The sequence below is a fragment of the Astatotilapia calliptera genome, chromosome 2, assembly GCF_900246225.1.
Source record: "Astatotilapia calliptera chromosome 2, fAstCal1.2, whole genome shotgun sequence".
Taxonomy (NCBI): Eukaryota; Metazoa; Chordata; class Actinopteri; order Cichliformes; family Cichlidae; genus Astatotilapia; species Astatotilapia calliptera.
The window spans coordinates 1,046,049-1,114,315 of NC_039303.1; the positions used below are offsets into that span (position 1 = coordinate 1,046,049).

General features: G+C 43.0%; 8 protein-coding genes and 1 non-coding gene across 16 annotated transcripts; 5 read left to right on the plus strand and 4 right to left on the minus strand.

Moving 5' to 3' along the window:
* Positions 1–1,510: 1,510 nt before the first annotated feature.
* LOC113030134 (short coiled-coil protein B-like) lies at positions 1,511–4,103 on the minus strand. Of its 2 annotated transcripts, none has more exons than XM_026181301.1 (4): positions 3,718–4,103; positions 3,464–3,532; positions 3,292–3,372; positions 1,511–2,426 (listed from the first exon to the last, which is right to left on the minus strand). In XM_026181301.1, exons 1-4 carry the CDS (start codon positions 3,755–3,757, stop codon positions 2,284–2,286), a joined length of 333 nt encoding a protein of 110 aa, XP_026037086.1. In that variant the 5' UTR covers positions 3,758–4,103; the 3' UTR covers positions 1,511–2,283. The 2 variants fall into 2 exon arrangements, with proteins under 2 accessions (XP_026037086.1, XP_026037095.1); XM_026181310.1 differs by having other exon boundaries at positions 3,666–4,103.
* A 636-nt stretch (positions 4,104–4,739) lies between these two features.
* mgst2 (microsomal glutathione S-transferase 2) lies at positions 4,740–7,417 on the minus strand. Its single transcript, XM_026181268.1, has 4 exons — positions 7,269–7,417; positions 5,474–5,573; positions 5,021–5,173; positions 4,740–4,903 (listed from the first exon to the last, which is right to left on the minus strand). Exons 1-4 carry the CDS (start codon positions 7,327–7,329, stop codon positions 4,801–4,803), a joined length of 417 nt encoding a protein of 138 aa, XP_026037053.1. The 5' UTR covers positions 7,330–7,417; the 3' UTR covers positions 4,740–4,800.
* A 5,299-nt stretch (positions 7,418–12,716) lies between these two features.
* setd7 (SET domain containing 7, histone lysine methyltransferase) lies at positions 12,717–22,485 on the plus strand. 2 transcript variants are annotated; one of them, XM_026181088.1, is made up of 8 exons: positions 12,736–12,884; positions 15,075–15,204; positions 16,284–16,485; positions 16,587–16,776; positions 17,763–17,844; positions 17,940–18,057; positions 19,125–19,282; positions 21,543–22,485. In XM_026181088.1, exons 1-8 carry the CDS (start codon positions 12,788–12,790, stop codon positions 21,733–21,735), a joined length of 1,170 nt encoding a protein of 389 aa, XP_026036873.1. In that variant the 5' UTR covers positions 12,736–12,787; the 3' UTR covers positions 21,736–22,485. The 2 variants fall into 2 exon arrangements, with proteins under 2 accessions (XP_026036880.1, XP_026036873.1); XM_026181095.1 differs by lacking the exons at positions 17,763–17,844; positions 17,940–18,057; positions 19,125–19,282; positions 21,543–22,485 and having other exon boundaries at positions 12,717–12,884; positions 16,565–16,708.
* A 65-nt stretch (positions 22,486–22,550) lies between these two features.
* LOC113030099 (uncharacterized) lies at positions 22,551–29,287 on the plus strand. 5 transcript variants are annotated; one of them, XM_026181221.1, is made up of 6 exons: positions 22,551–23,973; positions 24,222–24,281; positions 25,149–25,280; positions 26,430–26,576; positions 28,116–28,170; positions 28,784–29,287. In XM_026181221.1, the coding sequence occupies exons 1-6, from the start codon at positions 23,809–23,811 to the stop codon at positions 28,891–28,893; spliced, it is 669 nt and encodes a 222-aa protein (XP_026037006.1). In that variant the 5' UTR covers positions 22,551–23,808; the 3' UTR covers positions 28,894–29,287. The 5 variants fall into 5 exon arrangements, with proteins under 5 accessions (XP_026037006.1, XP_026037013.1, XP_026037039.1 ...); XM_026181228.1 differs by having other exon boundaries at positions 28,787–29,287; XM_026181254.1 differs by having other exon boundaries at positions 28,116–28,220; positions 28,787–28,843.
* Positions 29,288–31,264: 1,977 nt separating this feature from the next.
* rab33ba (RAB33B, member RAS oncogene family a) lies at positions 31,265–36,440 on the minus strand. The gene is made up of 2 exons (XM_026181179.1): positions 35,711–36,440; positions 31,265–33,034 (listed from the first exon to the last, which is right to left on the minus strand). The coding sequence occupies exons 1-2, from the start codon at positions 35,936–35,938 to the stop codon at positions 32,540–32,542; spliced, it is 723 nt and encodes a 240-aa protein (XP_026036964.1). The 5' UTR covers positions 35,939–36,440; the 3' UTR covers positions 31,265–32,539.
* Positions 36,381–36,452, minus strand: trnam-cau (transfer RNA methionine (anticodon CAU)). Its single transcript has one exon. It is a non-coding gene; the product is annotated as a tRNA-Met (tRNA).
* Positions 36,453–39,628: 3,176 nt separating this feature from the next.
* On the plus strand, positions 39,629–43,990 carry LOC113030066 (uncharacterized). Of its 2 annotated transcripts, XM_026181140.1 has the most exons (6): positions 39,629–39,719; positions 40,001–40,069; positions 40,173–40,250; positions 40,445–40,513; positions 40,614–42,722; positions 42,846–43,990. In XM_026181140.1, exons 5-6 carry the CDS (start codon positions 42,008–42,010, stop codon positions 43,115–43,117), a joined length of 987 nt encoding a protein of 328 aa, XP_026036925.1. In that variant the 5' UTR covers positions 39,629–39,719; positions 40,001–40,069; positions 40,173–40,250; positions 40,445–40,513; positions 40,614–42,007; the 3' UTR covers positions 43,118–43,990. The 2 variants fall into 2 exon arrangements, with proteins under 2 accessions (XP_026036925.1, XP_026036915.1); XM_026181130.1 differs by having other exon boundaries at positions 39,629–40,069.
* A 2,306-nt stretch (positions 43,991–46,296) lies between these two features.
* LOC113030007 (piggyBac transposable element-derived protein 4-like) lies at positions 46,297–48,840 on the plus strand. The gene is made up of 2 exons (XM_026181011.1): positions 46,297–47,906; positions 48,006–48,840. Exons 1-2 carry the CDS (start codon positions 46,653–46,655, stop codon positions 48,420–48,422), a joined length of 1,671 nt encoding a protein of 556 aa, XP_026036796.1. The 5' UTR covers positions 46,297–46,652; the 3' UTR covers positions 48,423–48,840.
* Positions 48,841–55,717: 6,877 nt separating this feature from the next.
* LOC113009412 (piggyBac transposable element-derived protein 4-like) lies at positions 55,718–57,849 on the plus strand. The gene is made up of 2 exons (XM_026147691.1): positions 55,718–57,327; positions 57,427–57,849. Exons 1-2 carry the CDS (start codon positions 56,074–56,076, stop codon positions 57,847–57,849), a joined length of 1,677 nt encoding a protein of 558 aa, XP_026003476.1. The 5' UTR covers positions 55,718–56,073.
* Positions 57,850–68,267: the final 10,418 nt, after the last annotated feature.

Consider the following 68,267-nt stretch of genomic DNA (forward strand, 5'->3'; position numbering starts at 1 on the left):
GTTATTATATAGTTGAATATACCAAAATAGTTTCTTTCCTTTTTTTAGTTTGACCACCTTTCTGTGTTCTTATTCATACACCAGCTGTTAAATGCATAATGGATGGTATCAGGTCCTGGTGAGCACCTTTAGTTGACTCCGTGAGCGGCAAATAAAACAAAGAGATTGTTAGCTCAAGAAATATCACTTAGAAACGTCATGAAAAGATCGTAACTTTATTTAACTAAGACTTGCCAAGTCAAACTGGCAATCGAACAAAATGTAAACAGTATACAGCATGGTTAAAGAGAAGTTCATCAATCAGCGCACACAGGCTCAAATCAAAATGACACATCATGGTTTTAGCTGTGAACTCAAACAGTGCCACTAGTGTTGTTTAATCCCAACCCAAGCAGCAAGAAAGAGGAAGTGACATCACGCTGAAATGACAAAGACCAGGGGTTTGGAACTAAAGTAGCCATTCAAAGATCCACTGGAGCTGTAGCAATGGCAGCAACACTGACTCAGAATTAAAACAAGGTGTGTCAATCCCATCTTAGATCAAGCCAAGCTCCTCACTAACAAGTATCGAGAGCAGAAGACAGAATTTAATGTAAACACTTCAACATCTGTGGTGTGGAAGTTTTCTTTTTGTGTGTCAGGCCTGTGTGCAGCGCTCAGGAGCAGTAACGTCACCGGTATTTTCAAAGCATCATCTGAACTGCGACAATTGTAATCCAGTGTCAGTTCTTCGGTGATGCCTTCCTGTGTATCAGAAGATCTGCAGGAGGTGTAACACTAACCACACTGACTGGAAGCTAATCTATTATTCTTGTTTCTGCTGATTTACATCTGTGAGCACCGAATACATGAAAACACCGAGACTTTTGTCACACTCACAGAATAGCCATATAAAAGCAAACCATTATTTATTTAATGACTCCAAAACGTACATGCAGTACAGCTCACAAGACTGCTGCCCCTCGGCAGGCTTCCTAAAGGTGGAAACCTAACCACGAGTTCAGCTTGTTTGCTGATACACAAAAGGCCAGTGTAAGATTGCACTTTTGTCTTTGCTTTGTATGTGTGCAAAATGCCAAAAAACAAAGTCTGAATATATGAACATGGCACAAAAGCTGAGCTCTTACGTCTTCTGAAACTCAAAGCACTCACCGTCGCTTAAACAGGAAGCCCGTCTTACACACTGATTGGGTCTGGTTTCTTTGTTTACATCAACACATTACACAACAGGATTCTAGAAAGTCTAGTTCCAGGTATCTCACCGGTTTCCTGTTTGTGTGCCACGAGTTTGCAAACATAACTGAACTGACTAACTGTGATGTCCACAGAGTTGGTGTTACAGTTAACCAGGTGACAGCTGCTTGAATCGTATCTCATCATTTAGATATTCCAGAAGAACAAATGGGATTGACAGTGTCGTGTAGAAGTGTTCCTCCAACTTCCTGAGGTCTTTTACATATTTGTCACACTTACATGTTTCAGATCAAACAAACGTTCATATTAGACAAAGATAACCGGAGCAAATATAAAATGTAGTTTTTAAATGATTATTAATTATTTAAGGGAAATAAACGATACAAACCCACCTTTCTGTCCCTACTTATGGTTATTACCCCCAAAGACCAAATAACTGGTTGTGCAACAACTGCTGTCAATTATTTGTGTTAAGTGGCAACGAGTGTCTCACATCACTCAATCGGATCAAGTCGGGATTACTTTTCCCACATAGGTTGGTTTGCACAGCTTTAACATGTGTAACAATCATTTAAAAACTGCATTTTACTCATTTCAAAGTCTAACTTTTGATGATCTGTAACAAATATGTAAAGAAAATAAGAAATTAGGAAAGTGCTAAACACCTCACAGAACTGTACTTTATGAAATAGGACTCATTATGTGGGAAAAACAGCAAAGCATGTTTTCCTTCTGTAGACTTGCACAGATTTCAGGCACTCAGATATCAGAAGAGGATTCAGGCCAGCTGTCCTTCCTGACAAGTGTGTGTCAGCTCGTGAGTTAGGTTTAATATTAATGTGCAGCTCTGGATCAGGGCTCCCTTTCTTCTTTTTCTTCTGGACATTCTCTTTTAATGAATGCAACACTGGCCACTGCAGCCACATTACGAAAACAACAAATTCCCTTATTTGCACATGTTAGAGACAGAAACGGGTTTCAGGTTTCAGCAGTATTAAAGGGTCCGTGAGTCCAGTCCTCTGGTACGGTCTGGGCTCTGTTAGGGACGGTGGAGGGGTGGATTTAGGTCAGGCCTCTCTGAAGGTCTCCTTACTTTCGTTTGCTCTTGGTGTCAGTGGTCTGAAAGACACTGGAAGCCGACATGAGGTTCTCAATGTACTGACCCAGGACCTGGTTCTCCGACTTCAGCTTCAGGTTCTCTTCCTTTACAGCATCGACTCGGGCAGACAGGTCTGAACACGTCAACAAAAACATCAGTCAACCATACAGGAATGTGGAAACTACAAGGGTGGTAAACGTATTCATTACAGTTTAAAACATCATCATTATCCAAGAATCCATTAAAAAAACATTTAAAGCTCATTCATAGTTCAGCAAACACTGTTATGTTAGGTGCACCTATTCTGTGTTTCCTTCATTTCTGTCACACCTCCTGATCTTTCCACTCTCCAAACACAAAATAAATGTGTGTGTCTGTTCACACAACACATCTCAGTGCTGCACGTGCAACAGGGAAATTATATTTAACCATAATAAGAAGCTTTGTATTGATTCAGAAAGTAAGGCAATCGCTGAGGCCACCATCGACCACTGACTTGGCGTGAAACACCAAGGACTTTGTCCACACTGCAGAGACTGTAGGGTTGTGTTGAAGTCACCTTTCCCCACTGATGTTCAAACACTGTGCAACCAGAACTCTCAGAATGAGTTTCTACTATCAGCCAGACGGTGCAGAGTTCAACGGGCCAAACTAAGCTGGTTTAAAAATGAGGCTAAACAGCTCAAATCCACTCTGAGTGATGCAGTGTTGCTGTGTGTTATCAATCTGTGAACATTCTGCTGGCACAGATACATTTATGAGTAACATTCACATAGAGAAATCAACATTCTGATGCTTCCCACCAAAAGCCCATCTACAGTGCGTAAAGTTAGGGGCAACTTTTAAAAATGTAAATGCACAATTTCATCTACAAATCCCAGCGTGACATGAAGCTGCAACACGAGTCTAAGCCACCCCACAAGAAACCTTACAGTTTATATTTAAAGAATTCATTTTCCATTTTAGCAGGTAACAGCTGTGAGGCTGCACGTGCCTACCCTCTAAAGTGTGCTGAAGCTCCAACACCTGGTTGATGAGCCTGGTCTTCTCTTCCAGCTCAGCCTGGTTCTCCATGTCACCTGCAGCAGGCGAACGGAGCCGTCAGGCGCAGGAAAGAGTGAACATGCACACTGTGGAGGGGTGTGTGTGTGTGTGTGTGTGTTGTCTCACCATCCTCTGAGCTCATGGTGAAGTACTCGTCTTCCTTTTTGGAATGCAGGGCTGCGACTCTCGGGGACACTGCAGGAACATTTGACAGTTAAATATCTGTAAGTTAGCTTATCCACTGTTTGTAGCAAAAGCTACGCATGCTTGAAAACGACCGTACAGCTTTTCACACGTATGTTACACAACGTGATGAAATGCTGTTTACCAAAACTGCTCTGGGCAGCTGCCTCAGCTGCCACTTGGCAGTAAACGCTTACATTTTGTTGTCATGCGGTGCACACAATTCTTTTTAATCATCACTTTTGCCACACCTATAATAATAACAACACATTTTAACAAGAGTTTATTATTCTCAGCACACCAGTGCAGCGCCGTGACTAAGAGACAGTGCCTACAACAGCGTTAATAATGCTAACAGCTAAACCCTATGACCGCTTGTTTGTCTGGTATCGGACCCTTCTAAAGGTCACGTGAACCACGGGTATTTTTAAAACTGATCAAAGAGACCAGCTGGCCAAAGTAAACCACACCGTGCTAACAGTGTGGTGCTAACTAGCTGCTCCTATGCTAATAACCGTTAGCCGGAGGCTATTTAAAATTAGCTGCCACACGCAGTTAGGTATAAGCCGTAAAATGAAAGGACCCATACCCAGCGACGTGGAAAAACAAACGTTGCAGCGCTAAATATCGATAGGAAAATTAAAGACTAGCGTAATTCAGCACAGCTTGAATGTTCTCGGCAGTGCTAGAATTCATTGGCTATCATCAGGCACTTGCACCTCACAGCCGCCAGGGGGCGCCGTACACCCCGCTGGGACAAACAACAGAACGACATCATAGTTCATCTTTTCCCCCTTTTTCCACTGTTTGCAGTTATTTTATTGTACCACAGTTCTTGCCGGAAACAACACTTAAGGTGTTGCACACTTGAAGGTAAATCGCTTAAAGCCACTCCTTTTTTGAAGTTGGAAAATGCTGTTTTAGATAAGCTATGCAGGCCATGGTCACACAGTTAAATCTAACAGATATTTATGCTATTATATGTCTTTGTTCCAAGATTATATTAATGAATAAAAACCAAGCTAAAAGTATAGAGAAAGAAAATAGTTAACTCGAAAAGTAAAACTGAAAAGTTAATTGTAAATACACACATAGTATAATAATAAGGAAACATACAGCACTGAAACTAATTTAGAAACAACAACAACTGAACATGTAAACCTAGTCTAAACTATAAAGAACTGAAAATATAAACATTGGAAAATAATTTTATAAAAACTTCTACCAAATACAAATAACTTTATTTGTTGGTTTGCACAGTTTGATGACATTTTTCAAAGTTAGATAAGAAAGTATTTGTATAGTATTCCACGCAGCACTCCAATCGAACCCAGCAGAGACAGAATGCCGAGGACAACCAAATTCAGAATAAAGCCAGGTAACCTGCAAACCAGAAAGTACTCAGTCAGCGTGCTGTAATAGGTCAAACATCAGATACTTTAAAGTCAGCGCTGCCACCATGTGCTTTTAAGTATTTGATATTTTAGTATCATGAAAGACCTTTTCTTGGGGGACGTGATATATCCACTGAAATACATCTGTCGAGCGACCATGTACACTAGCCCTCCTGCAGCTGCAATCACCTCACTGAAGAAGGTACCACAGGTCCACATCGACACCAGGAAGAGAGGGTAGAACTCCACACAGTTCTGACTGAGAACAAACACAGGTAATGTTAGGACATCCTTGGAGCTCCACCTTGTCCCTACTCTGACTGCAGATCAGCTCCCTCTGCCACACTGCTGCTCACTGATTGTCAGCTCTCTTCTTAACCTAGCTTCAGAAACTCCTTTGAATAACTTCATGGTGTGGTACCAGTAAACTGTTTCTCCATTCCTCAGGCATTCTCTCCCATATCACTCTGTAATCAGACTACTACTTTAAAGTAGTCTGTTTAAACTAGTTTTACCCTTCAGTTCATTTGACTATAGCATTACAATCAGGTCTTCTTACTGTGCACGGAATGTCCTCTCAAATTCTGGAGGTCCAGTGACAACAGGAGGTACGATGTTGTAAGCCATCCTGGATCTTCCTACCCGCCGAGCCAGGTAGCCTGAGAGGAGACAGTGACAGAGGTTTCTTTACATGTTTCTTTATACAATTCACAAGTATATTTCCTATTTTAGCCACCTAATTTTGTTTTTTGCACAGTTTAATAAATTGTAGATTTTGTTTTCAAGGGATAAAATTGAACATTGGAACAAAATCCAAGCCATGAACTTCTCTCTGTAGACCACCATGATAAAACTGACCAAGCTCCATGAAGTGTCAGTTGAACAGCAGGCACTTCTCAGCTCCTCCGTCTCAAAGCAGATTCGTAGTTGTCCAAATGCTCTACAGAGTCTAGATTCTACCCAGAAGAATATTCTGAGCTTCATGGTGAGCCGTGGTGTTCGCATTATCATGTTTTTGACATTCTCCTCAGAATGATTCCACATTAGAAAATGCATCAACAACAGCCATGATCAAGAATTCCGGTTAACACTGGCCTGGTGATAGTTAAACCTGCACACAATTTTTCTGGGCGAAGAAACGCTTGAAGCCACATTAAAGGCCCACAAGAATCAGTCTGAAAATACTATAAGAATACTATAAAACACGGCAACATATACTGCTCAACATATGTGTAAAAAGTGGAGATTGCTCAGTATAAATCAATAAACTAGTATAAAGGGGAGGACCTTCTATCGCTGTGCCATTGAGAGCATCCTCACTGGATGCATCACCACCTGGTACGGCAACAGCACCGCCTACAACTGCAAAGCTCTCCAGAGAGTCGTGCGGTGCTCTGAACGGATAATTGGAGGTGAGCTTCCCTCCCTCCAGGACATCTACAGGAAGCGCTGCCTGAGGAAAGCAGGGAGGATCATCAAGGACTCCAGTCACCCCAGCCATAAACTGTTCAGACTGCTTCCATCAGGAAGGAGGTTCTGCAGCATCCGGTTCCGTACCAGCAGACTGAGAGACAGCTTCTTCCACCAGGCCATCAGACTGCTGAACACGTCATAGACACCTCAGCTTCACTACTGGAACTTCAACATTATGCACTCCATACTGTACAGTAATGCCACTGTTTTGCACAATATCCAACTAACAACCTCTGTATATTTACAGATATATATAAACAAATAATTTCCCCCAGGGATCAATAAAGTATTCTGATTCTGATTCTGATTTTATATATTTATTTTATTTTAACTCTATTTAATTTGTAAAATATGTGCACACACACATACACACATGTAGACATACATATTTAGTATACACATTCAGTAATGTGCATACACTCTTATATTGTACACATATTTCTTCATATAATTCTCAGATTTAGCCATTCTTATATTTGCTTATGTTATTGTACTTTGCACACCTCTGTTGCTTGTGAAGCTCGCACACAAGAATTTCACTCACATGTGCTGTACCAGTGTACCTGCACATGTGATGTGACAATAAAAGTGATTTGATTTGATAAATGCACACATTTAAAATAATAAGGATGTTGTTTGCATTTAGAATGTATGTGCTTTTCTGTGTGGGAAACCATGTTCAAGCTGCTGACAAGAGGAAATCCGCATCCTAGATGTGATCTGATGATCACTAAATGAGTGGAGTGCTAAGTGTAAAACTTGCCTAGTCTTGCTGTTGCACAGTACCTACACAGGAGTGGGAAACCACACCCACATTATTATTTAGTTGGGACAATACCTTGACATGCACAACATCCATTAAGCTGCTGTGTTTTACTTACCCATGTGCAGAACTGACAGCAGGGACACTGCAGCCAACAAAAGAGGGGAGTCCGCTTCCATCAGACTGTTGGGAAAAAACAGCCGTCCTCACAGTTTGCTCCTAAACACAAAGTCAGCTTTACATAACAAATAGGAGGTACTTCCTGGGGCAAAGGGACTTTAGCACATCCCACAAGTTGTGCAAGTAAGAAAGTCCCGTGACTCTTATGCAGCTAAAGATCTGCCATGAGTGGGCAGAACTCTCTATGAACTCTATCACTAACACTCCACAAGAAAAACCTGGCTAAAACTTTAATACCTGCTGTTAGTTTATCATCAGCATATCATACAGTCATATATGCACATGTATAAATGCATGCACAGAACTGAACAATTAAAGTGTGATGGTCCTTAATTAATTACAGTGGCTCGAGCTTCATTTATCATGCCACTGTATACCACGCACTGTTATCAGTGTGAGTTTATTCTGCAGGCCTGGTACTGTAGGGGGGGCATTTCTTAGAGCATAGTCCAGGGGTCGGCAACCTGCGGCTCCACGTGGTTTGAAAAAATATAAGTATTTAACTGAAGTGTATTTTATTTGTGTTAGTTCTTTTTTAACTTCTAGTTGTAAATTGGAAGATTCTCGTGGTCTTCAAATATCAAAATAAAATCATATGTTATTATCATCGCTCAAAATAAGCGTCACACTCGCATAAACCATATCAGCCGAAATGCCCTGCATTTATGGAGAGTGTCAACCCCAGGCAGGCCAAGTATGGAGCTTCGGATCCACATACGTATGTGAGCAGCTGTTTTCCACCATGAACTACGGTAAAAACAAACAGCGCTCACGCCTCACAGATGGCAGCTTACAGTCCTGCGTAAAGACGAAGTGACTTCGTACAGCCCCGATTTGCAGACGCTGTGCGCCATGGCAGACCCAGCGATGTTTGCATGTACATGCTTTTTTTTCTTTATTGAGCATTTTTACACATTGTTGCTGTAGCCACACAGTCGACACAACAGCAGAGAGAGCACAGACTTTAAGCCGGGGGGGGCTTGATTGCGGATGCCGCTCAGGTGCGTCCGCCTCCCCTGTAGCGTGCAGACCACGCCCCGCCACACACGTCAACCACTTAAAATAAATATTTATACAGATATTTTGCAAATATTTCTTTTTCTTTCTTTTTTTAGCAGTTGAGTGAATTTTTCCAATTACTTTTAAAATTCAGCTCAACGCTACAGTTTTTGTTTGGTATATGAATAATTTAAGATCAGCTTTTTAATTCATTTAAAAGAGACCTTCAACTGTCTTTCCTTTGTGTTATATTTTTTAAGAGTTCAAAATGTGTTCATTCCATAAATAAAATTTATTTTTCTCTGTAGCAGTTCATTGATTTCATAAGTCAAAGTCAAGTCAAAGTCAACTTTATTGTCAATTCTGCCACATGTACAGGACATACAGAGAATAGAAACTACGTTACTCTCAATCCCTAGATAAAATAGCAAATGAACATTTAAATATAAGAGTGATTAAAAAATGCAGGTAAAATAATTAAAAAGTAAAAATTTAAATAAATACAATTTTACATACAGTGGGGCAAAAAAGTATTTAGTCAGCCACCGATTGTGCAAGTTCCCCCACTTAAAATGATGACAGAGGTCAGTAATTTGCACCAGAGGTACACTTCAACTGTGAGAGACAGAATGTGAACAAAAAATCCATGAATCCACATGGTAGGATTTGTAAAGAATTTATTCGTAAATCAGGGTGGAAAATAAGTATTTGGTCACCTCAAACAAGGAAAATCTCTGGCTCTCACAGACCTGTAACGTCTTCTGTAAGAAGCTTTTCTGTCCCCCACTCGTTACCTGTATGAATGGCACCTGTTTGAACTCATCATCTGTATAAAAGACACCTGTCCACAGCCTCAAACAGTCAGACTCCAAACTCCGCCATGGCCAAGACCAAAGAGCTTTCGAAGGACACCAGGAAAAGTATTGTAGACCTGCACCAGACTGGGAAGAGTGAATCTACAATAGGCAAGCAGCTTGGTGTGAAAAAATCAACTGTGGGAGCAATCATCAGAAAATGGAAGACATACAAGACCACTGATAATCTCCCTCGATCTGGGGCTCCACGCAAGATCTCATCCCGTGGGGTCAAAATGATCATGAGAACGGTGAGCAAAGATCCCAGAACCACACGGGGGGACCTGGTGAATGACCTGCAGAGAGCTGGGACCAAAGTAACAAAGGTCACCATCAGTAACACACTACAACGGCAGGGAATCAAATCCCGCAGTGCCAGACGTGTTCCGCTGCTGAAGCCAGTGCATGTCCAGGCCCGTCTGAAGTTTGCCAGAGAGCACATGGATGATACAGCAGAGGATTGGGAGAATGTCATGTGGTCAGATGAAACCAAAGTAGAACTTTTTGGTATAAACTCAACTCGTCGTGTTTGGAGGAAGAAGAATACTGAGTTGCATCCCAAGAACACCATACCTACTGTGAAGCATGGGGGTGGAAACATCATGCTATGGGGCTGTTTTTCTGCCAAGGGGACAGGACGACTGATCCGTGTTAAGGACAGAATGAATGGGGCCATGTATCGTGAGATTTTGAGCCAAAACCTCCTTCCATCAGTGAGAACTTTGAAGATGAAACGAGGCTGGGTCTTCCAACATGACAATGATCCAAAACACACCGCCCGGGCAACAAAGGAGTGGCTCCGTAAGAAGCATTTGAAAGTCCTGGAGTGGCCTAGCCAGTCTCCAGACCTCAACCCCATAGAAAATCTGTGGCGGGAGTTGAAAGTCCGTGTTGCTTGGCGACAGCCCCAAAACATCACTGCTCTCGAGAAGATCTGCATGGAGGAATGGGCCAAAATACCAGCTACTGTGTGTGCAAACCTGGTAAAGACCTATAGTAAACGTTTGACCTCTGTTATTGCCAACAAAGGTTATGTTACAAAGTATTGAGTTGTATTTTTGTTATTGACCAAATACTTATTTTCCACCCTGATTTACGAATAAATTCTTTACAAATCCTACCATGTGGATTCATGGATTTTTTTTTCACATTCTGTCTCTCACAGTTGAAGTGTACCTCTGGTGCCAATTACTGACCTCTGTCATCATTTTAGGTGGGGGAACTTGCACAATCGGTGGCTGACTAAATACTTTTTTGCCCCACTGTATAACAAGAAAGCTATACAATATACAATATAATGGGTAAATGACATTGGGTGTAAACCAGGCAGAGTAGTGCAAGTAGGCAAATAGTGCAAATGGAGATTTAGTAATGTACGGTAAGAGGTAGTGTAACAACAGAGTCTTATGAGGTAATGGCAGTCCAATGCTCCACAAAGTGACTGGTAACTGGTGCAGGCCAGTGAGTGAGTCAGAGAGTGTGTGTGTTTGTGTGTGTGTGACAGAGTTCAGTGAGACCGTGGAGGAGAGAGGGGAGAGGGGGCAGAATCGGGAGGGAGTTAAGCTTCCTGACAGCCTGATGGATGAAGCTGTCCTTCAGCCTGCTGGTCCTGGCCTGGAGACTCCGCAGTCTCCTCCCCGACGGCAGCAGCTTGAAGAAGCTTTGCATTGGGTGTGTGGGATCAGCCGCTATGCAAAGGGCTTTTTTAGTGAGACGGGTGCTGTAAATGTCCTGGAGGGAGGGGAGAGAGACACCAATGATCCTCTCTGCAGCTCTCACTATGCGTTGGAGGGTTCTATGACAGGACGCATTGCAGGCTCCAAACCACACAGTGATGCAGCTCGACAGGATGCTCTCGATGGTGCCTCTGTAGAAAGTGTGCATGATGGGGGCTGGTGCTCCTGCTCTTCTTAGTTTGCGGAGAAAGAAGAGACGCTGCTGTGATTTCTTGGCCAGTGCTGTGGTGTTGTACGTCCAGGAGAGATCCTCTGTGATGCAACACAATACACAATACAGGTGTATACAAGGCATAACAATAACAGTGTTATCTTCATTTTAGATGACAAAAAGTATTTGCGGCTCCCAGTGTTTTCTTTTCTGTGGAAACTGGGTCCAAATGGTAGACAAAAGTCCGTCGAGACCAAGACCACGTAAAAGTGGTCTTGAGACCAAGACCGGTCTCGAGACATCCAACTCTACCAAATGGCTCTTTGGGTGTTGCTGACCCCTGGCATAGTCTGTATAAACTGCAATTGTATGTGAATGCTACGACAAAATATAATGTATGTATTTAATGTTTGAGAAATGAATGATTACATCTGTATGGGAGCTTTCACCACATATTTTTTGTTTGGACATAGTGGTGATTGGTTGATTTTAGTGGATTTGTAGGTGAAAGAAAATTGATAATGAGAAGATATTGGGTAGGTATGGACATGAGAGTAAGAGGATGACATAAAGGAATGTTAATGAATCAGGAAGTATAAGGAGGAAGTGAGGGCAGCTGTGGAAAGGTAGTGAGTCCTGATGATTTACATGTGGAGGTATAGAGATGTCTGAGAAACAGGGCAGTGGACTTTTTAAACCAGATTATTTAACACAGTTTTGGAAAGGACGCCTGAGGAACGAAGAAGAAGTGTTCTGGTACTGATCTTCAACAAGGATGCAGCTATAGGAAAATCAAGCTGATGAGCCATACAACGAAGTAGAAGCTAGAGAGGTGACGGTCAGCGAGCAGCAGTAGGGCTTCATGCAGAGAAACAGTGTTGAGAGAGTTCATGAAGACGTACAAAGAAGGCAGGTGTAACACTGAAGCTGCAAGTAGATGTAGGGAATGAGGAATGGTTGAAATACCAGGAGTCAACCATGTAAAGAGGCATTTTATAGAGAGGTGATGGAGAGATTGTTACAGAAGGATAGGAGTAAGAGTGAATGGGTGGATTTACAAAATGGCAGTAGGACCTGTTATGATGTTTGGTTTGGAAGTGATGCCACTGACAAAAAGACAGGTGGCAGAGGTGAAGGGGCTTTTCCCCTGGGAGTGACCGGCACTGACAACATTAGAAATGACCACATCAGAGGGACAGCTCAGGTGGACTGCTTTGGAGATGAAGCTGAGCAAGTTTGCACATGCATGTTGACAATGAAGTCGCCCGGCACAAGGAAAAGAGGAAGACCACACAGGACGTTCATAGATGTAGTAATGGAGGACACGCTGGTGTGACAGAAAAGGTTAGGGTGAGATGGCCTTTTCTTCTTCTTAGTGCAGAAAGAAGAAGAAAATGTGACCTTATAGCTATAATGGTTATTTTGTAGAAAACCCCACTTTGAGCAGCGACGGCTAAGAAATGCCATTAAATGTTTACAGAAATTCTTTATGTAAATGTTGGCTCTACTGGGGGGATCTAAGTGCACTGTCAGTTTATTTACTCTTATGATTTTTTTTATTAAAGTAAGCTCGTTGAGATTTCTTATTTTTAATAATAACCTACTAGTTTTAAACACGCTATATTTCCGTGCAAATATAATGAAATGCCCACGAAACGTGTGGCATGTGAAAAAAGGTGTCCCCGGTTGTCATGTTACCGTCCCCAAACGACGCCACATGGGTGGCAGGAAAAGCAGTCGAAGCCGTGGTGCGGTCACAGCGGTCTCCTGCAGCATGGACAGCGACGATGAAAATGTAGAAGAGGTTGTAGAAGGTACGTAACCTCTGCCATTCGTGCCGTGTACGCGTGAACGACTGCATTTGCACCGTGGAGAAGGTATTCTCAGCACTTTGGCTGAGTGGTGTCGATTGTCTTTAAACAAATCTTCATGAGTGGATCTGTCGGCGGGCCTGCTCGGGAGCTCGCAGCGCCAGGCCCTCTGTTTGACAAGGAGATCCGCCGGTCAGGCGCGTGAGGGCGGTGTGTGGGGTATTAGTGCTCCGCTGCCAGCGTGGCTGCTGTGTTTAGTCAGCAGGGCAGGAAGTGCAGAATGACACCAAATGTTACTTTTTGTTGTAGTGCTGCACTCGTTGCTGCGCGTCTTTGTTGTTAAACTAGCACCACCGTTACACGCGGGTTCTTTCTCCCTCGTTCAGAGGCTGGACTGAGATTTCACTGCGTCGGACTAAAGTAGTGCTGTCGCGTTAGGAGACCCGGGCTGAAAACTCCGCTGTGGCGCACACAGTGCTGAAAGCTACGGACCCGAAGCCCCCGTTAGCACGCAGCCCTCACAGAGCTAATCACAGTGCTCTTTCAAAGGAAACCGACTGGACACGCTGTAAGAAGTCAGAAGGTTTAAAAAGCCCCAACACCGCCGTAAAGGGTTTCTACCCACCCCGACTAAATAACTGCCCTCAGAGGTTGAAACGGTTTAACCCGTTTCCCTGACTCAGTACTGCTTTGCACGTTGGAAGTCTGGCCTACTGAATTCTGCAAATACAACGGTATCGTGTTGCGCTGCTGTTTGTTTGCCTCATTTATATTCTAGCTGTAACTTAGTTTCATTTGCTGTAATCTCAGTTATCTACTCACTGTGAGTGAGTAACGATTATGTACGAATATGCTGTCAACCAAACTCTCACATAACACATATTAAGAAATGTTATTGTTACTTGGTGGTTGGTTAAAAGTGTGTCGAGTTATTATTGTTGAATTTATTTATTTCCAGGAGTGTTGTGATGTGATTAGCACGTGCAAATGAAGCTTTTATTTCCACTCCAGGGACGTACTGATGCTTCCTTTTGCAATAAAATAGATTTTAGTTGGTGTTTTGTCGCCAGCATTGCCGTTTCATTTCCTGACTGAAGTAAAATATTGTAACTGGTTCCGTGTGTCATTAACAACTAATGGGAACTGATTGAATTATTCTTCTGTTCGAGTTTTCTTTGAAAGGAACTTTAGTGCAATTAAACATAGAGGAACAACAGTGTTTGGTGTTTAATTGCATTAGAGCCTGACTGATTTATCAGCAGGCTGATGATATTTGCTGTTTGCCGGATTATCGATGGCTGATAAGAACCTATAAATCCAATAAAAAGAAGAGATGGGAGAAGCACTCAACAACTTTGGGTGTTGATGTTGCAGTTTGTCCATCAGAGGGCACTCTTCAACGTCATTGCTTTTTAATTTGCATTGTCACGATCTTATCACAAAACCTGTGATATTAGAAACCCGGGTTACTAAATCACCAAATATGAGTATCAGTCTTTAAAGAAACAAAAAAACAAACCTTGTATCAGTTGGGGTTTAATTTCTATCGCCGTGTGTAATGACCAAGTGTTTCTGCTGAGCTATGTCAGCACCACTGAAGAAACCACCTGATGTAACCTGCACTGAACTTCTGGAACATTGAAGGATACTTAGTTTATTGTGAGGATTTTGAAAATAATGACCCATCTATGCTAAATAGACTTTAGGCATCATTTGGTTCATACTTTACAAATCACAACTGATGTTTTGGTTGGATGTAACGGTTAAAGCAAGAGGTTAACAAGTAAGTTGTTGGAGTAGACCGAGAGAGTAAAAAATAGAGATGTCACTGTTAGCAAAAGTGTCCAAAAACAAATTATTAGAGCTCTAGACTGACATGTCCTTTTAGCCAGGTGCCTCTGTAATCATCCACGGGTCTTGTTGCTGCTCCATGAGGGACGTGGCTAAAATGTAACAGTAGATACAGGAAGTGCTTTAGGCGTTTAAGAAAGGAGCTTGAGGACCTCAGCAGAAACCTTTACAGGCTTTATTTGTAGTACTCGTTTAAATCAGCTGAACATGCTTTGTTTAGTATTTTATGGTAGATCCATGAAAACAAATGGATGGGCCTATCTGGGATCTATTTCTATAACCTGATTTCATTAAAAACTCATCCTCATCACACTGAAACATTGTGTCTGCATGAACTTTCAGGTCCATTGGATGAAGATGGTCAGCCCCATGGTTTCTGCACTGTGACCTACTCGTCCAGTGATCGCTTTGAAGGACATTTCACCCATGGAGAGAAAAATGGCAAGGGCAAGTTCTTCTTCTTTGATGGAAGGTACTGTAAACATAACAAACTAAGGACTTAAATAATCTGTTAGGATCACTGATGGGGACGTAAATCTGACATTACTTGAATTAAAAACATTTACTATATCTGACCGCTGTCACTGCCAGATATGAAAGATGTATGTTCTGCATTTATCTGACAAACGCCTCATTATTGTGGATATATTGGTAATAATAAAAGAAAAGTACGATTATGCATGTGACAGCAGAGGACATGGCTTTGAGCAGCGGTCAGTTTCCTCCAAGGAGAAGAGTGTAACACTGCAGGAGCAGTCAGACGCAGGTATTGTGATAGTGTGCTGTGCGATAAGTGAACATCTGTGTTACTGCAGCTGTGTAATGGCACCTTTCCAAAGCTACATATGTATTTGCCAATAGAAGGTTTTGAGACTTACTTATTAATATTGTGTTAATGCATGTGTGCTTTTCAGTAGAAAAACAGAGTAAAGTTCTTGAGCATTACAGTTACAAACATTACTGGATTACAGGCAGCGGCATCAGAAGTAAACAAGAAAACAACTACTCTCCTCCTCCAAGTCCAAACATGCAGTACAACACATGACTGAGCGGCTTGCCCCGTAGATGGAATAGATTATTAATGGGACCATTGCAGATATACCAACACAGTCTGATTGTGGGCTGCCAGAAAACCTGTGACCAAACCTGTCCGATGTAATTACAAAACCATCACAGATGTAATTTCCTTTTAAAACTACCCCTAAAATTGTTGTGCAGTATACATTGAGTTATTTTATGCCATACCACCACTACCTCTCTCAAAACAATACCGCAGAAATGTGAAAAAGTTTTGTTTGTTCTTTTTTAATAAATGATATCATATGGCTGATATAATGATAATATTATGTTGTACTTTTTAGAATGTCAGCACTGGTTTTGTTTTTCAGGATTAAAGTTTGTCCTGAATAAGAAGGAACAGTTAGACAAACCTCAGAAAGAAATACTGGAGACATAAATAACCTTTGTCTGGCCCTATTCACCTTGAAGATTGAATTTAGACTTCAAATGTAAAAATCTTAATTGCAGTTGTCCTTCTTTTCCCTCTCACAGCACTTTAGAGGGGTTCTATGTAGATGATGCTCTGCAGGGCCAAGGAGTGTACACCTACGAAGATGGGGGCGTCCTCAACGGGACATATGTGGACGGAGAGCTTAATGGGCCTGCTCAGGAGTTCGATGGCGAGGGTCACCTGGTGTTCAAGGGCCAGTACAAAGGCAACAACCGCTGTGGGGAATGCTGGGTCTACTACCCTGTGAGTCAGCTTACTGTCTAACTTCTGCTTATACAGAACATAGCAGAAGTATTTCTAACCATGTGTATTGTGCATGTTGGCGTGTACTGTGGTGCGTCTAGGACAGAGGCTGTGTGTTTGGGGAGGTAAACGAGGACGGGGAAATGACTGGTGACTCTGTAGCGTATATCTACCCTGACGGTCGAACGGCTCTATATGGAAGCTTTGTGGATGGGGAGCTCATTGAGGCCCAACTTGCTGCTGTCATCTCCAACCAGACTGGGAGACCACGCTTCGAAATCAGCCCCAATAGTAAGGAGTGATGCCAACGTCCACATTTGTTTGTCGAGACTTTTGTTCAGGAGTTGATGCATTTAATAAGAAATTGCCCTTTTCCTAAAATTGATTATGTTGGATTTTCAAGATGCAAAAGGCTAAAGCGTTAATAGATGTGAATAAATAATAATACATTTATTATCAAGAAACTGTGTTATGGTATAATGCATGATGACATGGATTGTTTCAGTGCAATGTAATATACTGGAAACGTAATGATAGAAACCTCAATCATGTGCACGGGCAAGCTGTTAAATTGTTTAGCAGTTTAATAGCTTGCAGCTTGACAAATGGACCAGACTAAAACATCCCATTTCATAATTTGTACTTCCTGTGTGAAAGTCTCTCCTTTGCATTTTGCTGCACTCTGCCTGGACAGCTTTACTTTCTGCTCCTACCAGGTTTAAGAAGATTAACATATAACCAAGTTCACGGTCCATGGATGCTAATATGAAAGTTTTCGGTTGAGCCAAATTGTGAAACTGCGTTAAAACCTACAAGAGCTGATCTTATGTTCTTGAAAGCTTCCCCTTAAAGTTCTAAAGGATTTATTAAAACTGCTTTAAGTTATACACTAACTTCTTCACATCATCACTAAGTGCTGCTCCTCTCTCAGCTGGTCAGTGTCCAGAAACGTGAGACACAACGACTATTAATATTTAGGCTAGTTTCAAGAGCCGAAAGCCAGCAGGAGCCATGGATGCAACCGTTTATTTAAGCTGGCTAATGTGACTGAACAGTTCTGAGATATATGTAGAGGAATTACTGTCACTTTGGTATCATTCTAATTGAAGTTTGTTTTTTTACATTTCACTCATTAACCAGTGCTGCCTTGCATGTGCTGTCCACCACCCATGCTCGTGTCATTTCCTCTGGCCCTGGTTAATATGGTTCCACTTGTATTTCATGGAGAAAGGCCTGTGGTTAAAGAATCCCACTAATCTGACAATCTTCTTTTACAGGTCCTGTGTACTCGTATGACAAATCCACATCCACCTGTATCGCCACCCATACTCTGCTTCCAGATCCTTATGAGAGCCAAAGGTAGATACGTTTTATAGGAATCCTGACCAATCACATTGTTCCTCTTGAATTCGTGGTCAGTATTTCATTGTCTTACCCCTGCCTCTGTTTGTCAGAGTGTTTGTGGCAGACTCTACAATCAGAGGAGCAGGACAGGGACTTTTCGCCAAGACAGATGCTGAGGCCAACACTGTGATGGCTTTTTACAATGGAGTACGCATCACCCACTCTGAGGTATGAAACACAGACCACAAACAACGCACCAAGGTCATTAAGAGTCATCATGTAGCAGTTTCAAATATCCAGTGGCCTTGAGGTTTCCATTGATGAAGAATGGACCCACTATCGTTGTCCCCCATATACCACACCAAACCATCACTTTTGTTGTTCCAACAGTCATGGAGGGATTCATCCAGTGTGGGTTAGTGTCAGACCAATAGCGGTGGTTTTGTTTGTTAACACCATTCACATAGAAGTTTGTCTCATCACTGAACAAAATCTTCTGCGTGAACTGAGGGTCCTGTTCCAGTTTTTGTTTTGCCCATTCTGCAAATTCTGTGGCCGATCTGGGTCATCCTCGCTGAGATGCTGCAGCAGCTGGAGTTTGTAAGGCTGCCATTTGTGAGTAGCTGATATCCGCCGAAGGGATGTTGGACTAATGCCACTCTCCAGTGACAGCGGCGAGTGCTACGCTGTGGGTTCTTGCTGAATGAAGCTAGGACAGCCACTGATGTTTCTTCATTAGTGACAGTTTTCTTGCGTCCACATTTTTGCAAATCCAACACTGAACCAGTTTCACGAGCAAGCAGTTTGCTGACTGCAGCATGGGAGATGGGTGGTCTCGTAGGGGGTCTTGCATTGAAATGTGCTGCAATGACCCGGTTACTGCGTTCACCAGATATCAACACAATTTCAATCCTCACGTGTTAACCTCTTCGACATGTCAATGGCTGTGAACAAAGAGAAACTTGTAAATAACTCATGAAAGAATAAAGTTACATTGAAACCAAGCACACCATTGTTGTGACATTACCAATAAGTCTGATGTGTCACATGGTCCTCTTCCTATTGAAGAAACTAAAGTTGTATCCAAGATGGCCGACTTCTAAATGGCCACCATGGTCACCACCCATCTTGAGGAGTTTGCCCCTCACATATACTAATGTGCCACAAACAGGACTTTAATATCACCAACCATTCCCATGTTGTTACGCTGTATCCATATGAATGGCCCACCCTGTAGAATTATCCCCATTAAATGCGCTTGTGTTTTCTTTGTGTTTTTATCCGTGACTCATCAGGTGGACAGCAGGGACTGGGCACTGAATGGAAACACAATTTCACTCGATGAGGATACCGTGATTGACGTCCCTCAGCCATTTGGCCAGACGGACAGATACTGCGCGTCTCTGGGTCATAAAGCAAACCACTCTTTCATCCCCAACTGCAAATATGACCCGTGAGTATAAGCTGACAGGTTGACCAGCAGAGTCTGACATTTAAAAAAAAGAAGCCTGATGTGATTACAAATTGAACAGAAATAACCTCACTCAGACCAGCTGAAGACTTTCTGTAGTCATGCACCACCAATGTTGTTACTGCTCCCGAAGACATCAAGCAATCTTTGATGAGTTATACAGAAGGGAATTATTTTTAATAGAACTGTTTTTCCTCAGCTAGATCAGTGGTTCTCAAACCTTTTCATCATTCCCCACACATTCACGCCCCATCGAAGCAAAACAGTGACAGAAAGCTGCAACTTTATTTAGATAACAAAGTCATTCACAATGAATCCTTCAGTAATTTTTGTTTTAAACAAACAACTTTCATTTAACTATTTGAGGCTTTTGTCACTAGACTGCTTCATTAGTCTGCAGCACTTCTTCAAAAACGCAACAAGTTAAATAGAACGTGAACATTGCCAAACATGGAAAAATAAAGTTCAGTCTTAGTTTTATTAAAGAAAAGAAATCCAGAAACTTGTTCACAGAGATGAAAACATATAATTCAGTGAGAGTTTAATACTCTTCACTCTTAGTGGCTGCAGTGAGCCTGTTTCTGACTGCAGAGCTGTGCTGGGGCATGGTCTGCAGCTGCAGGGGAGACGGGCACACCTGATCAAGCCGATCACGCCAATCCCCAATCATGCCTCGCTGGCTTAAAACTGAATGAACTGGGTCCTGTTGTTGTTGATGTGTGTAGGCTGTAGCACAAAAGCTGCAGCCCAGTGTGTTAGTGGACAGCTGCAATAAGAAGTATACTGAAAATGTGAACACGTGGTCGGGTCTCTCGTGACCCAGTCCTGGTTTTCGGCACCACTGTAAACGATGCACGACAGACCCGACCACGTGTTCACGCTTTTCAGTGCACTTCTTCTTCTTCTTCTTATGGACACACGGCTGCAGCTTTCAGCAGATGTGCATATTATTAATCCTAATTAATTATAAATTTCTTTGTTCTGCCGTAAAAGTTAGTTCAGCACGACTTTTCTGCCAGGTAACTTGTGCCCCACCTGTCAGAACTGAGAACCACGGAGACAGTTTGAACAGTTCAGTGGTCATGCTGTCTTAATAACACACGGTGTCGTATAGTGGGGCTGGAGCCGTTTTCAGCTGTCGGTAGGTGAACAGTGAGCCATAGCCTGGACAGTGAACACCTGATTTGCATGTGGTTATTCCCCTTCCAGTAACAGCAAGTTAAAGATCAAGAGAGAAAAAAGTACATGTACCCCGCTTTAACCCCCTAACAGCAATGGTCCCATTAATGTTGTTATGGAAAATATCACATCAGCACCAGCAGTGGATTCTTTGGTTTTGGTTTTTTTGGGGGGCTAGTCAGTGTAAGGAGGCTAATGCTATATTCATATATACCTCTTGACACAGGTTGCAGTTATTCTGTGTAGTTGGCCACACTTGTACAAAGATGACAAACGATACAGCTGCTCAGGAAAGCCTGAGCTAAGAGCTCATTGAACTAGCGACATGTAGTGATTTGATTATTTTATTTTACTAAGCTTCAAATGACAAAAAGCTAACTTAGCATGTGAGCACTGTCAAGTTTTAAAGTTAAACCAGTAGTTGTTTTTATAAGCAAATATTAGCATTAGCAGCTTATATCTCATCTGTGTAGAGTAAACACTGAGTTCAGGGTCATCAATCAACCATCATTACTCTCATCATGCACACATTTATTTATTTACGTGTTCGTCTTTGTAAACCAGCAAGGTTTCTTTCCAGGAGCAGGTGCTTAGAGCATTGTTTGCCATCCCATTCAATAAAATAACCGTTGTACCATTCATGTGGAAGCTCCGTGTATTCTATCCTTGTGTTAGCCTGCGTTAGCCTGCTGCACCATCTGAGAGTACAATGTAGAAGTCTCTAAAACACAAAGTTAGATGCTTTGAGAATAAATTCAGGCACCTGTTTACTTTAGTTAACTTTAGTTAACTATTTTAAACAACACTTTCAGTCACTGCCACTTAGGGCAGTGGGTGATTCTAATAGGACCAGTCCATGGTACATCCTGCCTCCGGCCCTGTCTCATATCACCTTTCCTACACCAAAAATGTTCCAAAGATTTGCCCCGAGACCCAGTAATATACTAAGCATCTAACTTGTGGTACCATGACAGACGTCACTGTAGCATATCTCACAATGAAATCACAAAGTAGTGTTTCTTGCCTGACTTTGTGCATTTGTGTTTATCCTGGGTTTGCACAGGTTTGTCCATCCTCGTTTTGGGCCAATCAAGTGCATCCGAACCTTGAGGGCTGTGCAAAAAGATGAGGAGCTAACGGTTGCCTACGGTTACGATCACCAGCCAACTGGAAAAAATGGCCCGGAGGCTCCTGATTGGTACAAGCGAGAGCTAGAGGTGTTTGAGCAGAGAGGAGGGGCTCCTACTGGACAGTGAGATTGCAGATGAATACCTCTGGACAATTAAAACCTTCCCCTCTACCTGTGCTACCACCTTACAAGACTGCTGGAGCATTGTGGCAATTGATATTAGAGAAATATTTGCAAAGTTACCAAGTTTAGTATTCAAATGGAATACTACTTGAGCAATTCAGGATGATTGGAGGCCTCTCTCAGGCCAAAGAAACACAAGAACTATGCAAGAAACCAAATGATATTAGAGGAGACACATCTGTGGCTGGAGGCGCCGCTCTGTCTGACATCCTCTTCATCACACACACCCTCATTCAAGTCAAGATTTCTGTGCAATGATGACTTCCTTCAGTTTCCACTGTCTGAATCCTCACTCACTGTATGTGTCTTCTAGCTGCTGTTTACCTAACAGAGCTCCCCTCCAAACACCACTATTTGGACCCCACAGTCTTTGTGTCATCTGTTGCAAACTGTTCAGCCCACACTTCATTTGCACTAATTTACGTATCCCAATCTATACATTTCATAAAGTGTAACTTGACAGATCTGTTTACTTGCCGTACAGGATAAACATCACAGTGGCTAATTTATTTCTAAGATCTGAAGTGGTTAGGTACTGTACGCCCTGAGCTTTGTAAAGGGCGTTTCTAATCCAAGAACTTTGGGAGAAAATAATGGACTGTCTGCCATTACTCACCTGTGAGCTTGTTTCACTTTTCTAACCAAACTATCTGTGTGCATATGCTCTCGGAAATAAAAGTACAAGGTAAGGAAACCCAGTCTGCATGCATCATCATCTTAAGACACAAGAATGGAAAGTTTTGACTTTTTTTGTTTTAATTTTTAATTGGTAGAATCTCCTGTAGCAGCAACGACCCCCATAACATCGCTGCTGATTTATAAAACGATGAGGACAGACTATTGACGAGTTCTCATCCTCTCTTTACCCATGTGCTCATTATCCTGTGTCCTGATTTATCACATCAGCCAAAACAGCGCTATCATTAATATTTTAATGTTTACAAAAACACAAATACAGTCACTGAAGAAAACAAGTTTTCACCGCTCTGGTTTCAGATGTCCAGGAGGCTACTTGGTAAACATGAAAGTAAATCTTGGCTTCCATATTTTTATTCCTTGACTCTAGCTTTGTGTGATTCACAGTTTACTTGCGTACTTGTAATAAGAGCCGTGTGCCGGACATCATACAGGTGCACGAATAGAAAGACTGTTTGGATCCTAAAGGTTTGGTTCGTGTGGATTAGGTGTAGATATCACAAAGAAAATCATGATCAAGATCTTAAAGATAACCTGTAAACACACACTCACGGTGTACAAGAACAGCTTCTTACTGCAGCAAAACAATGTTTTGTAAACTTCTCCATAAAGCTACTTGTGCAATAACCATTAACCTGACAGAGATGAGAGATGGATCAAAATGTTGTCTAAATCGGGAAAGTCTGGGGGCTCCAAAGCAAGTTTTATTTCAGGGAAAAGCCTAGCTTCTTCTATGCAACGTGTCTTATCGATTTAATTGATTATCGTGGCTCAAAAGTCCACACAGTTGAGAGGATCGCTGTTTTCAGAGTCCATCCATTTTCGTTCCTGGTTTTGCCCATCGTTGTGCAGCTTAGGAGACCGGGCCGGTCGCAGGGCTGAAAGTCTTTGGACCGTGGAGAGCACGGACACTCCACGCCGAAAGGACCGGGCTGGATTTAAGGTCAGGAGCTTCCACAGTGTGCGTGTTAAACCTGCAGTGAGGGTGGGGCTTGGCTGCCCACGGTCCAGACTCTGGACTCGGAAATCCCTTCCTGCTCTCCACCTGCCGCCGGGCACAGGTTAATGGATAAACTTCCTACCTGCTGAACCAACATCGAGATCCGTCGAGTGCCCGGAAGATTCACTTTACCCGATAAAAGGGCCGTCGGACGAGAACAACAACGACACAGGTGTCGGTAGCGGGACTCATGTTTCTGAAAGCCGCTGCGAGCATCAAAGTAACTTCAGGTTTCCACCGTCGAGCAGCTCCACTTTTCTTCTGACCAGAGTTGGCACACGAAGGACTTCAGGGTGCTTTGCGTCGGGTTAGCACCCGGACATGGACCGGTACAGGTACTTTATTTTTAACCAGAAGGGCGTGCTCGGCCTCGGTATCCTCCAGGTGGCTTGTGCTGGTCTCTGTGTGGTCTGCGGGCTCATGGACGCTGTTTTTCGCAAGGACACTCCGCTGAGTACCACCAGGACGCCGCTGTGGGGAGGACTGGTGAGACTAACGGGCATTCAGTATAACACAAACCCGCAGGACACCTGCCTGTTCGGGTATAAAACTAAACGGGTTTCGTCACTTAGATCTCCCGCTAGGATCCTTGTTTTGTCATCACTTTTCTTCTTTTGACCAAAGCTTTAGGCAACGAGTCTAGCGTTCTCTCCGTGAGAAATACACGGAGGATTTCCGCGTGAACAGTGTTAAAGACTTTCTCCCTGCATTTTAAACTGTGTCACTTTCTTTAGATCATGGCCTCTCCAGGTGTGCTGGCGCTGTTTGCCTCCCAGAGGAAGAACCCAGTACTGGTCAGTGTGATGGTTGCCATTTATTCTTGACTGATAACATCAGCAGGACTTTTAGAATGAATGACCGTGTCCGTTTCTCTGGAAAACAAGCAAACAAAAATAACAAGTAACACAACTAACAAGAAAATAAAAATAAAAAGATTCCGCAAAGTAGGAGGAGTAAATTCAGAGTTGTACTTTAGTTAAGGTGTTGGTGCATCTCTCACATTCGCATTAAAGGCCAACCATGCACCTTTGCTGAACTCATCTGTTATTTGATGCCTGGCCACCATTGTTATGTTTGTCCCCCACACTGCACTCTGAGCACTACAGCCAGTGAAACTTCACACAGATACAAGTGTGTGATGGGTGTTACTTCAGCAGCCCTGTCACAATAAAGAACCGTTTAAGGACCTCTGGTTAAAACTTGGATTTGGGCCTTTCCTCACCTGCCAACCTGCTAATGTTTACATATTAAATCTGCCACCAGCAGGTTCCTGTTCAGTCCATCAACAGGGCTTTGGACTAAAAATAAATTATTTGGATTATGATGGTCAAGGATGCAAGGGACCAGGCGAGGTAGATGCAGATGGTCCAGTGTGGAAGAAGAAAGTTTATGATGTACTTAATTTATTTTCCTCTTCAGACAACATGTTCTCTAATCGAACTCTAACAAACCGATACCCCGCCCTACACCTAATTCTAAACCAATACAAAACTCATACAGCTCTTTGGAGCGCTGTAAGAACCAGCCAGACTGTATTCACTTTCTAAAAATGTCCTTTCTCCAATGGTTTGAAACTCAAACTTGGCTTCATTAAAAGGTAGTCGTACACACATAAGCACAGAGTCCTCTTTCTTTGGCTGAACTTGTGTGTCTGTCCTCAGGTGAGTGTGATGGTGGTGGCCTCAGGCCTGTCTGTTTTGGCCGCAATCATCATATCAAGTTACTCCTGTCTGACCCTCACCTATGGGCAGGAGGATAAAGAGGTCTTCCATCACCACAACAGTCCTGAAGTGGTAACCTGCACACACACAATCACTGTTTTAATCAGTGACTCATTTCTTGACGAAGTCAGTTGTAGTAAATAAGACCTGGTTGCATTTCATCAAGAACTAACAGGTCCTGCTGTTGTGAATGACCAGCTTGAGGTGCTTTTACACAACGAGTTTCAGGAACTTTAACTTCTCAAGATCATCTGCAGGGGTAAAGTGGTTGAAACATTCAGGAAAATACGTTCAATCCCTGTCTGCTCCAGTCTGCATGCCAAATATCCTTTGGGAAGATACTGACCCCAGGTTGCTCTCCAGTACATCCATCGGAGTGTGAATGTGTGTGAATGTTAGATAAGAAGTGCTTGTGCAAATGGGTGAATGAGGCAAGTTGCTTTGAGTGCTCAGAGTAGAAAGTGTTATAGGAACAGGTCCATTTATCATGTTCCGGAGGTCTCCAATTATTTTAGATGTGACACTGGTCACCTGCATCTCCTGCACAGTTACTTGTGCAGGAACCTAGCATAACCTTTCTGAATGTCCTGACACATTAATGTTGTTCAGCAAACAAACGAATCAAATTCCATGTTTGGGGTTTTTTGTTGTTGTTGTTTTTCTGTTCCTCTGAGTGGGTTGATGATTTACATATTTACCAGCAGCTCATGTTAGCATGCCTTTAAGCTCACATCTTCCAACAATGTCAGAGGCGTCCTATTGGAGAGGGAAACCTTGCTATGCGCTCTCCTGATGTGATCTTGACTCACATCAGCAGCACTTCTGGCCAGCTGTTTCGCAGTAGTGCAGACACTAGGATGAAGCATGGATGTGTGAGTTGGTGTTGCTGCTAAGGATGTGGGACGTCAGTGCTGCCTGTCTGTCACATCCTGATGTTTTTTATATGCCCTCCTTTGTACGACTCTATATATGCAGACTTATCCACAGTTCATGGAAGTTGATTACACACAAACATGTCTTGTGGCTTTCCAGTTTTGTTTTGTTTTTGGGTAGTTTGCTGAAATGTGTAACAAAAATGTCCAACACATGGAGGGATAAATAAATGTGCAGCTTTTTGTTTCGGTGCTGGTGTTTTAGAGAGATAATTTCACTCTGATCTCCCCCCATTTCTTTATTACACACACACTTCATGGCTGTAACATTGTTCGTCTCCCTGCACAGACGTTTGTGCTTCATCGGATGGTGAAAGGTGCCAACGCCACCATCCTGCTAACCTGCGCCATCAGCCTGGTTTTCTCCTCTGTCATCGGCTACATGGGCTGTCGCAGCATCCCCTTGTGTGCCTGCTATGATGCCAGAACTGGACTGGTAAGGACAGCATAGTAAAAAATCACAACATGTTTTCATCTCAAATTATTTATTTAGAATGAACAAAAAACACAAAGGTCAAATTTACTCTAATGTGCTGTAATTGTAAGGAACAAGAACCCTGAAAGTCATGATTTCATTTGAAAACGCTAAGATTAAAGCAACATGATAACCCTCACATTAAAATATGAGTAACAGTGTATTTCAGAGGAAGACGACTCTGGTTTTTAACTAAAGAAAAACATGAACTAATAACACGTGCAGAATGTTTTTATGTTGCAAACATACTTGGACAAAGACACGGGTCAGGACTAAATGTGTTTGCCACACAGATTTAAACAAAAAAAGAAGCTACCTATGGTTGTTTTCGTAGGATTGTCCACATTCACTAAGGAGCTGCTAACATTAGCCTAAAATATTAGTTACAGCTTGCTAGTTCCAGCATAGCTCCGCATGTTTCCAGACTAGATGCTGCAGATTTTGGTCCATACTGACAGTTGCAGCAGTTGCTATAGATTTGCCATTTGCACATCCCTGATGCAAATCTCCCACTCTGCCACATCCCTGTAATGGATTGAGGTGTGGTGACTGTGGAGGTGATTTGAGTGCAGCGAACTCGGTGTTACTGAGCTGTTTGAGATGAGCTTTGTGACGCTGTGCAGCCATCAGAAGATGAGCACACTGAAAGACGACATGGTCAGCTTCATTTATAACGAGTCTCCAAAAGTGTCTCCACCATTACAAGTGGCACCAGCATCCTGAGGAGCAGCTGAAAGCCAGGATGGAGCCGTGCGCAGTTGATAACATTTTGGTGAGTCACTGTGACCTGATCGGCTCATAGGAGCAGCACCCAACGGCGTCTTCTGCTTTAGCCCGTTTGATTCAAAGTTCAACAAGGCTGTGCTTTCTGAGATTCTCTTCGCCACACCTTGGTCATAACGGGTGCTTATTTGAGTTCACGTTGCATCAGTGTCAGATTGAAATAGTCTGGCTCTGATCTCTGGCATCAACAGGGAAGTGCAGCACACTATACATTTACATCAAAAGGGCTTTGGACAGGCGTACCTAATGAAGCGGATCCTAAATGTTTGCAGGAAAATGGCCCAGCTGTTTGAGCTGGTTTATTGATTGTGCGATATCAGCAAGCGCTCTCTGATTAGTTTAACGTCTCATTACAAAGTGCTGTGAATTTCCCAACTGTGGGACTAATAAAGCCTATCTTATCTTACGCGTCTTATGATTATTTTCAAAATGATGGTTCCAGTTGGAGTAAACAAGGCAATTAAGGCCAGATATGATTAAGGGTGGGCGTTGTGGTTGTCAGGTTGCTGCCATATAAGTCCAGCGTGTCTTCATTTCTTAGTTGGGTCCACCCCTTGGTTCTCATGTCCAGTTTCCTAAAACCAAGCTGGTGACGTCTTTAAAAAAACCCTTTACTAACCAGTGTGACATAATCACAGTGGGGTTCTCACGAGGCCACACCTGGATGTTCTGTTTTCACTTCAGTTTGTTCACAATGTGTCGTGTGTGTGTTTTCAGGAGAGCCTGGTTCCTCAGTGTGATCCCGGGGACACGGAGATGTGCACTTTGCAGAGTAAGCTTTAAATGTGGATCCTGTGTTAGGAAATTTTCTCAATAATCAAGGTGAACCCAGCATATAACATTTTAATGTGGTGGATTTAGGTTAAGTGTGTGTTGGTGTTTTATCACCAAACAATGATAACAAAGAAAGAAATTTCAGACACTACTCAGGAAATCTCACCATGAAGCCTCTGACAGAGAATGAGACAATCATGTACAATGAAGCAGCAGGTTCAAAGGTCACGGGGGCATCCACATTAGTGTGCTGCTCTGTCAGGTTTGTGTAGCAGTGTGCCTGATTGGTCTCTAGTGGTAAAAGGAAGTAGCATGAGCACTCTTCCTCTGAAACATATTCATTAATCTTTTTTCTTGTACTTGTCACATGAAGCATTGTGGGAGGGGCTTGAATCTAATCTGCAAAACAACAGCATCGTTTTTCTGATGCCAAACAACATAGGCTGAGCGGGCCACCATTATGATCCAGAGACTTCTAATAAACGTCCCACCCATTAACTAGTCGCGCCTTTATGCACCACAAACTCAGGGGACCTAAGTCTCGCCCGTGTTTCTGTTTTTTGTTGTCCAACTCTCAGCAGTCCTGTAATGAAGTTCTCATGTGTGTCCAGCAGGAGGAGACAACAGGCTGTTTAACTCTCCAGCTCAAACGACTCACAAAGACGATCCAGAAGAAGAGGAGGGTTCCTCCAACCTGCCCCCATACAGCAGACTGACCTGACACCATGCCTGTTGGGGACTTCATACTCCTGCTTGCTTCCTTCTGACTGCAGGTTCATTATATTTAAAGCTAAAGTCTATGGGTTTACTTCTGAGCACAGGCAGAGGCGGAATTACATAATTCAAGTGAAGCTCAAGATGCCAAGTCTTGAAAAACAGGACTTTTTACAGATCTGTTGGAGAGACACGAATTGTTGCGCTGTGGGAGTTTCTTTTGGTTAATGGCCTCACAATTCCACAGTCAGACTCATTTAAACTTGCCAAAGCCTGAACACCTGTGTGTGCGTCGTGTCAGTACTTTCATGTTTAATTCTTTTTACGCTGTGTGAATGACTTTTGCTCTGACTTAATATATTTGATATGTATGCATTAAATACAAATTGGACTGAACTGTTGGAGAGCTGAAACATTATTGCACATAAAACCACAGAATCTCCCTTTTTCTCCACCAGTTTAATGGATTTAATTCATTTCTTTCGGCCCATTTACAGTAAGATATACAGCAATCCTGTCTTGCATCTTTAAAGAACAAAAGTAAACCAAAGGAAGTTACAGTAGAGCCCAGTGTGAAGGCGGACTTGGAATGAAAACAAAGGACACTTTGCGAACAGAAAAAAGCAGCCGAGCCCACAACAATTAAAACCCACGCAGTGCCCACCCCCCCATTCCAGTCACATCACTGACAGGCTCCACAGATGCTTGGGCTGTGAACAGCAAGTCCTGAGAGAAAGTGGTGTTTTCATTTACTGTGTGTCTCTAGTGTACCAGCTGTGGTCAGACATGCACAAACTGACACAAAGCCACAAAATGACTCTATGGACACCAGCAAAGGGGCCGTCGCTGCTTGTGGACGGAATGATGGCATTTATTGTAGAATGCTACCAGACATGCTTAGTATTATATCACAAGCTTATGTGTAATCTAAGTAGCGGATGTAGACATTACTCCACATGTTAAGACACCTGAGCGACGCACTATGAAGTAGGGAAATCCAAGGTCAGCGCAATGTCTGCAATAACAATTTGCCTGATAGTTAATTTTCCCTTTTTTGTAAAGAAAAAACTATTTAAAACTTGAGTCCCGGGTATTTAACCCTTTGATGAACTGTCCTCTTGGAGGTGGTTCCAGAGCAGATTCACATCTCTAGGTCACGCTAGCCAAGGTGTCAATCCTTCATCAGGTGTCCCGCAAAGGTTCCCGTTTGACTGACTGAGCACATTCCTTATATGTCATTGCTCCTGAATTACAGACAAGATTAGGAATTGGAAAAGCAATAGCGCCATATTTTTGTGGGGCATCTTAGAACATTAGCATCAATCTAAAATGTTTCAAAAAGCCAAAGGTTTTTCAAGATTTATCGATATCTTAACAAAAATGTATTTAAATTTATTTATTAAGCTATAGGTCCTGTTACATTTTATATTCCTGGCAACTTCTGCAATGCCACAATCTCAGTGTTCATCAGCAGGGTATTTAGTCCCAGTTTTTATGTTATAGGAAAACTACAGATCTTGTTTCAGGAAGCAAATCCATTCAAAAACAAAAACCTGGAGAAAAGAGAGTGAAACAGTGCTAGCTCTTTTCAGACTGTGGTACTCTATTGCAGTATACAAAGGTTCATTTAAAGGCCTAATAATAACAACTGCTGCACACAGACTGTACATACATAGTGAAACAAAAACAGAGGAAATTAGCAAACTAGATTAGCAGCTAGATGGTAGCCATGATTTCCTGGATATTTTAGCTCCAATTATGAGGAGCTATATTAAGGCCTGACATGAAAAAGACTTGATCATTTCCTCACCTTTTATTGGCACAATGTTTCAGTAAAGGTGCGAAAGATAATACCATTTGTTAACTGTCCGCTAATGCTAATGCTACGTTTACAAACAATTTATTAGCAAAGATTTTGCTCAAAAAACAAATTTGAGTTGTCTCGTAATTATGTGGATGGTTTTGTGCTTCCCTGGGACATTTATCAGGACATTAAGTACCAAGTATATCTACTGGTAGCTGTGGTTAGCAATGACTGTACATGCACTGAAAACACCTTAGCAGTTTCCCCCACTGTTAGGAGGAACAGGAAGTGGATTAATATCGTTTTCTCTGAAGCAGCTTCAGCTGTAAAAATAAAAGTGAGCTGACACAGACGGGAGTGGTTCACTAGGTGCGATGCCAGTAGCAGACATCACGGCATGAACTTGATGTTGAATCTTTTTGTTTGGCTGGAAAAGATGTGATGAATTGGTCATAATGGACACATGATTGTTGTACATGCTCCCAGACCCTGCTGTGGTTTGAGGTTGTCCTAATAATTGACAAATAGCTAAAATTTGCCTTTAACTTTACGATACCACTCTGTAAAACTGTCATTGAAGTAATCATACTTCTTTACTTTCCATCTACTCTTAATATTAAACAAACTTCACTTCGGCATAATAATAAAGTTCATATAGTAGGAGGAAAAAGAAAGGTTGTCCATAACTCAATGAATCAGCCCAAAACCGAGTGGAAAAAACTCCACTTTTTCTATAAAAAGTCAATAATGTGGATATTGTTCCCTCCATGCATTTCATTCCAATTTAGTATTTCAGTGAACTCGTTATGACTAAGTTACACACAGAATATTAATATAAGTGGACAATTTTTTGATCACTGGAGTAAAAGCAACAGGATTTAAAGGCACCCTGTGAAGTTTTCAACTCATAGTTGTAGCCACTGTTTTTAACGGTCTGCACACTCTGCTAGCACGCGCCCGTTTCTGCTTCTTATAATTAACTTTAGCATTAATGGTGATAACAAGCTAAGAAAGCAAGCAGTTCAGCAAAAACACCCTCAGCTTCTGGAGGGCGACCAATCAGAAGAAAGTGTATGAACAGAGGGGATACACTGGAAATTCAAAGTCCCAGGAATAAAGAATTAAATGTAGTGTTACTTGAGAAAAGTTAGTCTGATGGTGTCCCAGAATAGAAACATAGACCGTGGACTGGGAAGACCAGATCCCATGTGAAATATTCAGAATACTGCATCTGCATATTCACACTCAACATAAACAAAGAGTGAAAATACTATTTAGATGCAAACTTCACATGGAGCCTTTGATGAGACAACTAAAACCAGCCACCTGTGGAGTGTTACACCCACGAGGGGGGCAGAGATAACATGACCAACACCTTTAAGATAATGCAGTCTACAAACATTATAATACCACAGTGACACCGCTCTTCTAACATACAGTCTAATTAAACGGCATGTAGTGCATTACTTTGTAAAGTGCTCTGTTATTTTGACCCTACATATCTGCCTCTACTGAAGGAGTTAAACGAATAATTACTGATTTAATATCAGATTTTTGGCCCCAGTTTTCCAATCATTCATTGGCACAGTTCATTTCCGTGAACCCTGCCAATCCTAGACAGTCACATACTGCCTCAAATGGTTATAAGTCAGTTAAGCACAAGCAGTGAACTAATATATCCTCTACTGGAAACATTCATCTGTTGTTCTGATTGTGAAGCCATTTTTTAAGAACAATTTTCTCTTTTTTGACATCCGTTCTTCGCTCTGCCCCGTCTGCCTCCAACCTCATCAGCCATCAGCCACCTTGGGCCGAGCTCGTCTCCTTCTATCCTCTCCGTTAGCCTATCTCAGCAGCTGGTGCAGCCCCAGCTCCTGGTCCCGTCCCCCCCATCATCCTGCCCCCTGTTTAGGTTGATGGTTCCCCCTGATGCCTCAGGGGGCTGGCTGAGCACCAGGGGCTTCTGAGACTTCAGCTTATGGGCGACTGTCATGAAAATAGCCTCGACATGGTCACTATTTCCATAGTTTCTGTCTCCTTGGCTGTTGGGATTCTTTGCAGATGTCTCAAACAGCGGCATGGAGTGGGCGTCTGCGAACTGTTGAGCCAAGTCCGTGTTTACTTGCACGGAGTCTTGGAGGTCACACTTGTTTCCGACTAAGATCCTGGGTACCTCTGTGCCCAGTGCATGCTGCTTGCACTCTTCGATCCAAGCAGGGAGGCTGTGGAAGCTGGCAGCGTTGGTGATGTCATAGACAAAGACAACAGCGTGCACGTTGCGGTAGTAGTGCTGCACCATGGACTTCCTGAAACGCTCCTGGCCTGCAGTGTCCCACAGCTGGATCTGTACGAGACAATACAGAAGTGAAATCCTGCCAGAAGACAAGCAGTGATGTCATTTACTCACAAATTACATTCATTATTATAATAAGATTATTATTATTATACCGTTTTTCTAATCTTACTGACTGCTCCAAGTGGTTTTAGTTAGAACAGTCCAAACTAGAACTGTGTTTTTATCCATATTATTGTGTCACTAAGTTCTACTGTCAGCCAAAAACCATTACAAACACAACACCGACACACTGTTTCTACATTGTTGCAGGTCTCATGATCTGTGCATCAGTATTAGAAATTAGGGAAGAGTCAGTTAGTCTTGAAATGTGGCTGTCATTGTTAATGCCAGTTAACTGAATTAACTGCCAACTGGAGATACCACAGCAGCTGTTCTTATTGTATTACTTCCTATGATGACGTATGTGTCGCTGGCACTCCTGTAGTGCAGTGCCTGCAATTGTGCAGCCACAGCAAATGAAGCCCTTTACGATCACACTTATGCAACACAGAAATCCAAATATCTGTGCAGATCATTGATGCAGCTAGCTCATTAACTGAAATACCTGGTCTAAATATGTGTTCAAAGTTCTTTCTCTTATAAAGACCCCCCCCCCCCCAAAAAAAAGGTCACATTAAGTGGTACATTGTTCTAAAGTGAGCGCAGTGGAATAGGCGAGGTTAAACATTGGCCACACAAACATACATTTGAGTGGATTTAGGAGCCATTAAAATCTTTGATAATCAAGTCATGTTTTAAATGTTGTAGGAATGTGTGGCACTTTGTAAATATTACTGAAAACAGATTCGTTTGTAAAGAGTGGCTAATGTTAGCAAAGCTAGCAACAGCAACCTTTCCTTCTTTACAGGCTCACAACTGTACAGACAAAATCAACATGGTGTGGACCAAACTGTTGAGGCAGTAGAGTGCAGTAAAAAAAATTAGAATCACAATTGACAGAACATTTTACTCAACTCGATTAACATTCTTTTATACGCTTGTCTTCCTGCATGGTCAGTGACTGTGTAATGCTTATCTATAGCCATTTTCCACTAGTACCTACTCCGGTCGGCTCGACTCGACTCTGTTGTTAGGGTTTTCCATTAGCTGGTACTACCTGGTACAAGATACCTTTTTAGTACCTTCTCGGTTGGGGTTCCATACCAGCCAGGTGGTCTGAAAATGTGACGTCAACAGACTGCATACCAAATATTGGCTAGTCAGTGGCACCACTTCTAAAACCAGATCAAAGTGAGGTTATTGTACTTGCTCCTAAAAATCTTAGAAATATGGTATCTAAGCAGGTTCTTACTCTGGATGGCATTACCTTGGCCTCCAGTAACGCTGTGAGGAACCTTGGAGTCATTTTTGACCAGGACATGTCCTTCAAACAAACTTCAAACAAATATGTAGGACTGCTTTCTTCATTGTGTGTAATATGTGCACCAACATCTCTAAAATCAGAAATATCCTGTCTCAGAGTGACGCTGAAAAACTAGCTCGTGCATTTATTACTTGCAGGCTGGACGACTGTAATTCATTATTATCAGGAAGTCCTAAAAACTCCCTGAAAAGCCTTCAGCTAATCCAAAATGCTGCAGCAAGAGTCCTGACAGGGACTAGAAAGAGAGAGCAGATTTCTCCTGTTTTGGCTTCCTGTTAAATCCAGAATTCAAAATCCTGCTCCTCACATACAAGGTCTTAAATAATCAGGCCCCATCTTATCTTAATGACCTTGTAGTAGAGTTGGATGTCTCGAGACTGGTCTTGGTCTTGAGAAAACTTTTACGTGGTCTTGGTCTTGTCTCAGTCTTGCTGTCTCAGATCGACATAGTGCTCCAATCCCTCCATATTGTGGCCAATCACATGCGAGGATATAGGATAATATCATTATGTGAAAAACAGAGAGGGTGAGAGACGCGACAGTCAAGTGGAGCGTGCGTCTGTCCTCTCGGTAAGTCTTGGTATTGGTCCTGGTTTAGGCGGTCTTGACTACAAGTCTACCTTATAGTAACATATATTTTTTAAACCTGGCAACGAGGCTTTATAAATAACAACGTGGCCCCCACATGTGACAAATAGCCATAGACTAAGCAATAGGTATATCATTGCTCAACGTCCTCCATTGTTGTGGTGTTCACAACAAATGACATCACAGGACTTTTGGCCAGTTCGTGGACGAGTTGAAAATTCCGACTTCAACTGGAAAACACTACATGATTTAAAGGAGACAGAATTTAGAAAGAAAAGATGGGCAAGAGTACTTCAATTAGATCTTCTGAATGTTGGTTTTCATTTAATATCGATTAAGTGCCCATGGCTGATGTCACGATGACTACGTCCATCGTTTATATACAGTCTGTAATCACTTGCCTACAGATGAGAACTTGTAACAAGGATTAAATAGTGCTGTTTCAAAGTGACCATCCAAATGATCCTAATGACCTGCACATCAGGGTTGGTATCCAGTGAGGTCGAAGTAAAACATGTCCCAAGTACTACAGAAGGCATTTTTTACATAGCTGCTGCAGTGGACCTGATCAGAGGCCCACTGATAAGACCTGCCACTAGCTGTCAATCACCATATAGCATAAACCGTTTTGTGTTGTCGTTGAACCTTGAAGTCCAGCCAAGACACCCTGAGGAACTGGATGTGTAACAATGAAGCTCCTCTGCAGTACACACCTTGATATTTTCGCCGTCAATCTCGACCAGTCTCTCCCTGAAGTCCACCCCGATCGTGGCCTCGGTCTTCTCGGGGAACTTGCCGGCACAAAAGCGGTAAGTGAGACAGGTCTTCCCGACCCCGGAGTCCCCGATGACGATGATTTTGAAGATGCGGGTCCTCGGCGGTGGAAGACTGGAGCTCGTCAGGGAGCTGGAGAATTCAGCTGACGACCCGCTCTCCGCCATATCACAACGAAGAGCTGGACGACTCTGGGCCCAGTGTCCACTAGCTGTCAGTTATCAGGCTCCACTGCAGCTACTGCTCGGTCTGAACTCAGGCGGTTACAGGACGAGAAGAGCAGCTGCTGCGTGAGCCATCTTTAGAAAATGTCAATGTATACACTGATCTTTGTCTCTAAACGAGCGCATCCCTGTAAACACTCCTATCCGCAGCCTACCTAGGAAGACACGTTCAACGTAGTCCAAACAACGTGGCGTCTCGCGAGATTGTATTTTACGTGAGGTTCATGTCCAGTGAGAAATAATGTAAAAATGAACTTCATATAAGAAACCTCTAATCACTAAAAAAGGACACTGAATTTAACCGGTCATCCATGAGCTGTGTGGGAAATGCATAAAGATTGGGATCACTGAATTACGTCAGAAATCTTGAAGGGACAAAAACAGATAGCAGAGGATGGTTTCGATCCATCGACCTCTGGGTTATGGGCCCAGCACGCTTCCGCTGCGCCACTCTGCTGCAGCTGAAGACAGTTGACTGTTACGTGTATTCGTTTTTTAAAAAAAGCATAAAAAAGGACTAGGTTTAATTTCCGAGTTCAGACTCCGCTTCAGGTCCCAAAGTCAAACACACACTGCGGCATCACTGAGAGTTAAAAACTGTCTAAATTCTTTCATTTTTAATAAAATGATCAGTGTGGCTGATCTTTTTATTTAATGACCATTCGAGCTCGAATGCACATTGGATGTGCTTTTGGCAGACTGAAAGCGCGGTTCGGGGCATTGTGGACATTAATCTAAATGCCCCCGCGCGATGCTTGGGTTTGTTTAGCTAAACGGCCCTAAACTGTTTCCCATTCATTCTCTATGCTAAAGCACTACGGGTGTGATATATTTTTGGCCACTACGGTCTTCCGGCGCTGTTGCGAGTTTGAGATGCGGCGGCACTTTGAAAAAATCTCCTCTTTTACGTTTCGGGAGAGAAAACAAGTAACTCAACTCTCGCAACACATCCCAACGCTCCTCATTCATTGATCAAAGGTAAGAAACGTCGTTTGAAATAAGAATAAACAAACAGAATACATTTACAGCTGTATATTACAGGTAATAGGCGTGTTGCGATTGCATTTACGAAGCATCCATCGCTCAGTTAAAGACGGTGGGAGTTTATCTGCTGTTGTAAAGTGGCACGGTAAAAAATGAATGAACGTGATCCTTAAATAAATTGCGTGTTTCATTGACGTGTTTTACTGTTAAATAAACTTTGTAGGTTTCTGACTGCTGTGACACTGACATTACTATAATGTGGTACAATTAAATAACCGATAAGTGTCTTGTTATGAGATGACATGCTAAATGACTGAACCTGCTTAAAAAATGTATTGCTTTCATCTTGTAATGGGCAGTAATCTTATCAATGCGGAAGTCTGTCTTGATATCTCTCTAACATGAGCAATGCCCACTCGTGTATGAATAAACACGATAGCTTAAATAGATATGTTGATAATCTACCAGCAATTCTTATGTGCCATGACTGCTAAGCAGTTACCACAAATTTTGCAGATAATCATTCAACCATGAAAGGTTTTTATTTACAGACAGAACAGTTTGTTATACCTGGAGGAAAAAACAATTTTATCGCAAATGTTGTCAATGTTCTTTCAAATTGTGTCTCTTTATTGTTCTCCTGCATCCTGCTGTCTAAACCAAGCAGCAAGATTATAACCTGGAATGTCTTTGTTTCTGTTTGGAATCAATTTTGTTTAATATAATTGTTTATTTTTTCACTGCATGTCAAGATGCACAAAGGTTTGTTGCGCCATACCCAGGGAAAATCTCTGTGGCGTTCCGCAAGAGGCCACTTGGATATTAAAAATGACCCCAAGCTTCAGGACAAGTCTGCACCTGTGAGGGAAGACGATGCTCTGACTGTCATCTATCAGAGAGGAGGCGATGCCTCCAACATGAAGGAAGTGCAGGGAGAGTACATCCTGCAGTTTGGAAAATATAAAGGGAAATCTTTCCGGTGGCTTCTGGAGAATGATGTCGGGTACACCATGTACCTGATCAAAGATCTCAGGAAAGAAGTGGATGCAGGGACCTCTGTGGAAGAAGGGCATGGCAAGGAGAGCTTGCATTCATTTGTACAGTATACCCTCAGCTTTGCAGAGATAAAAGCTCTTCTGGACTATGAGGCCAGCAGAGTGAGTGTTGCTGCAGAAGCCTCTGAGGATGATCAGCTGGTTGGCTTTGGCTCACGAGCCAAGAGCACCTGGAAGGAGATTTGGGACGGCAGAGGTGACGGCTATGCAGACCTTATCATGAGGAAGAGCTGCAGTCAAGGAACACGGCTGCATAAGCTGCAGCAGTCTGCGCCTGCTTCCACAAATGCTCCAACTAAACCCCTGGGTAAGTTGTTTTAATAATATTTTAATAACAGTGTTGATGTGAAATATAAGTTCATTATATATTTATCTAATTGTTGCCCGCATCATAGGGATGGATGAGGATAAAGACCTGGAGGACGCAATGCTGAGCATGTCACCTGTAAAACTACACGTGCAGAGCTGTAAGTACTGCGTTATTACTAAATGTCAGAAGCGATAATTGCTAAGTCTGTTTCTGTCTCATATGTCCCTGTCCTCTGTCTCTGTATAACTAGTCACTGTGCCAGCAGCAGCAGGGTCCACACCCAGAGGAGCTTCAGGAGCAAACACAGGTTTTCAAATGAAAGGTTTCAGAACTGGAGTACAATTGTTTTACATAATAATAATGGATTGGATTTATATAGCGCTTTTCAAGGCACCCAAAGCACTTTACAATGCCACTATTCACTCACTCTCAACACTGGTGGAGGCAGCTACAGGTGTAGCCACAGCTGCCCTGGGGCAGACTGACAGAAGCGAGGCTGCCATATCACGCCATCGGCCCCTCTGGCCAACACCAGTAGGCGGTAGGGTAAAGTGTCTTGCCCAAAGACACAACGACCAGGACAGAGAGCCTGGGGATCGAACCGGCAACCTTCCGGTTACAGATACGCTTCCCAACCCCCTGAGCCATGGTCACCCATAATTGCTCTCCAAAGCTGAGCCTGAACTTTTATATATTGTCTTGTTCTTGTTTTGTGTGTTCTGGCCACGTTCTGGCGATGTTCCGCTAATAGTATAGTTGTATGCTGGTGTTAATAGGAAAATTGTACTTAGTAGTCAGTATAATCTTTTAATGATATAAGTTTGCATATGGTAGAATGCTGCATGTAATTATTTGTGTGTAGAAGTATATAGTTGGTGGCATATTGAAAGAATGTCTCATCCTAGGAGGTCTGTAACATTCTAGGGTGTTCACCCCCACATCCTAGGATCATGGGAGAGGTCGTACCTTGTCTTATTGTTTTACGGTAGGATTAACGTAGCTATGTCAGCTTTAGTCTAAGTGCTTTTTGGTTTGATGAACTGCTGGACTTCGAGACCAGCAGGTTTAGGGAAGTTGTTTATGGGGCCACACTCTGACCACACACACACACACACACACACACACACACACACACACACACACACACACACACACACACACCTCCACATTCCAATGTAAGGAACAAACGCTCACTGAAGTATAAATAAAGACCGGGGCAGTTTCTCAGCGCGAGTCTCTCAGTCTGGAGGCTGCCCTTGCTAGCAAGAAGTTCTGTGTGTTTCTCTTCTCTGAGTCTTTACTGAAGAAGTGTTTTAGAATATATTTCTTAACAGCTGGCATTATGCTAACTGTCCTGAGGACTCAACCACAAAGGGTGAGTATGTGTTCTTGTTCTCTATGAATGTGTTAAAAACAAGTAGCAGTAGTTACTAACACCTGAATGCATGTTGTTCACTGACTTATACCGCTCCTCCTGCTTCGATGAGAAGAGGTTAAAATGATTTGGTTTGGCATCTCGGTTGCATATAAATAAATTACATTTGTTCTGCAATGAGAAACAGGAGAAGTAAGAGTATGGATGTGTGAGTTCCTACTAACAGCAACACTCACATACAGTGTAAATTATGAAGCTGCTGACACGTTTTCTTGTTGTAGTTCCATCTGCTGCACTGTCCATACCACCGTCCAGTACAACTGCAGAACCTCAGGCATCATCAGCCGATGGTACAAAACAACTATAATGTTTTTCATATAATTAAATGTTCTGTTTATTGTGTCTAGAGTAAAAAAATGTTTCCATTACTCTTTTCGATTACTATACCTGTAGGTGCAGCCTCAAGTGTGAAGAGGAAGTCACCTGCGCCCCTCCCACAGGAGCTGGCATTTCTACTTAAGGAGACCACAGGTCAGTGAAACAGAAAGGTCTGAGTCAAATCCTGGTCCCTCTCTATTTTCATTTACAGTTGATGTTCAGTTAAACGTCTGCTTAAAGCATAGATCATTAATGATAGCATATTATTCACGCTCAGGTTACATTTTGTCATCTTGCTCATAATTTGCACAAATGAATTACAGAATGACTGCATTCATTTGTTTCAGGACCGAGTACAGATGCTGCTTCCACATCTGTGTGCAAAGTGCTGACTTTTGAAGACAGCAGTGAAGATGGTGAGCGTATACTGCATGTCTTTTATTTTTTTCTGTGTATTCCAACAGTAACAATATAAGAGTAGCACTGTTTTGTCAAATATTTACGTTTCAATCCCAGATCCTTCAGCTCAGCCAGCTGTTCCAGTTCCAGTGGCTGGTTATGAGTATGACCTCAGCAGCTGGAATTGTTCTACTCACCAGCAGCTGTGGATGAAGACTGAGCTTCAGGACCTTGGACTGTGGCCTGGGTCTCGACCAGTGCGTCACGCAGGGAACGCGACTTCACTCTGGCGTCTCCCTCCACAGCCTGAGCTCATAGATACAGTGGCTGACCTACCATCGCCAAATTTCTTCCAGCTCCACCCCTTCTTCAGCCTTCTTCTCCAACCTGAGAGTGTTAGTGCTATCATGGTCAGGTTAAGAAACAATTATATCTTGCCATGTCTCCATGATTGCTTTGGTTCACAAGTGGTCTCTGCTGGTGTGGGCAGGCCACGAGTAATTGTTGGCACCAGTGGTCAGTATTACATCCTGTCCTCACGACTCTGCTGCAGGGCTTGTCGCAGGAACTGGTTTGCTGACAATCCACGATGGCTGGAGAAACTGCCCAAAAGGTTTACCAACCTTCTCCCTGCTTTTCTTACATATAAAAAGGCCATCTGCAAGTCTGTTATGGATAAGCTCAGGAGGACTGGGAAATCTCCAGCAGATATTGCAAAACAATTAAATGAACTCATGCACCTCAAGTACGAGCGAGCTCACCTGGCGTACCTCCATGCCACAGAATCGGTCTGGGATTCTGAGGCAGGAGCCCATGGACAGAGGACCATTGGGAAGTTCCTGAGGAAGGAAAATAAGCCACAGGAGTTCAGGTCTTATGAAGACCCACATGCCTGGTGTGGTGTTTCTGTGTCCAGCCATTACCTGACTGACTGCCTGCTCGACGAATTCCGACGTCAACATCCAGTCATATCCAAACTCCTCCAGGCCACATCTTCAGGTCTGACCACACCAGGAAGGTGGCACGAAAAGTCACGCTGGCATCTGGGGTCATGTCCAGTTATTACATAATGAATGAAAACTGGCTGAGTGTTTCGTGGGTCATGGTTCAGTCTGAGACAGAAAGGTCTCAGACTGAACCATGTACCAGGGAATGGCCAAAAGGTACAGTGATGCAGGAGTGGAAAAGGCCGGCTACCACTGGTACCAGTGGACCCGTTCCACTGCCTGAGGCGAGTGGAGTGAACCTCTGAGCATCATCCTCTGTTCAGCACTTTCTGCCAGCTTCTCTCTGCTGCATTCTCAGTGGTTGATCAGGCGGACCTGAAGAGGCTCCAGGATGCTTATAAGTTTTGTGGCATCCATCCTGCTAATCCCACAAAGCAACACATATGGGAGCACTGCAGGATCCAAATACCACAACCCACTGAGCTGCTGAACAGAGCGGAAAAGATCCTGAATCATTTTCACCTGGCCACAGACCCCAACAATGTCCCACTCTTCAAGCCATCCATGCTGAAGACGTGGTGCATTCAGAGAGTCCACATTCTGCGTGGCTGCCTCAGTGACCCTGAACTCTCAGAGGGTGTAATGTTTAGGTACGGTGGGACTCTTCAGCTTAACCATGTCCCTGGTGAAGGTGCCAAGGTCCCCATCTGGATTCCTGTCCGAGGCACTTCACAGCAGGAGGGTTATCATTTCCACCAGGCCCAGTGGATTACCGGGACTCATGTATCCAATGAACTATTCCAAGTCCAGGGCATGACAGGGGTGGCACGATGGAACTACCAAAGACTGGTGGACCTTAAGCATCCAGGTGTCATTCTCCCTTCTGTTTTTGATCCAGCTCTAGTGGTGGAGTTGAATGCAGCCTCCAGAAGAGTGACTGATCAGGAGAAGTACCCTGCACTTCACCTCTCTGACAGAGACACTGGAGAGCGATTTGGGCTTGAACACAGAGAGCCAGGCTGCCGTCCAGTCCCTCTGAACTGGGACAAACACAAAACCCTGAGAAAAGATGAACCGGCTGCCCTTCAGCCCCCATCCTCTGTTCCAAAACCTGTGGCTGCCCAACTTCAGGTTCCAGCAGCAGGACCCTCCTCCAGCCTGGCACCGCTAGGTGTGGCATCCCCCACACCAGCACCACCTGTCACCCACCCTTTCTCTGGTGCACTTTTAAAGCAGGAGTTAGCATCAGAAGACACCCAGCAACCTACAACAGTCATGGGTAAGTTAACATAGTGGTATTGTCAAACAATTCCGTGTACTTACTATTATTATTATTAATGTATACGTTATTATTATTAGTTCATTACATGATATATGAGTAACTATTATTAATGTTTCCCAGAAATCTCTGAAGCTCTACCTCTGCCGATGCGGGCCTCACCAAGGAGTGCTCGCACTGGACCTATAAAGACAGGTGGACGGGTTTTTGTGCTGGACCACACATGCTGGACACGACCCATGAAAGAGGCAATAGATGATCTGTTGCAAAAGTACCATGGGAAGAAGGACATCCTGAAGCTTGTGGATCAAGATTATGCAGACATGGTCCATCACTCGGCTACAGATCCCAACAGCCTGCTGCGTCCCACATCCAAGGTGCACATATCCTGGTAGTTGAAGCACTTGGCTAAGCTTCTCAACACCAGTTCATCTTTGAACATAAGCCCAGAAAAACTACTGGAGACTCAGCAGCTGTGGCACTCTTTAACTGAAGGCAGTGAAACAACTAGTGTCCCTGTAATCACCATAGAGCCTGCCGCGTTTAACCCACCTCCTCCTGCCCCGTCTACACCACTGACACAAGTCTCAACAGAGAAGATTGTGGACGGCATCTTAGAAAGGCAACAGCAGCAGCAGCCACAGCAGCAGCCTGAGGGGAAAAAGGGCAGACAAAGACTTGTCTTGCCTGTGGACAGCCCAAGTCTCAATGTGAGACAGATGGATCCACCGTCGATTATTTTTACCAGAGAGGGCCTGTGCGCTATTTCTACAGTTCCCACAAGGTGCATCAAACTTATGCTGCTGAGGGAATCACTAACCCTAAAATGACCTTTGAGGAATTTGCCCAGACAGACTTTTTCCAAAGGGAACTGGATGCTACCAGGAAGAGGTCAGAGGAAAGGATGGAGAAAAAGAGGAAAAGGCCAGAAACCCAACAAACAGGCCGCCTCTGCAGGTTCTGCCACATGGACCTGAAACAGGGCCCAAATAGCTCACATGTTCACACAGGCTTCCCTGGAGTGGCAGGGAAATATATCTACTGCCCTTCAAAAGTGCACTCTCTGCCCGGGCACAAGGGCTTGGCCAAGGGGATGACCTGGAAGGAGTTTCAGGAGTCTCCTTTTTATGAGGCAGAGAGACAAAGATGGGTGGAAGAAAAGAGGAAATAGGGGAGAAACTGTTGATATTGTACATAATATAGTTTTGTTCTAGTTTTGTAATGTTTATTTTGTTTATATAAATAAAAACTGATTGTAAATATAAAAATGTGAATAAATTGTGTTCTTTAAAAATAGCAGCACAGCTCTCTTCTTTATAACCTCTTAGAGTTCACCTGTATGTTTATATACCTGTGTGTGCTCACCATCAGGTAATCAGTTTTAAGAAGCTGTGAGTGCTGCCCTGAAAGCTTACATATTATTTCTAAATCACTTCATGTAATGATAACAAGCCATCCTTTCTCTAGTGGGGTCTCACAGCTTTTATCTTTATAATCTTTCTGGTTGATTTATATCATTAGAAACATGACTGCTGTCTTGTATCTGTGTGACTGTACAACCTATTTCAGACATGACAACCAGACAGTGTCTGAAGTTATCTTTAATGCATGAAACACAGCTGGAGATAGTCCAGACACTTTCTCACTGATATTTTTGGTTTAGGTATTGTTGCTTTCTGGCTTGAAGCTTATCTACAAAAGCAGTTCAATAAGGAGAGATCATGTGGAAAAACCGAACATGATTTATTGAGATACAGAAATCAATGTAACTGTTAGGAAGTTAGACTCCAATGACCCATCATAGCAGAAGAAATCTCAGCAGTGACAGGATTTTGCACAAGCCACACCCCAGAGTCAAAATGCTGGTAGTGATGAAGATGGAGGCTGGGACAGGGTTCTGAGTGACCACGGTGAGGAGGAGAAAGGAGAGAGGGCGGGCTGCATGGCTGTGGATCTGAAACGCAGAATGGTAGAAGCAGAAGAGCAACAGATTTAAAGCATGCAGAGTGGAGGCTGAGTTGCTCGGAGAAGATCTCTGTCTAAATAAATAAATCTGGGTAAATTCCCAGATGATTAAACATGCAACTATTTTGTTGGTAATAACTGAAATGAGTAAAGAAAATCAACAGCCTATTTATGTAAGATAAGATAATTTTATTGAAGAGGTTATATTGGTTGGGTCTGATTATTTGGAGGAAGACCTCTTACACTTAAGTCAAAGTCAAAGTGCTGTTTTGAACAAAGGATTTGAGCTGCATAATAGCTAATAGAAAACATTTAACATGCCAACAGTTGAGCATACAGATGCAGCCCCAAAAGTTCCCAACATAAGTTATTAATTTCCCAGCATAGGTAACGATGCAGATTATTTCAAATATCATCCTCCAAAAGTGCTTGTGTGAAGAAAAATTGCCCTGCTCCCTGCAAAGGTAGGGGTGGGTAGGGTGTGCTGCTTGGCAGCTCAGTTATGGTACTGTTGGGTGGAAATGAGCCAGGTACAGCGTGTGGTGGTGGTGCACATGCATAGATGTGCCCACCATGGTGTGGTGGCAGGTTGAAAGGTTGTGGTGGTGGATGCATGACTTGTCTTAGCAGTAAAAATCCATCTGCAACTGAACTTGTCTCTCAAGAGTGACTTATAATTTACTGTGATGTTCAGAAGCTCGCCTCTCAGATGTCTCCATCATATCCAGAATTCTTTTCTTCATCTGTATGTCCACCTCTGCAACATTACGCAAATGTGTTTCAGTTGAAAGTCTTCTTCAAGTCTGTCCTGTCTGTGGCCCTTGAGTTTTGCCTTGACAAAAGGTAGAATAAAACAATGAAAAACTAATTAACCACAATAAATGTTAAAAATAAATCAGTGGTGGAATACCAAGATTAATATTTACTTAAGTGCTACACTTAAATATTTTAGGTTAAGTGTTCTCTTTTCCTATACTTTTAACTCTACAACATTCTTGAGGTAGGGATTCAACACCAACACAGTTACACTGCAGATTCAGATGAATATAAATCTGTCATTATGATGACTTCGTGTAGGTTAAGCTACACAGTAGTTAAAGAAATGAAGCCGAGCTGTATCATTACTAGGTCAAACCTAAAGGTGCTAAAGGCATCTATAATTGGGCTACTGAAATACAGTAGGGCATTCGTTTATACATGTATGGTAGGCTAACCTTATTTCCCCTGACAAGTCTCCCAGTCCACGTTTTCTTGTTTTGTTTTGTTTTGCTGTTTCATATTCCAGTGTGATATTGAGGAATAATTCCACCTCACTGTCTGTCACATGTACGACTCAGTTCTGCTTCTATGCGATGTCTTATCGGATTTTGTGCTTTTTTACCTAAATGTGCTATTTGGCTATACTGACTCTAGTAGGAAAGACTCGAATGCTTTTAAGTTCTCAAGTAAGAAGCCAAACTTTTTATATTTGTTGTTATTGTTCTTAAGAAATAAAGTTGGAAGTAAAAAAAAGTTCCACCGTCTTTGTTGATGCTTTCCCGCCCTGGCTTCAAGACTTCCGATTGGCCAACATTTCTGCAAGGTTAGGATTATATCGCCACCTGTTGCTTTGGCGTGCTCATTACAGCGTTTGCCTTTGTTTTTGTTTTGTTGGAGGGGGGGTTACGCGTGGACTGAGATATTTTTCTCAAAACTTCACGTGTGGACGGGATTTTTTTAAAACGGAAACGGAAAATCTCTGTTTTCAAAAATACCCGTGTACGTGTGGACGTAGCCTAAACAGTAGAGATGTTTGTAGCTTTACGTTAGCTGGACTGACCGGAAGCAGGGTCCATGCGTCACGACTAACCGGATAGAGTTTTGAATCGGTTTAGTCCTGCACGTGCTGGCAAAAGGGAAGGCAAGAGAAACGATCTCCTGGCCGCATAAGGAAATCTATTTAAATATCCGTGATATCCAGTCATCATGAACTCTGAGTACGAGGATAGCTCCGCGTTATCCCCCGTGGAATCTGGGGACGAGGAGGAAGAGGTATCGGAGGCAGAAACAGAGCAGCTGGGGTCCAGTTCCGACTCGGATGAAGATGAAAGCGAAGAGAAAATTGATGAAGCAGCAGCGGCCGGAGATGAAAACGGAGAGAAAATTGATGAAGCAGCATGGACGTCAAAAAATGGAAAAATATCTTGGTCTCCCACAAACGCTGAGACGTTCCGCTACATCCCAGCAGCCACTGGTCTGACCCCGGGACCTACACGCTATGCCACTCTCCGAATCGTTGACCCCATATCCAGCTTCGCGCTGTTTCTAACGGATGAGATCGTGAAGCATATTGTGTCCATGACAAACCTGCATGGGAATCGCAAAATTCCCGGCTGGCGAGATATAGACGCAGAGGAGTTTCGGGCTTATGTGGGGCTGCTCGTTTTGTCCGGTGTTTACAGGTCAAAACACGAATCAACGAAGAGCCTCTGGAGTGAAAAATGGGGACGGAGCATTTTCCGGGCTACGATGTCACAGAAAAGGTTTCAGAACATCAGCAGAGCACTGCGGTTCGATGATAAGCTATCCCGCCCCCAACGCCATGTTGACAAGATGGCTCCCTTCCGCAAAGTCTGGAATATGTGGACGCACCGCCTGGAGATGCTGTTCAGCCCAGACAGAGATCTCTGTGTGGATGAACAACTCGTCGCATTCAAAGGCAGGTGTAGCTTCAGGCAGTACATGCCAAAGAAGCCGGCCAAATATGGTATCAAGATTTGGGCAGCCTGTGATGTCAAAACATCCTACGCATGGAGACTGCAGGTGTACACGGGCAAAGCAGCTCCAGATCGTGTTGAAGTCAACCAGGGGATGAGGGTGGTCCTGGACATGACAGAGGGGCTCCAGGGACATGTCGTCACCTGTGATAATTTTTTCACTTCCTGTGCACTGGCAGATGAGCTACTCAAGAGGAAAATGGCCCTGGTTGGCACAATTCGCCAAAACAAGCCTGAGCTTCCACCTCATTTGCTCCAGGCAAAAAAGAGAGAGATCTTCTCCTCCATCTTCGCTTTTACAAACACCCACACACTTGTGTCTTACATCCCCCGACGGGGCAAGAATGTGCTGCTACTAAGCACAAAACACCGCCGCCCAGACGTGAGCAAAGAAGGGAAGAGAAAGCCTGTAATAATCGAAGATTACAACAAATGCAAAGGAGGTGTCGACAACCTTGATAAGGTAGGTGTCATTACGAACCAGTTATGCATATATTTATTCATTCTTGCTCATATTCATGTCTAATATATATGTATGTTTTATGCTTCTTTTTTTTGTTAGGTTGTTGGCACCTACTCCTGCAGGAGGAAAACAAATTACTGGCCACTGGCCCTCTTCCACAACGTCCTTGATGTTTCACTTTACAATGCCTACGTCCTGTGGACATCAATCGAGTCATCCTGGCAGAAGCAGAAAGGACACAGACGGAGGGTCTTCATTGAAGAAGTGGGAGAAATGCTGGTGAACCCACACATAGCAAAGAGAGAGCGCCTTCCTCGCTCATCAGCCGCTGCAGCAGTAGTCACAAATCTGACTGCAGCGACTTCATGGACCGCTCCCATCATTCAATTTAAGGGCAGGAGGCAGTGCGAACTTTGCAAAGAAAAAAGGAGAAGAGTTGTCAACGCCTGCTGCAAATGTGAGAAGCATACATGCAAGGACCACAGTGTGTCCATTTGTAACGACTGCGCCGTCTGAGCAGGACTCTCACACCCAGACACATACTACCTCTCTCCCTGTCTGTCTCTCTCCCCATCCCCAACAACATAAATGTTCATGTTTATCTTTCTAAAATAAATGTTTTTCTAGTTCAAACTGAGCTTGTAATTTTATTTACGTTAGCAAGGTAATAAACATTTAGTGTGGAAAAAGTGAAAAACATCATATACCATTATAGGTTATGATTATTACATTTACTGTGCCCCTGCAAAAAAAATAATGATGAATCAAAATCAACCTTGGTGCCAATCTAAAGGCCTAATTATAATAGCAGTGAAATCTTTCTCGAAATGTATTTTATGGAAAAAATTTTATTTTTTAAAAATAAAGGTTAAAAAATGCCAAACACGCAACGGAGAAGCAAGACAGTCATAAGAGTTAGTTGTCAATACCGGCCACCAGAAGCTGTTTTTGATACGGGCGGTTGCCCGGGGCGGCATCGTGGTGAGGGGCGGCATCACCGGCACCGGCAAAAAAAAATGCTCGCACTCATGCTGCCCCGACGTCATGCCAGCGCATAGCGGGGATGTCACAGGCACCGATCGGTTTTCTATCGCCCATTTGCTGGGAGTAAGGGCGCCCTCCGTTTGCGAGGTGCGCCTGCTGCTTGCGGCTCAGGGAGGAGAGGGCGGGGCGGCGGGGGAGTCTCTGACCGGCTGGGGCAGCGTCTAATAACCAACTCGCAAAATAAAAGAAAATAAATACAAACACGAAAACACCAGACATTATAATACAGACTTATAATTTGCACCGATGTCTTTTTCGAAATTCTATACGCGAAAAGTGAGCGCGAGAGCCCTCGGTGCGCATGCTCGCTGCTGAAGTCAAAGTAAACTTTATTGTCATCTCCGCTACATGCAGTCCAGGATATAGAGAGACGAGACGACGAGGCTCCAGTTACAGCAGTGCAAGTAAACCAACAGTATATATAAGAGGAGTAAGAAAATAAATATACACTTTAGGACTCGGGGTAAAGGATCAATAACAATTTAAAATTTATATTTATTTGATGATTTAAAGTCTCACACACAACCCGTCGAAAGGGGAGGAAGACCTGCTGCTTCCAAGTAGAGCACATTTCATTCATAATGTTGTAAATCCAAGCCCATTATGTATTCATGATTTGAATCCTGGGTTGTGTGAAATCCCAGGAATAAACAAAGTGAATCTGTGAACTAAGGTGTAGGTCTGTTAGATCATGTTGTGGTGATCCTCGAGTTGGGGGATGATTGTTCATACTGGAGTGCAAAATTAAAACCAAGATGGACAAGAAAAGTTCAAAGCCATCAGGTGCTCAGTTTAGAAAAAAGAGAAAAGAAGACGAAGAGAAACGAGCAACAGATGCAGGTAAGCAGACGTGTGATTGGATGATGGCAGGTCATCCTGAAACAATCAGAATCAGAATACTTTATTAATCCCTAAGGAAATAATGTGGGTTACAGTTGCTCCAAGAAGAAATGGTAAAAATAGCAACAGTAACAGACTAAACTCCAAACATTATGTTACAGATTTTAATATTAATTAGTCATTGTCAGTTGTTGATTTGTCCTGTTCTCATTGTATGACAAATTATGATGGCTGTTTGGTATTCGTTTGAATACCATGCATACTCTCTCTCTCTTCATATGTGTGTGTGTGTTTCTCTGGTGAAATGGTATGGTTCCGACAACAGTTTTGTGTTAATGTACAATCCTTAATATGTTTTGTGTGTGTGTGTGTGTGTGTGTGTGTGTGTGTGTGTGTGTGTGTGTGTGGTGGTGGTGGGGGTTCTGGGAGGAGGAGTTGGCCGTTCAATTGGGGTCTGTAGCGTGGGGCCTCCCTGCTGCTGCCGAGTCGGGGCGGTCTGCTTCTCTCCACCCCAGGGAAAAGGGTAACACTACCTCGGTCTGGGTGCAGTTTCCCCTCCAGGGGCAAAGGTACCTAGACCTGGGGTATAGAGTATGCTTGGGGAGTGTGATTGTGTGTACAGTGTCTATTTTTGTCTGTCTCTACATGTTGAGTAAGTGCATATGAGAGCATGAGGGTGGGAGTGGATGTTTGTGTCTGTGTGTGCCTGTTTGTCTATGTCAATATGTCAGGTTGGGTATCAGACGCCACCTCTCTGGGGACATCTCAGGCCCTCCAAGGTATGGAGGCCTATCTCCCCCCACCACTCCCCCTGCCAGTGGCAGATGCCCTCAGACATCGGTGCATTGGTGGTTCTTAGTGTCCAGGGATGGGCGTTCAGGTATGCACCGGCTCAGTCCTAATGGCTGCTTGCCGGGGCGTGGAGCCTGGGGCTCCCTTTGGGGCCCGGTCCACTCTGGCACAGCTGGCTGCCGGCAGAGCTCACGGGCGCGTCACTGCAACTCCCTCTGGCTTCTGCTCCGCGGCTGCTGAGTGACCCCTCATCTGGGGCTCTCCTCAGCTCTTTCTGAGAGAGTGGCACGGTTGCCCCTCTGTTGGTCTTCCTTGGTCTCTTGTGCTCCGAGGGACTCTGGATGTCTGGAACCTGAAACTCCTCCATACCTGCTTCATGCCCTGGAGGACGGGGCTATGGCTCCCCACACCCTCTAGCAGATCATCACAGGTGCTCACTGACACAAACTACACCTTTTTTGGCTGCTAACTCAAAACACACTGTGCACTGTCGATCTTATGTGCTGCACAATAATATTCAATATTTAGTATTTACTGTTATATTTACATAGATCATCGCAATGATGTTGTTTATTATATTGCTCTCTTGTTGTTCTCTTTTTTGTTTCTCAACAGGTGATCCAGGTGATTGATATTTGTATTTTTTGTCTGTTTGTTTGTTTTTGTTTTTTGCCTTTGTTCCTCTTCCCTGCTGTTTTTCTTTCCCTACCTCTCTTTCTTTCCCCCAGTCATGTTTGTCCCGTGTGTAGCAAGTGAAAATAAAATAAACAATAAAGACAAAGGTCAATCGAATGGACCAATACAGTAATGATCAATTTGGTAAAGTAAATCCGTTGGGCATCTTTCTTGGCCTTTAGACAATAATTCTGATGGCAAAAGAACAAAAAGGAAAAAGAAAAAAAAAGAAAAACTCATGCCCTGTATAAACTGGAAGTATTTGTAATGACCAATGTGGTGCAACTGCTGTGGTTCCAAAGAAAAGGCCAGTTGTCTTGCCTTTGGTTTCCATGACCACTGATGTCAGAAACTTTTCAAATTGTATCATTTATTTAGAGTTTATTATTTGATTTTCTGGTTTCAGGTATTAGTGAAGACAGTATACATCATGGTTATTTTGTGATGTATGACAAAATAACCCATTACAGTCTAAATGGACAGTAAAGCAGCGTATGCTTTCAGCTTGATCTTCAGGTTGCTGCTATATAACTGTAGCAAGTCATACAATCACTTGATCAATTTCTCAGGAAGATCCCTCTCTGGCTCACAGCCAATGGGTGAGTATTGATCAAGTGTGCAAACCATTCCTCCCTCAAAGTGGTTTATGCAGTTGATTAATGGTGTCAATTTGGGTTAAAATGGCATTAAATGCCTTTTGTTTTTACTTTAATCAATGCATAAAATCTTGGTCTCGTCTCGACTTTGTCTTGGTCTTGACTCGGTCTGTCTTGGTATTGTCTTGGTCCTGGTTTAGGCGGTCTTGACTACAAGTCTACCTTATAGTAACATATATTTTTTAAACCTGGCAACGAGGCTTTATAAATAACAACGTGGCCCAACACGTTCGCACACCCAAAGCGTAACATTTTACGCTAGGTGACAAATCGTCACCATATTACGTTTTCGGCTACCCACCACGTGCCTAAATGACGACCTCGGAAAAAACAGGAAATATGAGAACCGTCTGGACTGAATCTACACATGTTCGCTCTTTTTCTTCAAATCGCTTAGAAACACGCTATTTAACATCATTAAAGTCCTGGTTACGGTCAGGAATAAGGTTATGGTCAGGGCTAGGGATAAGGTTAGGTTTAGGGCTGGAATACAGGGCTGGAACGTCTATTACCGCGGGAGCGTCATTGCACTGGATTCCAGCCATAACCCGCCGCGTACCATAAGAACGCCGAAGGTCTCCTTTCGCGTTCCTCAGGAACGCCGCGGGACGTGACAAAAAGGTCGACATGTTACGCCTCGGGAGTGAGAACGGGCTGCGTGGCCCCCACATGTGACAAATAGCCATAGACTAAGCAATAGGTATATCATTGCTCAACGTCCTCCATTGTTGTGGTGTTCACAACAAATGACATCACAGGACTTTTGGCCAGTTCGTGGACGAGTTGAAAATTCCGACTTCAACTGGAAAACACTACATGATTTAAAGGAGACAGAATTTAGAAAGAAAAGATGGGCAAGAGTACTTCAATTAGATCTTCTGAATGTTGGTTTTCATTTAATATCGATTAAGTGCCCATGGCTGATGTCACGATGACTACGTCCATCGTTTATATACAGTCTGTAATCACTTGCCTACAGATGAGAACTTGTAACAAGGATTAAGTAAGTAAGTATGTAAAACTTTATTTATATAGCACCTTTCAAGATAAAAATCACAAAGTGCTTCACAGAAGCTAAAACCTAAAAATAAAAATCAACTAAAAGCAAGTTTAAAAAGATGGGTTTTTAGCTGTTTTTTAAAAGCGACCACTGAGTCCACAGATCTCAGGCTCAAAGGGAGAGAGTTCCACAATCTGGGGGCCACAGTTCCAAAAGCTTTGTCGCCTTTTGTTTTCAGCCTCGTGTGCTGGACAGCAAGCAAGCCCTGGTCACATGACCTCAGGGACCTGCTGGGAATGTATGGATGCAAAAGTTCACTTATATATGTTGGTGCTTGTCCATGCAGGGCCCTGAAAGTCAAGGTCAAAACCTTAAACTGGATCCTGAATTTAACGGGGAGCCAGTGCAGCTGAATCAGCAGGGGTGTGACATGGGAAAACTTGGAGGACTTGGTCAGAAGCTTTGCAGCAGCATTCTGAACAACTTGCAGACGATCCAAAGAGACTTTACATAAACAAGTAAACAAAGAATTACAGTAGTCCAGACGAGATGAAACAAATACATGAATGACAATTTCTAATTCGGAGCGCGATACAATGGGACTCAGCTTAGCAATGTTTCTCAAATGATAAAAACAGGAGCGAACCAAAGATTTTACATGGGCATCCAAAGTCAGAGCTGAGTCAATACTAACACCAAGGCTCCTGATAGATGGTTTTGCAAATGTAGCAAGTGGACCCAAGTTTTCCATAACACTAGGTAGTTAGTTAATTAAATAGTGCTGTTTCAAAGTGACCATCCAAATGATCCTAATGACCTGCACATCAGGGTTGGTATCCAGTGAGGTCGAAGTAAAACATGTCCCAAGTACTACAGAAGGCATTTTTTACATAGCTGCTGCAGTGGACCTGATCAGAGGCCCACTGATAAGACCTGCCACTAGCTGTCAATCACCATATAGCATAAACCGTTTTGTGTTGTCGTTGAACCTTGAAGTCCAGCCAAGACACCCTGAGGAACTGGATGTGTAACAATGGTACACATATTTTCGATATTTTCGCCATCAATCACGACCAGTCTCTCCCTGGTCATTGGATGTGCTTTTGGCAGACTGAAAACATGGTTTGGAGTATTGTGGACATTAATCTGAATGACCTTCCCCTTATCATTTATGCCAGATTTGTCCTCCACAACTACTGTGAGGCTAACAGGGACATGATAGATTACAGTCACTGAAGTAATTCAGCAGGAAAAGGACAACCACCCAGACACACAGACTTACTACAGAGCTGATTGCATGACATCAGAAAGGAGGAGGGTCAGGAGAGTCCTTACTAAATTCCCCATCGATAAAAAAGGGTTTCTGTTCTATTGAAGGACTGTGTCATATCTACAGAAATTGTAAGTCAGGATATGTGACACTTTACAATCTATGCACTGTGATCCTGAACATGCATCGGTGTAACTTTGTGCTGAACATTGGGGGGGGGGGGGTTAAGATCTCTGTCTAAATAAATAAATCTGGGTAAATTCCCAGATGATTAAACATGCAACTATTTTGCTGGTAATAACTGAAACGAGTAAAGAAAATCAACAGCCTATTTATGTAAGATAAGATAATTTTATTGAAGGGGTTATATTGGTTGGGTCTGATTATTTGGAGGGGTGGGTAGGGTGTGCTGCTTGGCAGCTCAGTTATGGTACTGTTGGGTGGAAATGAGCCAGGTACAGCGTGTGGTGGTGGTGCACATGCATAGATGTGCCCACCATGGTGTGGTGGCAGGTTGAAAGGTTGTGGTGGTGGATGCATGACTTGTCTTAGCAGTAAAAATCCATCTGCAACTGAACTTGTCTCTCAAGAGTGACTTATAATTTACTGTGATGTTCAGAAGCTCGCCTCTCAGATGTCTCCATCATATCCAGAATTCTTTTCTTCATCTGTATGTCCACCTCTGCAACATTACGCAAATGTGTTTCAGTTGAAAGTCTTCTTTCAAGTCTGTCCTGTCTGTGGCCCTTGAGTTTTGCCTTGACAAAAGGTAGAATAAAACAATGAAAAACTAATTAACCACAATAAATGTTAAAAATAAATCAGTGGTGGAATACCAAGATTAATATTTACTTAAGTGCTACACTTAAATATTTTAGGTTAAGTGTTCTCTTTTCCTATACTTTTAACTCTACAACATTCTTGAGGTAGGGATTCAACACCAACACAGTTACACTGCAGATTCAGATGAATATAAATCTGTCATTATGATGACTTCGTGTAGGTTAAGCTACACAGTAGTTAAAGAAATGAAGCCGAGCTGTATCATTACTAGGTCAAACCTAAAGGTGCAAAAGGCATCTATAATTGGGCTACTGAAATACAGTAGGGCATTCGTTTATACATGTATGGTAGGCTAACCTTATTTCCCCTGACAAGTCTCCCAGTCCACGTTTTCTTGTTTTGTTTTTTTTGCTGTTTCATATTCCAGTGTGATATTGAGGAATAATTCCACCTCACTGTCTGTCACATGTACGACTCAGTTCTGCTTCTATGCGATGTCTTATCGGATTTTGTGCTTTTTTACCTAAATGTGCTATTTGGCTATACTGACTCTAGTAGGAAAGACTCGAATGCTTTTTAGTTCTCAAGTAAGAAGCCAAACTTTTTATATTTGTTGTTATTGTTCTTAAGAAATAAAGTTGGAAGTAAAAAAAAGTTCCACCGTCTTTGTTGATGCTTTCCCGCCCTGGCTTCAAGACTTCCGATTGGCCAACATTTCTGCAAGGTTAGGATTATATCGCCACCTGTTGCTTTGGCGTGCTCATTACAGCGTTTGCCTTTGTTTTTGTTTTGTTGGAGGGGGGGTTACGCGTGGACTGAGATATTTTTCTCAAAACTTCACGTGTGGACGGGATTTTTTTAAAACGGAAACGGAAAATCTCTGTTTTCAAAAATACCCGTGTACGTGTGGACGTAGCCTAAACAGTAGAGATGTTTGTAGCTTTACGTTAGCTGGACTGACCGGAAGCAGGGTCCATGCGTGACGACTAACCGGATAGAGTTTTGAATCGGTTTAGTCCTGCACGTGCTGGCAAAAGGGAAGGCAAGAGAAACGATCTCCTGGCCGCATAAGGAAATCTATTTAAATATCCGTGATATCCAGTCATCATGAACTCTGAGTACGAGGATAGCTCCGCGTTATCCCCCGTGGAATCTGGGGACGAGGAGGAAGAGGTATCGGAGGCAGAAACAGAGCAGCTGGGGTCCAGTTCCGACTCGGATGAAGATGAAAGCGAAGAGAAAATTGATGAAGCAGCAGCGGCCGGAGATGAAAACGGAGAGAAAATTGATGAAGCAGCATGGACGTCAAAAAATGGAAAAATATCTTGGTCTCCCACAAACGCTGAGACGTTCCGCTACATCCCAGCAGCCACTGGTCTGACCCCGGGACCTACACGCTATGCCACTCTCCGAATCGTTGACCCCATATCCAGCTTCGCGCTGTTTCTAACGGATGAGATCGTGAAGCATATTGTGTCCATGACAAACCTGCATGGGAATCGCAAAATTCCCGGCTGGCGAGATATAGACGCAGAGGAGTTTCGGGCTTATGTGGGGCTGCTCGTTTTGTCCGGTGTTTACAGGTCAAAACACGAATCCACGTTGAGCCTCTGGAGCGAAAAATGGGGACGGAGCATTTTCCGGGCTACGATGTCCGAGAAGAGGTTTCACCACATCAGCAGAGCACTGCGGTTCGATGATAAGCTATCCCGCCCCCCACGCCGTGTTGACAAGATGACTCCCTTCCGCAAAGTCTGGAATATGTGGACGCACCGCCTGGAGATGCTGTTCAGCCCAGACAGAGATCTCTGTGTGGATGAACAACTCGTCGCGTTCAAAGGCAGGTGTAGCTTCAGGCAGTACATGCCAAAGAAGCCGGCCAAATATGGTATCAAGATTTGGGCAGCCTGTGATGTCAAAACATCCTACGCATGGAGACTGCAGGTGTACACGGGCAAAGCAGCTCCAGATCGTGTTGAAGTCAACCAGGGGATGAGGGTGGTCCTGGACATGACAGAGGGGCTCCAGGGACACGTCGTCACCTGTGATAATTTTTTCACTTCCTGTGCACTGGCAGATGAGCTACTCAAGAGGAAAATGGCCCTGGTTGGCACAATTCGCCAAAACAAGCCTGAGCTTCCACCTCATTTGCTCCAGGCAAAAAAGAGAGAGATCTTCTCCTCCATCTTCGCTTTTACAAACACCCACACACTTGTGTCTTACATCCCCCGACGGGGCAAGAATGTGCTGCTACTAAGCACAAAACACCGCTGCCCAGACGTGAGCAAAGAAGGGAAGAGAAAGCCTGTAATAATCGAAGATTACAACAAATGCAAAGGAGGTGTCGACAACCTTGATATGGTAGGTGTCATTACGAACCAGTTATGCATATATTTATTCATTCTTGCTCATATTCATGTCTAATATATATGTATGTTTTATGCTTCTTTTTTTTGTTAGGTTGTTGGCACCTACTCCTGCAGGAGGAGAACAAATTACTGGCCACTGGCCCTCTTCCACAACGTCCTTGATGTTTCACTTTACAATGCCTACGTCCTGTGGACATCAATCGAGTCATCCTGGCAGAAGCGGAAAGGACACAGACGGAGGGTCTTCATTGAAGAAGTGGGAGAAATGCTGGTGAACCCACACATAGCAAAGAGAGGGCACCTTCCTCGCTCATCAGCCGCTGCAGCAGTAGTCAGATTTGTGACTACTGCTGCAGCGGCTACAGGCCACTCTCCCATCATTAAATGTAAGAGCAGGAGGCAGTGCGAACTTTGCAAAGAGAAAAGGAGAAGAGTTGTCAACACCTGCTGCAAATGTGAGAAGTATACATGCAAGGACCACAGTGTGACCATTTGTAACAACTGCCCCATCTGAGCAGTAGTGATGTGCGGATTGATCCTGAAATATCAATTCCTCCGATACCAATCGTTTATGTTCTAGAATCGATTCTCATATTAAAATATCAATATTTTAGTAATTTAGGGTAAAAATATTATCATTAACAGGAACACAGAGGAAAGAAACTATATCATTCGGATTGTCTACATTCCAAGGAACTACTTCCTCTTCCGCCTTTCATAGTCATGTGCGAAATGCGGCTGTATAAATGTCTTGCTGCCCCTTGGCGCGCGCACTCACAACACTGGCTGAGCGTAATTGGAACCATGTGCGGGCGTATTTTACATCAACAAACAGCCGAGGCGTGGTTTGCGATACATGTGTCAAAAAAGGGAGGTGTTGTGGTCATACTTGCCAACCTTGAGACCTCAGAATTAGGAAGACATTCAAAAAGGGGGGGGGATAAATAAATTACAGTGTTTATTTATCGGATAAAATATGTTAAATATCACCATTCTAATGGGCCGGCCCAGAAACTGCAGGGGTCCAAATTCAGAGGCTGCTTCCACCTGAGGACCCGGCCTTCGCGGTCTAAAGAAGGCCAGGTAGTGCGTCACGAGCTCCCTCGGTGGAGTGAAACTCTGCCGTCTGCTCCTTGCTATCTAAAATATAACCGGGCGCTGGTGTAAACCCTCGACCGTCTCACACTTCTATTTAATCATTTCCTGTTTGATGTTTATTCAGCTGTGTGAAAACCCCGGAGGAACCCTCCCGAGGGATTAATAAAGTTAAATTTAATTTAATCTAATAACTTTAATCTCAGCCAACCCGATTTACTCCCGAACAAATAAAACACTGAAAAAGCCAAACAATAACATTTTTAATTATCAAAGTGACTTATACATCATGTTTAACCCGAGTGGCGAAAGACCGCGGGGGTTTGAAGACGATGTGTCGGCTCAGATATTTGAAGTTCACACAGCTACATTCTCACCTGAAAATATGTTAAAAGTTTTTTTGCGACCCAGAAAGAGAAATAAGAGTAATATTAAAACTAAGTATCTGGAAACTGGAATTGGCTGGGCCCTATGAATTCTGCGATATGGTTTTTCAATTTTGTTGTCCGGGTGTAAAATCGGGAGAAATTCGGGAGAATGGTGGCTCCGGGGCACTGAAATTCGGGATTCTCCTGGAAAAATCGGGAGGGTTGGCATGAATGGTTGTGGCAACATCACTAACCTTGTCAAACAGCTCAGAGTAAATCATATCACAGAATATGACGAGCATATGTTGAGGCGAACTGAAGAGGACAGGGACAGGTGCTCTCACTGAGTCCTTTAGTGCTACAGGCTGGCAAGGTGTTCAAATAGTTCAAATAACTTCAGATTTTTTATTTCTATGTGATGAATTCTGCATTATTAAGTGATAAGAACAAGTATCTGATGTCCTGTAATCATTATGACGCTATAATTTGAGATACAATAAAAGATACAATAAATAAAATAAATTTTTGTACAAAGTATCGGTATCGGATCAGTATCGTTGATATTAGTTGGTATCAGATCGGAAAGGAAATCAGTGGTATCGCACATCACTACTGAGCAGGACTCTCACACCCAGACACATACTACCTCTCTCCCTGTCTGTTATCAGATTATTCTGTTATTATGTGTTACCTTATATATGTAATCAAAGTAGTTGAATTAGAATACTGCTGTAGATCACATTATACCCTTTAATATAGAGTGTGTGATCTGTATGTAGTTTAGTTCTCATTATACTTTTGAGTTAAAAGAACATATTCACTTATTAGTTTATTAGATAAATGTGCATCACTCTGTATCCTTGATCTGCTGTGAATGTATTACACTGTTTTCTTGACATGCTTAATTGTTGAATCATAAAAAGAAGGTTGTAAGCAGGAGACTCTGTGTCTAAGATAGGGGAGATAGACCACATTCCACACCCCCACCTTACAGAGAGCAGAGAAACAACTGCCGAGGTCATAACTTAGGCGCCGTAAGAGAGGAAGAATGTTAATGTTTGGGCTTGCATTTTGAGATTGCTGTGACCCTCTTCAGGCATGTCTCCCCATCATGATGGTTCTAAATGCTCTTTGTGTTGAATTGTATGGAAATAAATGATTGTTGATTGAGCATATATACACCAAGTATTGTCCTTCCTTCAGCCCAAAGATTCAAAGAATTGGGAGATTTCAACACTGTCTCTCTCCCCATCCCCAACAACATAAATGTTCATGTTTATCTTTCTAAAATAAATGTTTTTCTAGTTCAAACTGAGCTTGTATTTTTATTTACGTTAGCAAGGTAATAAACATTTAGTGTGGAAAAAGTGAAAAACATCATATACCATTATAGGTTATGATTATTACATTTACTGTGCCCCTGCAAAAAAACATAATGATGAATCAAAATCAACCTTGGTGCCAATCTAAAGGCCTAATTATAATAGCAGTGAAATCTTTCTTGAAATGTATTTTATGGAAAATATTTTAGTTTTTTGGGTGTTTTCCAGTTAAAAAACAGTGCAGCTATGTAAACATACTGGCCTTCAAAGGGTTAAACCCCCCAAAATATAATTATACTTGATACGAATATCTTAGGCAGAAGTAGTTTTAAAAGACTGACTCATTTAAAGTGCAAAACAATATTAATATATAACAGTATTACTGCATTTTTTTGGGAATCTGCCAGTTTTTGTCATTAGGAACAATTACTTTAGGATATTTAAGGATCTCCTTTGGGTTAAAGGGGACATGCAATGCTACACATAACTGACATAGACGTAACACCGTGTGTGGAGCTGGATTTAAGAAATAAGTGCTTAAAGTTTTAAAAACATGTTTACTGCCATTTTCTGTCAGTGGCGACCGTATCGATAACGTATTGATCCAATATCAGCACTTCATGTTGCAGGATCAATTCCCATATGAAAATATCAATATCTAATTTGATTACATTTGTTTTTAATCATAAATACGACGTACAGACAAAATTAAACTCAGTAGTATGTTTTGTCTGTCCACATTCACTCCGACCCACATACTGAATACATAAAAGTTGTGAGCATACTGCATGCCTCGACTGTACATTTAGTTCAGTTAGCTGTAAGGCTCAGATGAGCACAGAGCTTTTAGATATAACATTCCTACTGCTTCAGTACTATATTCGGCCACAGCGTTCACCTGGGTAGCCTGCATGTCTGTTTTCTATAGTTCTATAATATGACAACCTGCCCAAGTATCTTTATCTCTAGTTTGCTGGCATATTTTTTTTATTCATTAAATCAGGAAAAAAAAGGTTTTCATTACATTACAACAGCATTCTCATCCTTCTGGCGGACAAGGCTAGGTGCACAGTTTTGCTAAACCAAAAAGACTATGATAAGAAAATTTTGTCACTGCTCAGTGACAAAATTATTTATGAGGCCCTGAAACAAGACCCAGGAAGTGGCTACAGGAAGAGGGTGATAGATGTCTGAAGCAGTTATAACAGGACAATGCTATTAACCAGACCTCATACCACAGGATATTCTCATTACTCTGGACGTCCTAAGTTCACACGGGAGTCCAGGCTTCCCGAGAACGCAGCACGATCGTTCTACAATTGCAATGGCAGTGTACTTGATGACATCACAGCTCTATCCCCTCTTAATTTAACTGTGATTACTATTTGCAATGAAAATTACACATGACATAAAAAGTACACATGATGTAGTAGATTTATTTAAGAAAAAAGTAGTTGTAAAAAGCATGACAATATACAAGTAATCCAAAGTATTCAGAAAACGTTACTCTCATTGAGTAACTAACGGAATACGTTATAAAATATACTTTGGGCCATGTATTCTGTGATCTGTAGTGGAATACATTTTAAAAGTAACCTTCCCAACACTGTAGCGTTGTCCTGTTAAAAAAATCCAGTCGTTACCACACAGATGAGGAGCCTCAGTCATAACAGATGCTCTCTGCAACATCTGGACACAGCCAGCAGCTGTTTGACGCCCCTGCAACTCCTTAAGCTCCATTGTTCCACTGAAGGAAAAAGCACCCCAGACCATTATGGCGCCCCCTCCACTGTGGAGCATAGAAAACATCTACTTGTCATGCCAGTAACGTTGGAAACCATCAGGACCATCAAGGTTACATTTTTTCTCATCAGAGAATAAAACTTTCTTTCTCTCTTGCAAAGTCCAAACGGTCAGTTCTGTGGAGTTCAAGGAGACGAGGCCTTTGAAGACGACAAGGCTTCAGTCGGCACCAGTAACGGCCTTAATTTGGGTGGAGGATCATCCAGTGTCTTGATAAACAGCCAACTGGATCCTCTGGCTCAGTGCTGGTGAAAATTTTTTTGGTCTTTCACTTGACTTGTTCCATAACCCCCAGGATCATTTAAGAAATGCCAAATGACTGTCTTACTGCGTCCCACCTCAGCAGTGATGGCGTGCTGCGAGACACCCCGCTTATGCATTTCAACAACCTGACCACAGTGTGACTACCTGACAGAAAATGACAGCGAATCCACACTTTTGCACAGATTTGGCCTTTTAAAGGCACGTGGTCCTAAACTTTTGCTCAGCTGTGAAACAGCCTGTCTCAGTTTAAGAGTTGTTCTCAATAAATGTTTTGTCTCACTCCCATTTCTTCTTGTTGCATGTTGTTAAGATCCATCCATGGAAAATATGATTTTTCTTTTTGCCATTTTTCAAGTGATCTTAAACTTTTGATCGGGACTGTAGTCAGTTCTGTCTGCCTAAGTTTTTCTGTCAGTATTTCATCTTTGTCTTCATGTGTGTTGTGAGTCTTCTTATGGTCGTGTTTGATATGTTCCTGTAGGCTGTTCCTTCATCGTTCTTTATGTTTCAGTGTTAATGTTTGTATCAGTCCTAAGTTTTACTTTCCATCCTGATTTCCTGATTGCTCTCTGCTGTTTACTCATCTGATTTCTATTAGCTCTTGATATTTTTTAAAACGAAAGGTTAAAAAATGCCACCAGAAGCTGTTTTTGATACGGGCGACACGGCCGTTGCCCGGGGCGGCATCGTGGTGAGGGGCAGCATCACGGGCACCGGCCAAAAAAAAAAAAGAAGCTCGTTCTCATGCTGGCCAGCGCATAGCGGGGATGTCACAGGCACCGATCGGTTTTCTATCACCCATTTGCTGGGAGTAAGGGCGCCCTCCGTTTGCGAGGTGCGCCTGCTGCTTGCGGCTCAGGGAGGAGAGGGCGGGGCGGCGGGGGATTTTCTGAGTGGCTGTGGCAGCGTCTAATAACCAACTCGCAAAATAAAAGAAAATAAAAACAAAACAACAAACACGAAAACACCAGACATCATGATACAGACTTATAATTTGCACCGATGTTTTTTTCGAAATTCTATACGCGAAAAGTGAGAAGCGAGCAACAGATGCAGGTAAGCAGATGTGTGATTGGATGATGGCAGGTCATCCTGAAACAATCAGAATCAGAATACTTTATTAATCCCTAAGGAAATAATGTGGGTTACAGTTGCTCCAAGAAGAAATGGTAAAAATAGCAACAGTAACAGACTAAACTCCAAACATTATGTTACAGATTTTAATATTAATTAGTCATTGTCAGTTGTTGATTTGTCCTGTTCTCATTGTATGACAAATTATGATGGCTGTTTGGTAGTCGTTTGAATTCCATGCATACTCTCTCTCTCTTCATATGTGTGTGTGTGTGTTTCTCTGGTGAAATGGTATGGTTCTGACAACAGTTTTGTTTTAATGTACAATCCTTAATATGTTTTGTGTGTGTGTGTGTGTGTGGGGGGGGGGGGGGGGGGGGGGGGGGGGGCTGCCAGAGGGACTGTTCGCCCAGGTCGCCAAGCAGGCTAGGACCGCCACTGCCGGCCACTTTGATCATCGGTTTGGAAATGCACAGGTGAAAAAAGTCACACATGCACTGGTGAAACAAAACACAATAACAGAGAAATATAATTACAAAAGTTTTGACAGATTCTTGTCTCAAATAAACTTTGAACAAACACATGGTTAGTATATTTAAATGCACCTTAGAACACACATGCATCAACACTATACATATGTATACATATGAGCGGGTGGAGGGAGATTTGGAGTCATCACACACCCCCCGTTCTGTGTTGCCTGTTGGGGCCGGGGTGGGGGGGTGGGGGGGCTGGGAGGAGGAGTTGGCCGTCCAATTGGGGTCTGGAATGTGGGGCCTTCCTGCTGCTGCCGAGTCGGGGCGGTCTGCTTCTCTCCACCCCAGGAAAGAGGTAACACTGTCATGATCCCGGGTCCTTTTGACCCAGCGTTTTGTGTTTTCTATTATTGTGATTTTGGTTCTGTTCTTCCTTGGTTTAGTGTTTATTCGGATCTGCCCATTGATTCCTGTGTTAAGTCTGCGTTTCTTAGTCTGTGTCCTTGCATGTGTAAGTTCCTGTTTTATTGTGAAAGTCTATGTCTTATGTCAGTGTGTTCTGCTTTCGTTTCCCCTGCCTCGTCAACTGTGATGTCTTCCAGGTGTGTTCCCCTCCTGTTTCCCATCCCCTGATTCCTGCCGTGTGTATTTATAGTGTGTGTTACCTCGTCCTCGGTCTTCCTGCGTCTCTCCGTCCGTCTCTCTGTGTATTTCGCCGTACCTCCCTGCTTCTTCGTTCAGGTTTGTTTTCTTAGCTCTGCCCAGTTTAGGTTTTCCAGTTTCATGTTCATCCACCATTGCTGTTTGTACCCACTCCTGTAAATAAATACTCACCTGCACCAGAGCTTCTGCCTTTTGGGTCCTTTCTACAAACTCCACATGTCTGCCACACTGGACGTGACAAACGCTACCTGGGTCTGGGTGCAGTTTCCCCCTCCAGGGGCAAAGGTACCTAGACCTGGGGTATAGAGTACACTTGGGGAGTGTGGTTGTGTGTACAGTGTCTATTTATGTCTGTCTCCACATGTTGAGTATTTGCATATGAGAGCATGAGGTTGGGAATGGATGTTTCAAATCAAATCACTTTTATTGTCACATCACATGTGCAGGTACATTGGTACAGCATATATGAGTGAAATTCTTGTGTGCGAGCTTCACAAGCAACAGAGGTGTGCAAAATACAATAATGTAAACAAGCAAATACAAGAATGGCTACATCTGAAACTAATAAATATATGTACAATATATAATAGTATATGCATTTCTGGATGTGTATACTAAATATTTTTCTGTGTGTGTGTGTGTGTGTGTGTGTGTGTGTGTGTGTGTGTACACATATTTTACAAATTAAATAGAGTAAACAATAAATAAAATATATAAAATAAATATACAAAGTGAGACATGTGCAAAACAGTGGTGTTACTGTACAGTATGGAGTGCATAATGTTAAAGTTCCAGTAGTGAAGCTGAGGTGTCTATGACGTGTTCATCAGTCTGATGGCCTGATGGAAGAAGCTGTCTCTCAGTCTGCTGGTACGGGACCGGATGCTGCAGAACCTCCTTCCTGATGGAAGCAGTCTGAACAGTTTATGGCTGGGGTGACTGGAGTCCTTGATGATCCTCCCTGCTTTCCTCAGGCAGCGCTTCCTGTAGATGTCTTGGAGGGAGGGAAGCTCACCTCCAATTATCCGTTCAGAGCACCGCACGACTCGCTGGAGAGCTTTGCAGTTGTAGGCGGTGCTGTTGCCATACCAGGTGGTGATGCATCCAGTGAGGATGCTCTCAATGGCACAGTGATAGAAGGTCCTGAGGATGCGGGGGCTCATGCCGAATCTTTTCAGTCTCCTGAGAAAGAAGAGGCGCGGCTGCGCCTTCTTCACTGTTTTGTTTGTGTGTACTGACCACGTAAGATCCTCAGCCAGATGTACTCCAAGGAACCGGAAGCTGCTCACTCTCTCCACAGCAGCACCGCTGATGGTGATGGGGGTGTGTACTTCTCTGCACCTCCGGAAGTCCACTATCAACTCCTTTGTCTTTGCGACATTGAGGGTGAGATGGTTGTCTTGACACCAGTGGGTCAGGGCGCTGACCTCCTCCCTGTAAGCCGTCTCATCACTGTTGGTGATAAGACCCACCACTGTAGTGTCGTCCGCAAACTTCACGATGATGTTGGAGTTGTTAGTGGCTGTGCAGTCGTAGGTGTAGAGTGAGTACAGGAGAGGGCTCAGTACACACCCCTGTGGAGCACCAGTGTTCAGTGTGATGGGGGATGAGGTGATGCTGCCCAGTCTGACCACTTGGCGTCTGTCAGACAGGAAGCTAAGGATCCAGCTGCAGAGGGAGCTGCTCAGTCCTAGATCCTGCAGTTTCCTGTCCAGCTTCGAGGGAACGATGGTATTGAATGCTGAGCTGTAATCTACAAACAGCATTCTCACATACGTGTCTCTCTTCTCTGTTTGTGTCTGTGTGTGCCTGTTTGTCTATGTCAATATGTCAGGTTGGGTATCAGACGCCACCTCTCTGGGGACATCTCAGGCCCTCCAAGGTATGGAGGCCTATCTCCCCCCACCACTCCCCCTGCCAGTGGCAGACGCCCTCAGACATCGGTGCATTGGTGGTTCTTAGTGTCCGGGGATGGGCGTTCAGGTATGCACCGGCTCACTCCTGATGGCTGCTTGCCGGGGCGTGGAGCCTGGGGCCCCCTTTGGGGCTCGGTCCACTCTGGCACAGCTGGCTGTCACTGCAACTCCCTCTGGCTTCTGCTCCGCAGCTGCTGAGTGAGCCCTCATCTGGGGCTCTCCTCAGCTCTTTCTGAGAGAGTGGCACGGTTGCCCCTCTGTTGGTCTTCCTTGGTCTCTTGTGCTCTGAGGGACTCTGGATGTCTGGAACCTGAAACTCCTCCATACCTGCTTCATGCCCAGGAGGACGGGGCTATGGCTCCCCACACCCTCTAGCAGATCATCACAGGTGCTCACTGACACAAACTACACCTTTTTTGGCTGCTAACTCATAGCACACTGTGCACTGTCGATCTTACGTGCTGCACAATAATATTCAATATTTAGTATTTACTGTTATATTTACATAGATCATCGCAATGATGGGTTAAATCTACAGATGCAGATGTTGTTATAATTTCTGATACTTGGTTAACTAAATCTATTACTAATGAAGACATTAACATATATGGGTACAATGTACTGTATATCGCACTGATAGGCCAAAAAAAGGAGGTGGTGTAGCTATTTATGTCAAATCAAGATTTAATGCTTCGATTGTTCTGTCCCAATCGATATGCAAACAGAGTTTTTGGCCTTGAATGTAGATATTGCTAATACTCTTTCGATAACCATTGCTGGGTGTTACAGGCCCCCATCTGCTTCAAAAGAGGCATTATCTTCATTAAAGCACCTTTTGGCTAAATTAAATTGCACTGAACTACTAATGGCTGGAGATTTGAACTGGGATTGGTTAAATGCAACTTCTGGTGAATTTAAAGAATTTTGCGATTCAATTAATCTTACCCAGCTAGTCTATCTTCCTACCAGGCCAAATCTTAAATGCCCTGAAAAGTCCACATTAATTGATTTGGTTTTAACAAATGTACCTCATAAATTCTCTTCGCTTGGTGTTTTCTGTAATGACCTAAGTGATCACTGTGTTGTTGCTGTTTGCAGAAATGCTAAAATTCCAAAATGTAAGCCACGCATAGTGTGTAAAAGGAATCTTAAACAATTTAATGAGCAGGCTTTTCATCATGATTTGTCAGTAGTTAATTGGGAAAAAATCAGACTATTACCAGATGTAGAGCTAGCTTGGACATATTTTAAGGAAAGTTTTATGGAAATTGTTAATAAACATGCCACCTTACGGAAAGTTAGAATTAAAGGTCGAGAAAATCCCTGGTTTTCGCAGACACTCGCAGATAGCATATACAAGCGTAATAGAGCATGGGACGAGACAAACAGATACTTCCACTGATTGGTCTGTTTTCAAACAGCTTAGAAATAAATGTACTTCTCTTATTAAAAAGGCCAAATCTGAATACTTTTTGTCTGTCACCACTGAGAACCTCAACGATGCACAGAAATTTTGGAAAGTAATAAAGTCTTTTTCTGCCAATAAAATGACTCAAACCTTTCCTAAATTTGTTGTAAAAGATTCAGTCTCAATTAATGATAAAACTGAAATTTTGAATTGCTTTAATGAGCACTTTTTATCAGTGGGTTCCTTGTTTGATTCTGCAGAAATTTATTTATTTATTTTTAACAAATTCTTGCCCAGAATTCTGTTTTCTGGAGACCGTTTTAACTTTGTACCTTTTAGTGTTTATGAAGTGCATAAAGCTTTAAAGGCTTTGGATCACAGAAAACCTCCTGGTCCAGACTTGATGGAACCTTATTTTTTGAAGTTGGCAGCGGATTTTATTGCAGAACCACTCTCAATTCTATTTAATTTTTCAATTAAAACCAAAGAAATTCCATCGGTTTGGAAATCAGCTTTTGTTTTGCTTTTATTGAAAGGTGATCC

Excerpts from the sequence above, each read along its gene's own strand:
- LOC113030007 (XM_026181011.1), top strand. The coding sequence starts at position 46,653 with ATGAACTCTGAGTACGAGGATAGCTCCGCGTTATCCCCCGTGGAATCT. Across the intron at positions 47,907-48,005 it reads GTGTCGACAACCTTGATAAG|GTTGTTGGCACCTACTCCTG; the intron begins GTAGGTGTCATT and ends TTTTTTTGTTAG.
- LOC113030099 (XM_026181221.1), top strand. The coding sequence starts at position 23,809 with ATGGACCGGTACAGGTACTTTATTTTTAACCAGAAGGGCGTGCTCGGC. Across the intron at positions 24,282-25,148 it reads AGAGGAAGAACCCAGTACTG|GTGAGTGTGATGGTGGTGGC; the intron begins GTCAGTGTGATG and ends GTCTGTCCTCAG. Across the intron at positions 26,577-28,115 it reads ATGATGCCAGAACTGGACTG|GAGAGCCTGGTTCCTCAGTG; the intron begins GTAAGGACAGCA and ends GTGTGTTTTCAG.
- mgst2 (XM_026181268.1), bottom strand. The coding sequence starts at position 7,329 with ATGGAAGCGGACTCCCCTCTTTTGTTGGCTGCAGTGTCCCTGCTGTCA. Across the intron at positions 5,174-5,473 it reads GAGAGGACATTCCGTGCACA|TCAGAACTGTGTGGAGTTCT; the intron begins GTAAGAAGACCT and ends GTTTGTTCTCAG. Across the intron at positions 4,904-5,020 it reads ATCACGTCCCCCAAGAAAAG|GTTACCTGGCTTTATTCTGA; the intron begins GTCTTTCATGAT and ends TCTGGTTTGCAG.
- LOC113009412 (XM_026147691.1), top strand. The coding sequence starts at position 56,074 with ATGAACTCTGAGTACGAGGATAGCTCCGCGTTATCCCCCGTGGAATCT. Across the intron at positions 57,328-57,426 it reads GTGTCGACAACCTTGATATG|GTTGTTGGCACCTACTCCTG; the intron begins GTAGGTGTCATT and ends TTTTTTTGTTAG.
- setd7 (XM_026181088.1), top strand. The coding sequence starts at position 12,788 with ATGGGTGGCAGGAAAAGCAGTCGAAGCCGTGGTGCGGTCACAGCGGTC. Across the intron at positions 16,777-17,762 it reads CTTCGAAATCAGCCCCAATA|GTCCTGTGTACTCGTATGAC; the intron begins GTAAGGAGTGAT and ends CTTCTTTTACAG. Across the intron at positions 18,058-19,124 it reads TACGCATCACCCACTCTGAG|GTGGACAGCAGGGACTGGGC; the intron begins GTATGAAACACA and ends GTGACTCATCAG.
- LOC113030066 (XM_026181130.1), top strand. The coding sequence starts at position 39,970 with ATGAAGCTGCTGACACGTTTTCTTGTTGTAGTTCCATCTGCTGCACTG. Across the intron at positions 40,070-40,172 it reads TCAGGCATCATCAGCCGATG|GTGCAGCCTCAAGTGTGAAG; the intron begins GTACAAAACAAC and ends CTATACCTGTAG. Across the intron at positions 40,514-40,613 it reads TGAAGACAGCAGTGAAGATG|ATCCTTCAGCTCAGCCAGCT; the intron begins GTGAGCGTATAC and ends TTTCAATCCCAG.
- rab33ba (XM_026181179.1), bottom strand. The coding sequence starts at position 35,938 with ATGGCGGAGAGCGGGTCGTCAGCTGAATTCTCCAGCTCCCTGACGAGC. Across the intron at positions 33,035-35,710 it reads TTGACGGCGAAAATATCAAG|ATCCAGCTGTGGGACACTGC; the intron begins GTGTGTACTGCA and ends TGTCTCGTACAG.
- LOC113030134 (XM_026181301.1), bottom strand. The coding sequence starts at position 3,757 with ATGATTAAAAAGAATTGTGTGCACCGCATGACAACAAAAT. Across the intron at positions 3,373-3,463 it reads CACCATGAGCTCAGAGGATG|GTGACATGGAGAACCAGGCT; the intron begins GTGAGACAACAC and ends CGCCTGCTGCAG. Across the intron at positions 2,427-3,291 it reads GCTTCAGCACACTTTAGAGG|ACCTGTCTGCCCGAGTCGAT; the intron begins GTAGGCACGTGC and ends TGACGTGTTCAG.